Source organism: Rissa tridactyla, chromosome 3 (assembly GCF_028500815.1).
Source record: "Rissa tridactyla isolate bRisTri1 chromosome 3, bRisTri1.patW.cur.20221130, whole genome shotgun sequence".
NCBI lineage: Eukaryota > Metazoa > Chordata > Aves > Charadriiformes > Laridae > Rissa > Rissa tridactyla.
In genome coordinates, this window is record NC_071468.1 from 63,441,769 (window position 1) to 63,512,321 (window position 70,553).

A 70,553-nucleotide genomic window follows, 5' to 3' on the forward strand; every position below is an offset into this window, starting at 1 on the left:
GCTCAGAATTGCAGTTTTAGCAATTTCAGCTTCTTCAAATAAGAAAAAGCATATTGTAAGCATGGTCACTGTGTACCTCTCTTTCGCAATGTAATTTCGTCACTGGGTGGAACTGCCCCTTTCCCCCCCCCACTTTTGTCTTCCCAACAAATGCCCTAGGCCATTCATAATAAAGTATTGTCACCTCCCTCTAATGACTTCTTGTACTAATTTTTTCCTCTAGCATGGACTTAGAACCCTTTCAGTCCACGGAATAACAAGAATCAGTCACTGCCAGAGAGCTACAACTCATCTTAACCAGACAGCAGTTGTGGTACATGGGTAAAGGTTGATGTGAACCAAGGCTGACCAAACACAGTTCCACCATGCCATCAGTTGCACAAGCTGGAAGACTTCCACAGAATTACTTGGTGCACAGCGACAGTTGTAACCTTCTTTCTGGGCTATGAGACAAGTTTCAAACATCGAATTACATAGAATTACATAGAATGTGTTGGGTTGGAAGGGACCTTTAAAGGTCATCTAGTCCAACCCCCCTGCAGTAAGCATGGACATCTTCAACTAGATCAGGTTGCTCAGAGCCTCATCAAGCCAGGCCTTGAATGTCTACAGGGATGGGACCTCCACCACCTCTCTGGGCAACCTGTTCCAGTGTCTCACCACCCTCTTTGTAAAGAACTTCTTCCTCATGTCTAATCTAAACTTACCCTTTGACCTACCCTAATCTAAACCATTGCCCCTCGTCCTATCGCTACATGCCCTTGCAAACAGCCCCTCCCCAGCTTTCTTGTAGGCCCCCTTCAGGTACTGGACTTTGTATGACCACGGAGACCACAGTCATTTAAACAGCAAGCCAGCTAGCAGAGCTCATATGTCCTAGGTAAAAAGAAACATGTTTCTTTTTCTTCCAGTGAAGAACACTATTGAGACACCATTGACTTCAATGGGAATTACTCACCTAAATACCCCTAGTTTCAGAGTGCCTTAAAACCTGTAATATATTTATCTTTGCAGTATCCCTGTGAAATAGGGAAGGGCTCTAATCCGGTCTATAAAGATATTCAGAGGTGTTAAGATATACAGGTACCCAACCACCTTTGAACTAAGGGATTTGATAAGATTACACAGAAAGATTATAGGCAGCACAGGGACCTGGACCTTGTTTTCTCTGCTCTGAGGATCTCAGATACTAGACTGCTGTGACACTGCCTATCACTCAAAAATAATTATCAAAATAATACATGAATGCCAAATTTGAACTCAAGTCTTCCTTTGCAGTAAAAATAATGACAGAGTTTATATCATGGTCAACAGACTCAGCAGTTAAAGGTCGGCCTGACTCACAAGTGCCAAGTCATTTTAAGGGGAAATATCCATTCTGACATGCTGCGTTTCAAAAGATGCAGAAAGCTACAGAACAGCTGACTCAGCAGAAGAAATCATGCTCCCTTCTCTGAGTCCAGCCTGCATGACTAAAGACACATCCTTTTTTTTGCTATTTGGAAGAAAACACTAAACAAGCAGCAAAACATTTTCACTGCACAAAAAAGTATGTTTCCTGCTTCAGCAGAAAATGCCCACTCATTTACTTCTCAGGTCAGCAAAAATGTGGATCCTTGATCTACAGGTAGAGATGTTTTAACCACTGCTATGTCCTGAGTTTTTAACCTTTCTTGTAATTAAAAACAGATTGCTACCAATGGCACTATTATGTAGTAAGTGAACTGCAGTTTTGACTCTGCTGAACTTCATGTTGAAGTGAATTTAGTTTTGCTACTCACTGTTACCTCACACAGTCCTTGGCTCCTCAGGCACAGGGGAACATACAGCTACAGAAGAGCTGTGACTATTTCTGTAGGAAACCTGATGTATACAGAAATGAGCAGGCAATGCCTGTTCTGCCTACTGAGGGAATGTTTTCTGGAGGTGAACCACAGGTGGTATTATTACCTATAATAAAAGGAATAATTTTTCAACGGTTGCTGGCACCTGACAAAGTCTTTTCACATCCCTACCACTGTGCAGTGCATAATTCTCTTTTCTGTCCTATAAATGTCAGTTGTCAGAATAAACACAGATGCAAATACCAATTGGCTCAAAGATTACTCACAAGAAAAATAAAATGCATTACTCGTAAAACAGTCAAAGTACCCATGAGGTGAGAGGGTTTAAATCAGTATTTTTTTAATATACTTACAATTTCCCTGGACAGAGGTGAAAAATTTGAAAAAAGCTCTTTCACAGCCCAGCGCTTCTGCTGCTTCCTTGCGCTAGTAATTATTTTGGTATTTTATGTTACTGCAGAGACTGGAGGAAGCCATCCCAGGCAACATACAGCTCCCTGGTGAGCACAGCCTGATGCCACCCTCTTGCTCTGTTCGACTCACTGCCCACAACCCTGAGGACCGCACTCAGCCGCTGCATGCGTGGGCTGCCCCCAGCTGGAGGGATCCCAGCAGGGACCGGGGCAGCCTACCTGGCACATGCCGCAGTGCCTGTAGCCTGATTTTTGGTGATACCCAACTTTACCACCCAAGTAGCCGCGAAGGGGTGAGCCAGCAGCAGTGCAGCAGCTCCTCTCGGGCTGTGCTAGAGGCTGCACCTGTAGGGGAGCAGCAGCGTCCCACCAGCATCCATGGGCTCCTGGCCCTGTGGTGTTGCCCTTCCCATCAACAGCTTGCTTCAGGGGCAGCTTCTGGCTCCTTCCAGGCTCTCCAGCATGCCAGGAAGAGAAGGGCAGGGCAAGAAAGTGGCAGTCAGGGAGTACTAATAGGCCAGAATATAGTCAGGGGCAAGACGCATAACAATTCCAGCATCGGAGTATGGCAATAAGAGACGGTAACACCAGTGAGACTTTTCACAGAATCACAGAATCACAGAATGGTAGAGGTTGGAAGGGACCTTCAGAGATCATCTAGTCCAACCCCCCTGCCAGAGCAGGGTCCCCTAGAGCAGGTTGCACAGGAACGCGTCCAGGCGGGTTTTGAATGTCTCCAGAGTTGGAGACTCCACCACCTCTCTGGGCAGCCTGTGCCAGTGCTCTGCCACCCTCAAAGAAAAGAAGTTCCTCCTCATGTTAAGATGGCATTTCCTGTGTTAATTTCCTGTGTTTTCCCCAGCAAGTTAGGCACTTCACCTGAGACTGTGCACTGCACTAGGCACAATGCCTACAAACTAAATTTTACAATGCTGAATGTTGCAATGAGTGAATCCTACTCGTCTCCCTACCACATGGAGCCCTGGAAAAAGTGCAGGTTTTTTTAGATGAAGGCTTAGACAAGCCGCGTGCTGACTAGCAAGCCTCCGCAGGAAGCAGACAGGAGAAGGCTAGGTGTACCTAGAGGAGACAACCCACCCCACCACCGCCCTAAAGCAGACCACGTAAGAGCATCCTGCGATCTGCAATATGGATACGTGTAAGTGTTAGCTTGAAAAACTTATCACTTCAATGCTTGAAAATGAGAACCTGCCTTGAAAACTCTGTGAGTATTTCAAACCTGGCGATTAGATACAGTATCGACGATCTTGCCAAAGAAACCTGGAGAGGCAGAAAGCCTCGGGTTCCTCTTGAACTTCTGCATCTCCTCGGAAGGGGGAGCCCAGCGGACATCCCCGCTGCCTGGCCGACTGCAGACCTCGGCGAGCGACAATGTGACAGTCCTCTGGTTTCTTGACACTCACACCTTGTCCAGGGGAGGAAGTTTCAGCGGGTGACCTGTGAATGTTAAAGCTATCAAGTTTCCCCATGTAGCTAAGTCTACAGTCTGACTTTTTTTTTCGGTTTTATTTATGTGACTAACTTAGGTCCTCGACTCCTCCCCAGCTACTCTGGCATTAGCAGTTTTGTGAACAAGCACACAATCCAGGCAGCCAAGTAGCTGACTGGATACTTGATGCCCTCTGAAGTAGGCAGTCTTGGCAGCCCAGTCAGTCTCCAACTTTGGTCCTTCTGTAAATTCCCCACTCTGCCATGTGATTTGCTGGAAGGAGGTGTCAACCCAGCTGGAAACCAGTTTATGTCTGTTCTCAGTTCCCTCAAGGTCAGCCTGTCGCTGCTATCTCTTGTGCTATCGCTGCTTGTCAGTAACATGCAGTAAGAAAGGAGGAAGTACAAAATATCGCAACAACGCCATTTCCATGAGACTGTGAATGTGAGGTGTTAGTCGACTCAGACTGACATGCTCACTACCTTTATCGTTATTTGAGAAAACATAACAGCATCAACCAAGCAGAAAACTCCTCAGGTATTTTGTTACATTTTAGCATGGTCCCAAGGGTACAATGCAATGGGACTGTAATTTCTCTCTGTAGGCAGATGGCAAGACGACACAGAAAGCATTGTAATGATCAGTGTGGGGTGTTGTTAATACACGAATTAAAGCTCCTGGACTAAAAAATCTAGGATTTTGTAGAGATGAACTACACTATGGACACATGCTTTCAGTGTGGGCTCATAAAAATTACCGGAAATTAAGATCATGTTTACCTGGTGGGTACTTATGGGGTTGATCTGATTATGCATCACCCATCTAGCTTTGTCTACACCTAGCTGTTTTCTCTTGTGGGAAGCTCTTTCAAGCTGAAACCTCTGACATAGGTTTTCAAGTGTTGAAACACATCCTATAAGGCAAGTTTAAATCAAATGGAATTGAAGTTGTACCTTTGAGCAGCCTCTTTCAGACCAAACATCACACAGGAGACTAGAAGTTTCATTTAATTCCAACATTTAATCCCAATTTTAATAGTACTGCACTGAAAACACACATTCAGGAAGGATGTAGTTACCTAAATCAGGGCAGCAAGTACATTTTAGGTGCTGAGGGTATCCTGCATGGTCTCCAGTGGCCACTGCAAAAGAGACTTCACATCGGCCTGTAACATACGTCATATCTACCTGTACCTGGATACTCAAGGGCATGGTAACCTGAGTATCTAATATTAACAGCTACCAGAGTGCTGCATATTAATACTTCTGTCCTTTTAAGTGGTGATGTATTTTTCTCCTGCAAGTTCTTGGCTGAGGTACAGCAAATTGCACACCTGAAGTACATATCCTTGTTTAAATGAACTAAAGACTGCAGTCAACACTGCAGTCAAAATGAGTGCAGGTTCTTCATCACTGGTTAAGTGCCCACTCCTAAGCTGATCTTCAAACCAGACATTTTGGAAGCTGCAGGTAGTCATGAAAATGCCAAAAAAACCTAACAACCTGAGCATTGCAGTCCATACAGAGCTCCATATTCCCATCAGCACATTGCTATAGGCATCTCAGATACCTCGGATGTAGGTCTAGATGCCACCATGGGAAAGCATAATTCACCACGGGTCACAGTGAGTGCACAGCTCTGGCCATGCGGTGTGGAGTAAGCCACTGCACTGAGGACGTACATCTGCCACGTCCCTGTCTATGTTGCTGAGACCTGCGTACTTCATACCGCTGTCCCACTGTGGCCGCGGTGCCACCCGGCCTCACAGACAACCCGTTCTCATGACTCCGGTCTGGGAAATCTTTCCCCTTCCCTGCACAAACCATACCTGCTATGTTTGGAGTTTTTTGCTTACTTGAAGCAGCCACGGTAGGCCAGCGCAGATGCCAAGATATCAGACTTAAAAGGTTAATGATCTATCCATTATGCTAAATCCTCTGCAGCAGCACTAATTCTTCCTATTCAATCATCCTTTTCCCAAGAGCTCGGGACAATACGAGAGACATGGAAGGCTAGTTGATTTATTGCTTTCATGCAAAAGGTCAGACTAAGACCAGCCACTGGAGTCTGTCACCCTATAAACTGAGTGTCTGCCTAGCCATTGGTTAGCTTGTCTTCAAAATATCCTTTGACACAGAGAAGTTACTATAAAAATAACACTTGCAGACTTCCAGTAGCTTGTACTTCACTTATCCGGTTTTCCCACAAAGCAAATGAGGAAAAAAAAAAAAAGGTTTTATTACTTCCAGCATCACATATTCACTCTGGAATGAAAAGCTAATGATTTACCATATCAGCTACACCTATATCTTCATGTCGGTGTGGTAAATTGATGAAAGTTATCACAGAAGATAACCCCAGAGTAAGACCATAGCCAAAATTCCCCTTACTGAGTCAGAATACTCAGTGAGAACTGACATAAGTAGTAAACATTTTTCCTATGAAATAAACAAGCATATCTCTCACTTTTCAGCTCAAAACTACAATTTAGGACTATTGCGAACACATACATCAATATACACACACCGATACAAAAATGGTACTGGTATGTGTATGATATATTTGTCTGTGTATATACAAACATATATGCATGTAACATAGATCCGTATTTATTATATATGAGCATATATAGTCTCTGCAAGCTGAGAGACACAAAAGACCCTAAGCCACCACTTCTGAGCTGATCTCTGTAGGAGTGTTACCTTCTGACGGCAAGATAAATGATGGAGCAGCTGTGTTCATTTTCTAGCGCTCATGCTTGTTTAGTACCCTGATTAATGATGAGTGCTATACTTAGTCTAATTTATCTCTTGCAAGCCTTTATATGCTATTCAGAACCCAATGTAAAGTTTATGTGCAGATGCACCCACACAATAAAACGATTCCATATTGAAAATTACTTTGGTTTAATTTCAAAGTGAGCCCCCCAGGACCTCATTGCTAGGGATGCAGTATCTCTCAGTCTGCCCTGACTTAAGCTCACGTTACAGGGTCGTTGGCAGCCCACAAGAGTTACGACATTGCAGTAAAAAGGCGCAATAGATATTATGAGAAAGCGGTGACATCCGGTTGTTACTTAGGTAAATTTTTTAGTTCATTTGGCCATTTCAGAAGGAGAGGGAAAGAAGCAAGAGTACTGATAGAAAAAAAATCTTGTATGCTAGAAGCCCATCCTGAGAAGACATATCTATCTGAGGAAGGTGAGAGATTCGAACCCTTACTCTAAGACTCCTTCTGTCTGAGAAAGAGGTTCCATCCAAGAAAAAAGTACAGGTGGAGGAACCATCATGGCATGACCCTTCTAGAGAAAAAGCAAACAAGGGAGTCCTGATGTGCCCTTATAAAAGATCTTTAACTACATTTCCACTTTCAGCTAAATAAATATTTTATGGGATGAAAGTCATTAATAAAACAGCATAATGGGGGATCACCAGGAGGATTTTCAAGACTTCTTCCTGGACTGGTTTCCTGCAAACCTTTGCCCTGAGAAAGAGCCACGTGTGCGAACTCCACATGAGCTGAGCACCAAACAGCTGCAGAAGCTTAGAAATAGTCTGTGGTGGCAGAGCGGGTAACAGGAAAAACCGCTTTGTTATAAAGTCGAATGCACACCGTTAGGCAGGTGTGAACTCAACAACATCCGCTGGCTTTCAGCAAGTCCAGCAGAAATCAGGAATAATTGTCAAGCTGGCGTGTAAGCTGGTAAGAGCAGGAGGCTTATTAGTCTCAAAACAAAGGATCTTCTATGTGGAAAGGCAAAAATGAAAAACAAATGAAAGGGTAATTCTTCACATCATAACAGAAAAGAGCAGCTGGCTTAGACCACAAATCCATGCTCTACATTTAGGTAATTCTTGCCTTTTGTTGAGATGAATGCTGCCATCTATTTGTCAGGATGCTACTGAGGCCTGCAAAAGGCTTGCATATCCTCATCAATTGGCTAATTGGACATTAATTTTGAGACTAATCTTACTCAGAGTCACAACTTCAGCTTTGACTGTGTATTTCCTCTTTGCTTAGTATTTCATTTTAAATGTAAGCTGATGCCTTTTGAGTACAACTTCCCTAAGTAACACTGCTCTAGGGCAATGAATACAGATATTCTTCTATTCTTTTTTTTTTTTTATTAGAGCTGGTATAGTAAGCAAACCCTAATAAAATTTATCTCTAAAATCTTTGAGATTTTTGTAGCAAATATAAATTCAGTGCTTTTTTTTCTAAAGCTAAGGTGTTCTCATGTGTGTTATATGACATTGATGTTGATAAATGCAGAAGTTGCAGTTTCATTGTTCACATTTTAAAAAACAGATTTAATAGAATTTACAATGACTCAAGTATTCACGCTATGAAGCATTTCTGTGGTCATATCAATTTCTTTAACTTTGCATGGAAATCAAGAAGCAATAATGCTTGTTTCCTTCAGAAGTTAACAGTCTGAGTTACAGCTAATGGTTTCAAAATTATACCATTATGGCTTCTTCATAGGCTATTTGTTTCTTCTTTCAGTTTCCTACAGCAGCAAAATACTTGTAAAAACTTGATTTCAAAGGTTAACAGTCTGATACTGGAGTTAAGCAGAGAAGATAAAATCAACAGAAACTTTATTCAGAAGCTATGAGATTTGCTCATTTTCTGAACAACTATAATGGAAGCAAAATTTCTACTTAGGTTATTGCGGTTACTACAATAAATGCAAACTCATCCTTTAGCCTCTGAAAAACAGGGCTGTGACTCATATGCCTAATTTCTAATTGGTAGTCTCATTAAACTCTTGCAGTGTTAAATTTCTCCATATGCACATACTCACTGTGTTGCTGCCTCTGTGAGCTTTAAAATGACACGTCACTTCCATGGGTTTCAAGGGACTTGCTTGCGTCATAGTAACAATTATTGCATGCAGTGGCAGTAGAATGCAGACTATTAATTCATCATCTATTAATTTATTTTAATTCCCTTGTTTGTCCATAGTAAGATGCCTATGATCGTTGACAATACCTTTGCAAATTAGCAGCTGTCTTCAAGAAGCAGTGTGTCACGTCCTGTTCCTAAGAAACATGGTCATGGGCGTGACTGTCCTGAGATATCCCACTGCAGGCTTCACAAGGGATTTCACCAGATAAAAGATGGCAAATCACCTCCTTAAACTGGATCCAAAGCATTACTGGGATATTGGAGACAAAGCCTTATTCAAGTTGGGTAGTTTGATGGTGGAGAAAATTAAACATGAAGGAAAAATCCAAGAAATTCGTTTATTAAAACTATAGACCAATTAAGAGTCATCTATTTTAAATGTGCTACCCTCCTATTACCTCCATACACAGCAAATGCAGGCTGGACTTAGACAGTAAGCTCAGAAAGTCAACGTTGTAGGAGGGGTAGCCATCAGCGTACTTGGCTTCATATCACACTTTGTAGGAACCAGCACAAAACACGTTGTTACCTCTTCTTTTACATCCCCCAGATGATGCTGGGACATCTGCGTCCCCCGTTCTTTTTTGCCACAGTAATGCAGGAAACCCTCCTCCTGGTAGCCCTGTTCCAGCCCAGGACAATACTCCAACATCCTTTCTAATCTCTCCTTTTTCCTGCTGTCCTCATGAATAACCCACCACAGTTTCCTCTGCACATGTTCATTCATACTTACTTCCAACTACAGCTGTCCGCTGGCCAGCCAAACCCCCCACCTGGTGACCAAGGAGCAGTGTAGATTCAGGAAAACAAGCCAGAAAAATGAGTCCGCCTGACTTGTACAGGATGACGACATTTGAAGCTGTCCAGTTGTGCCAGGTGATGCTCAAGCACAGGTTTCTTACCCAAGACTATTGGGAATGTGTGCTCAGGGGGAGCCCAGGCAACCAAGTGTGTTCAAACCATGCCAAACCTGGGAAGCTGGACCATGCCAAGGCAGGAGGGTGGATTACATGGTTTAGTGGTGGAGACTTGGCAGTGTTAGGTTAACAGTTGGACTAGACAATCTTAAAGGTCTTCTCCAAACTAAATGACTCTATGATTCTATGATCTAACTCTTTCAACCAACACTTCTGATTCTGTGACACTTCATGCTGAGTTCAGTTGAACATGGAAATGGTGGCAATAACTGCCTTTACCACCTGACCCTGGAAGGACAGCATCCACTTAAGATGTGGGGGACTTAAATTTCTTTACCCAGGAAGGAATGTCTGTGCAGGTGCCAGAAGTTCTCAGGAGGATGTGTATGTTTCAATGGTCAATGTTTTATTGACCATTAACCTGAGCGGTCTGGCCTCAGTGTACCTGCAGAATGGAGATGCACAGCTCACCCCTAACCCTGAGAGAGGCCAGACTCATGGTGCAGAGGCACTCAGCACCCACGGCAAACCCATCAGCCCACCTCCTAGGGCCTTCTCCAGCTGCTGTGAACCTCTGTTTGGGTACCCACCACATTGCCACTCACTCAGAGGGGGAAGTCCACCCTCCTGAATTGCTCTCTGTGATACAGCAGTCCTCAACACTGCAGTGCCAAAGGTCTTCTGCCTCTACTGAGTCTCAGGCACCCTCAAACTTTTACCACAAACCATCAAACCCCACTGACTCAAGTAAGGTGCTGTGCAGCAGCCAGCCATGGCACCTCCTGTATCAAACAGCATCCAACTACCCTTTAATGCCAACAACTGTGTTTCAGGTGTGTACCGTAGCTCAAAGCAGCTGACGGGAAGTACCACGTCATATCAGCTGTGCGTGCTCCTGCTCCACTTGGAACCACTCTTCCTCCCCTTCAGGACAAAACCCTGCCTTCAGGCACCTCTCCAGTGTTCTCCTTCCTTAACAAAACTCTGCTACGGTGACAACACTCCCTCTTACTTACTTGCCATCTCTTTCAGGAGTTCAATACAAGAGAAGCCATTCATTATTTATATGGAACTAAGCTTTCTCCATTCATTTGAATGAGTGTTTCAGCCGTCTCTTATGATTAATTAAGTATTTGCAATGTTTTCCTTTTTCTTTGTTATATTATCATAACACATCGGCATCACTTTGAATGGGATGGTTTCCACTTTGTTCCCAAGGGGATGTAACAGTAATATAACATCTGCGTTGACTACATTATGGTGAAATCTTTAAAAGCGTGGCTTCTTTATTCATGGTTTCTTGAGTATGCCCATATTTTTGCACTTGTAATTCCTAGATGGCAGCGCTGCCTGGGCTAACCAGGCCAAGTTAAGCCATGCTCTGAAAGGTGCTCCCCAGAGCAGGCACACTTTAAGTAAAATTAAGTGAAAAAAAGTGCCTACTTGTGTGATGGCCTTTTAATCTACACACATGCAGTGAACCTTGCCCTGCACATGGTCTTATTGCACATGTGATGAAAAGCCCTGACAATATAAGTTATCCAGATTCAGGCTTCTCCAATTCTTAAGACATGTCTGTGGGCACCTACATTAATAATTCTATGTGGCATTCCAGCTGCCTGAGCAAGGGCACTAATCACAAGAAGATCTTCCAAAGTGAATTGGAGGCCTCCATTTTAGGAAGACATCTAAAACAGGTGTTGTTGTCAAAACATGAACACTTGAACAGGTGACTGAAAATCAGTCTTTTTAAAGCTCAGGCATGGTAAGCATCCAAATAAGGTAGTGCCCCAAATAATCGGCCTTAAAAAGCCTGCAGCTGCTCCAAAATAATTTGTGAACATAGAGTAAGCCCACAAATACAGATGTCTGACCTAAACCCAGCTGAGATTGCATCATTCTTCTACTTCTCAGGCTAGGGATGATACACATAGCAGCAGGGGACGTAGCTGAGAAACCTGTCTGCAGTTTCTAGGCCAGGTGCCATCGTATGAAGGGCAGGTTATAGGCTGAGGATCCAGACAGGAATACATTTCCCTCCTATTTCAGGTGTTTCCTAGACTCATTTCTGTTCTACAAGGCTATATCTTAAGGTTATAAATGTTTCTGATAAACAAGTTAAGAAGTCTGTTTTGCAGGACAGGCACATTTTTTAGCGTACCATGATCCCAGTTTTCTGAATGTTCATGAGAGACCTCCTGGGAGCCATGCTAGGTCTGTTCTACTTTGCACAGCAGGATTTATCTTGCTGTGTCTCACCGTACTGCTTAATTATCCAGTAAATTAATAAAGAGAAGGGAATGAGAGAAATAAAATGGCTTGACCAGCTCAGTGAGACCTATGCATACAAATGACTTACTGAATCATTGTTTTCCTCTACTAACCTCTCCCCAAGAGACAGCAGAGTGATATGCAATTCACGGTCAAACCATTCAGGCTGCTTTTGATCCCACGTAATCCTTGGGTGCAACCTTCTGATATTCTGGGGAAAGGATAAATTAAGTCTCTTCAAGAGGGATGTCAAGTTTTTTGCTCTTGAGGAGGCATTAATGGATTTCCACCAGCAGAGGATGTTAACTCAGGGACACACTTCATATTGCACACTGTTGGGCTCAAACATTTCTCAGAGCTCTTCGTGCTTCAGTGAGCGCCCTGGGTCAACCTCAGTTGGGGATACTGCTGTTATGATTATTACTTCTCTGTCTAGGTTAGATTTTTCCGTCTCAGTGAACTCACCTTGGATTTGGTTTTACAAAACAGCAGGAGGGCTCTTGGCTGTGGTCAGTGCTTGGGCCTGCTGTCTGGACTATGCAAATCAGCATTTGTAAATACACCGTTCAAAATAGCTCTGCAGCTGTGACTTTGGAGGGTGGAAGAATGATTTTCACTTCCCTTATCAATGGCTTAACTTTATGGGTTTTGGTAATATCAGTAGATGGGAGTCAAGTCAAGTTCACATGCCATATCCTCCTACGTATGACACCTGATATAATATGAAGGTGAATCATAATTAGTCGTCTTAGTTGAATTAGAGACAGGGAACAACTCTGGTAAAGGTATTAGCAAGTGTGGTCACTGGAAGGCTTACCATGCTTTCCTGGTCTGTTAGTCCTCACAATACAGAGTTTATGTTTATAGGGGTTATTGCTATCATGGTAGATTTGGTAGTCTGAGGGATTTTTGCTGGGAGAAGACTTCTACTTTGGGATTTCCTTGTCAATAAAATCCAGAATAGAGTGTATGTATAGCTGTCTCTGCACTGACCTGAAACAGTCAAGAGAGTCTCCTGAGGAAGACTCGCTTCAGTTCAGCCATGACACAAGGGAGATGGGGGTCAGCTGCAGGTGGGACCATCCCATCTGGCACAGATAGAGCTGCCACTCTGGCTGCTGTGGAAGGGGACAGGGGTGGACAAGGAGGTATAGCTCCATTTCCATCCTTTTCACTGAAGGGAGCCTATATCCAAAGCATCTATGCACATGCTGGAACTTGGATATCAGAACTTTTTCTTTGGTCAAGCTTGCATTTTTTAGCAGCAGCTTGTAAGAGGCAAGAGGCAAAGCATTTGCAGAAGTTCCACAGGGTTTAGAACATGTGTTAATCTCAGGGACCTGAGCTTGTGCTTCAGGGAGTGCTCTGTAAAGGTGTATTTCTAATTACAGCTGTGTATAAGAATGACTTTTGATTTACGCTGATTTGTTTTACTTATGACCTTAAGAATACTTATTTTGTTTAGTCAATCAACCTACTAAGAGCAAAGGAAGATGCAACAAGCAATTTTTCAGGTGTTTCAGCTCACTGTGAGCAATAGCAGGACTTTCTGAGATGTTTCTCTTTCCAAAGTTCTGGAGAAGAACACTGTTTAAATGAGATCTGTTGATCTCTTACCCAAGTTCTTAGTGAAATACAAACATCTGATCCTTTTCTTAAGCCTTTTACTGAAAATAACTGTGCTGTTTTGTATACCTTGGAAATAATGAATGTTTATATAATCTTTTATAGTAAGTAAGTGACAAAAATATGTTAGGAAACAAGATGATGAAGAATCTCTTTCACAAGAAATACTTTATGGGGGAAGATGAATAACTGTTGTTACACTGAAACTAGTAGCATGAGGAATAACCTATAAACTCTGCCTGGAGCAACATCAGTCGTCACTCAAAACTCTCTTCACTAACACAACCATTTTATCTTTCCCTCCGCAGCTTTCTCTTTGAAAGCTCTGATAGATTCGCATATTAGGGAAGGAAAAAATGTTATTTAACTTATTGTTTCCTAAGTATGTGTTTCTTTTATTGTCAAAATGTGACTGGATTTCATAATCAGAAAGGAAGAATCACACGTGAATGAGTTCTGTTTGTATTTTCCTCTGGATACTTTCTTGTTACAATTTTTTAAACAACAGCGTGGAGGGCCGCAAAGCTAGCAATTGGGCAGGCTGCCCATTGATGTGGACGGTATCAGAGGCACTTACTGGCAAAGTAGCAAATACCTGGGTCTAGCAAAAGATACACTTTCCCATTTACCTTCTGCTGAGCTGAAGGAATTGCCTTTTGATTGCACCAGCAAAACCCAGTAGCCTGTGCCTGAATTTTAACCTGGCTGGCAGAATAAAGATTCAAGATGGCAGAACTGGTGAGTCGGCAAAGGAGGTTGCAAACATGAAAGGCATTAAACTGCACGTTATCAGAACAAAAGCATCCCAATCTAACCCTAAATCAATTGGTTAAACCAAAAAAACCTCTTAGTCATGACTGCAAGGTGGCGGGCGTTCAGGATGCACAAGGCACACAGGTCTCTTCCGATAGCGAGCACAAAATACAAACAATGCCTTCCTCAGTTTTACATCTGGATTTCAAAACCTAAGGCTGAGGGCATCTTTTAATATTTTCAAGCACTTTTTATTTAAGTAAGTTTCACTGAAGAATACTAAGCTTCTACTGTCTTATTAAACTAATGCAAAGGCAGGAATTCCCTGAAATGTGTTGTGAGTAACAGTGTAAGTTTGTTTTTTACATGTATAATTTAAAAATTGGCCAGGGCAGCCTCCCTGCATGTTTAATTACAACAATTTAAATATTTCCATAGAAAGATTGGTTTTGCAAAGCTGGATTGGAACGCGGCCACATCTCTGAACTTTCCAGTTCCTTCCTAGTGCTCGTGTTGTTCTTTATGAGTACATTCGGTAACGTCTGATGCTATCTGCACTGAAACAAGCCTTTTATTTACACTCCTGAGTTAAAATATTTAGAGAGTAAAGCGTGGGCTCTCATTTTCTGAGGCAATCTCTCTGTTTGCTGGTGGGAGGAAAAGTCTTAGAAAAGTTCTTTCTTCACTGATAGTGGGCGCAGATCCATGGGGCTACATCAGCAGCCTGATGTTCTAGACTAAAATCAAAATCTCTTTTGTCCAAACAGGGTTTTCTATTGCTTGTGGACAATAAACAACATCTGTAGCAATATCTATGCAGTCCACCTACCTCACTTTTCGCCCGTTAACACACCCAATGATAGTCACCACCCAAGTGTAGTCAATATATCACCATCATCTGGCACAAACAGAAGGCCAGACACTGCATGCCTCATGCAGGCAAATTTCCAACGCAAGGCAACAGCAACTTAGACTGAGAAAGGAGTGTAGGATTAAAGACAGCGTTGAAGCCAAAAGCTGTGTGTATTCATGTACACGTGCACTGTTCCATAAAATAAACATATTTCTTGGAAACATGAGCAGTAGTCAGAATGAGAGGGACATTGCTGAAAAGCTCAACTATGACTTGATTTCTGTTGTGTCTCTCATGATCAGAGAAAGGAAGAAAAATAAAAAAAAAAAGATCCTTGCAGACCCAGACTGATGCCTTCGGGCTGGTTATCACCCTCAGCATCTCCTCCTTCCTGCTGGGCTTCAGGGGCTAAGGAGGTCAGGTGAAGAAGCAAAGAAACACCCCAAGCCTGCCAGCAAGTTCCTTGGAGAAGCAAGCTGCTCCTCAACACCTGTGCCACAGCTTCTTATCAGGAAAGATTATCATCTCTTTCCCATGCTTGTTTGACACAGGCAGGAGCTAATCCCTACACCATCTCATAGCCCCAACAGCTAAAAAGGAGTATAAATCAACATATCAAGGATTGGAATTTTTTTTTTTTTCAAAATTAACTGGTGCATAATCCTAAATGGACTTGTAACTTTTTCCATTGTATAAATAACTTCACTTCTTGAACTATTATTTTATAATAAAGAAAAGATTATTGAACCAATTCAGTCTCTTAGCCACTTTGGAGAGCAGTTAAATTCTGCTCTTAACCACTCTCTTCTACAATTGGTCTGGAGTAAATCTACAGAAGTTATGGGCTAATGCAAGTTTGCTGTGATGTAAATGGGAGAGACACCGTCACGCTAAAATTAGATTTTTCCATCATTAATTTGTTACATATATCCTTTAATTTAGAGGGAGAAAAAATGGAGTTAGAGAAGAAAAAGACCAAATTACGATGGAAACAAAGCTCCACTGTCACGGGTGGTAGAGGCAGCCAGAGGTGATGGCAGAGCATATGGGCAGTGCCAAACTCTGGCAGGAAGCAAAGATATAAAAATGGTGGGGTTTTTTTTTTTCAAGACGAAAAAGAAAATGGAAAAGGAGACACTGAAATTCAGGGGATAGTTTGACTCTTCATAACACTGACAGACTTCTTTAACCGCTTATGACAAGGATTCCAGTCTAGAAGGTAGGCTGAAGGCTCAGACTTTAAGCCAAATCAGCTGGGATATTTCCAAGAACAAGGGCAGGGGAATAAAAAACCCTTCCTCCCACTTCTCCTCCCACTTCTGCTTAAAATACCAACAACGTTTACCCACAGGAGTTTGAGACGTTTCAACTGAATGTGGAAAAATTTCCAGTTAGAAAAAGCAGTGTGATCTTTTATCAAAGAAGTACCTTTTCAGAACGCACACTGACCATCACTTCAAAGCAGATTGATATGCAGCAGTCAGCTCTTGCTCATAGAAAAGCCTGAGGGAAACGGCAGGGAGGTAACTGGCGATAAAAGGATGGAGAAACTGAAAACTGGCAAATGGGTGCCAGGGTGGCGGGGGTGTAAAATGGAAGGGAGACAAAATAACTGTGAGGACAGCAAAAAGGCCAGCTGACAGGAAAGGAGCTGGCAAGGGTCCATTTGGGGGAAGGAGAAGGGCCCATGTCATGGCACTCCCAACTGCTAGAGCCTCCCCAAGTATTCAGTCTGTATCACACCTTGAGCAGAGCATACTCCCTTTCAGGTTCCCCCACCTCCTTCTGCCCTGACAGTTGCACTTAGCAGCTCCACACAAACTCAGTGAGAGCTCCATTTGCAAACAAAACATGTTATTTCTTATAATCCCAGAGTCGCTGAGGTGGGAATCCACCTCGGCAGACCCTTTAGTCCAACCAGGGTCAGGTGGAGCACAGGGTGCTCAGCTTTATGACCAGTTGGATTTTTAATATCTCCAAGGATGGAGACTCCATGGCGCTTCCCTGTGTTCAAACAGACTGTTTAATGTGAACTAATGGGAGAAATCAGACACCTGAACACCCGAAGATGTAGCACGTTGGCCTTCAGCTTCCTCTGAAAAAAAAAAAAAAAAGGAAAAAGAAAAAAAAAGAGGTATAACAACATCCCACCCACATCTCATGGTGGCTTCGAGGGAGAGTTACTCATCAGCGAAGGGGTGCAGCAGAAGACGTCCCTCCGCGTGGAGACGGCGCCACGCCGGGGCCGGCGACAACCACCATCCGCCCAGGCGGGACCCACCGGCCCCGCACAGCCCCCGGCCCGCCTCCGTGGGAGCGTTCCCGGCACTGCGCAGCACCCCGCGCCGCCCCGCAGCCCCCCGCCCGCTTCCGTGGGAGCCCCCCCTCCTGGCTCCTCCTCTCTCTCCTCCTCCCCTCCCCTCCCCTCCCCTGCCCTGCGCGTCCCGCCCGCCGGTTCCTTCCACCTGCGCGGCGGCGGCGCTGGGGAGCCGGTGCCCCGGGGCTGGGCGATGTGAGCCCCCATGGGCGCCGGCCGGCCGCAGCGGGGGGCGGCCTGGCTGCTGGTGCTGCCGCTGCTCCTGCCGCCGCCCCCCGCGGCGCACACAGGTAGGTGGCGGCGCTGCCCGACCGTCCCGGTCCCCTCCGGGGATGCGCATCCCTCCCCGGGACGCGGGTGGGAGCCGGACCCCCCCGGCACCGCGGCTCCCCGGGGTCGTTTCTGCGCTCGGTTGTCCCGGCAGAGCTGGCCCGGCCCCGAGGGCTCGTCGCCCCGAGCGGGGCCGAGCCGAGCCGGGGCCCCTCTGCCTGCGGCCGGGCGGAGGCGGCCCGGGAGGCGGCTTGCGCCGCCGGTCGGGCCGGGGCTGGGGCGCTGTGTGCCGTTCGCGTTAGACAGCGGTGCCTTTATTTAATGTTCGTTTTTTTCTGGCCGCCGGTGCTTAACTGGAAGAAGAGGACTGGGTATTTCTGTAATGTTGCTTCGTTTTGTTCTTTTCTCCATAGTTACGCTGGAATTAGAGTTTACAAAGCTTTCTGTTAATTTGCTTTCTGGTGTAAGTTGATAGCGTGCTCTTGAGATAGTCCTTGTTGTATGCGTCGGGATAATTCCCCAAATATCTTTGCTATTCGTATTTTCCTTTGTGCTTGACAGTCAACATCCCCAGGAGTCTTACCTGAGCAGTCAAGAGTCAGATTGAAACAAAAGGCAGGATGGGTTTTTGGCAGAGATATTCAGCTCGTATGCTGGTGTCCTGAGTGGCTCTGATTCCCTTCTCCTGCCTGTAAACCGGAGTGCTCCTCCGGTGACAGACAGACATCCAAACACAAGGAGACAGAGGGAGCAGAAAAGGTGGCAGCTGGAGTGGGCTGTGAGAGCAGCTCAGAGAGCAAACTGGCCCCGGCACGGGCAAGGATGTTGCCAAGTGCATGTAAACCGGAGCTGTGGAATGTGTGTGTATGGTGGGTGCCCTGCTGCTGTTAAAAAGCGTCACACAAATTCTTTTTTTATGTCTCTCAAGTATAACACCAAGCAAGGCATTGCAGAGATTCGTAGATCTGAGAAGCCTACTCCATCTTCGTGCTCTTGTTCTCAGCTGCAAATGTTGCCTCCAAAACTGAATACATAAGGACAGAGTCTGTTCCTATTTAACTCCACAGCAAAACTTCCAGATCCTGTGCGAGCTGGGCGGTAGTAAGGAGTGTTCTTCATACTCTGAATGCTCTTGAGTAGCACTAAGTGCCGTGTCTCAGTTAACTCTTTTGACAAACTTCTCCGTTACACATCAGTGATTTTTTAGTGGCTTTCAGGGGTACCAAGGGCAGCTTCTTTTTAGGTAACTGACCACGTCTTATTTAAATATGCTGATCATCAGTGCAAGTGTCTTGGAAAATCTGTATAACTGGCATTCAGTTGCCCTTTAAAAAAAAAAATAATAAAATTTGATTAATACTGTGTTTGCTTCCAAAGAAGGTTTAGAAAAACTCAAGGGAGTTACATTGGTTTTGTCTAATGGTTTGAGGGAGAAGGGAATCTGTTTGCACATTCCTGAGGTTTTAGCTGGGCATAATTTCAGGTTTTTGTTGACAGTCAGCAATACCAGCAGGGATGGGAGAGCTGTGCCTTTCACTGAAGGCTTAGAGTTTCCATTTTCACCTCTTTCACGGTGGGACAGTAAAAGTTGTTTTAATTCATCCGATCAGGATTTTGCTAATAATGGAAAAAATTATACGAGGTGCAGAACTGTCATAGCAGTGCTCCTGTTCTTTCTCCGAAGTGAAGCGATAGGCAGAGGAGTCCCTTTTGGGTACTTTCCTCCAAGAGAAGAAGCTTGGGTTGCCAGTGTAGAGCAGATGCAAACCAGAAAATACGGCAGTTACCCTGAAGGTTTGATCTGATGCTGGAATAGGAACAGATTCCTCCTGGGCCCAAGGGCCACAGAAAGCAGCTTCACAGCAGGACTTCCCAGACTACAATTCTTGCATCTTATGGGATCTGTGCTGTGCCTGCCCCTTTGGGATCTCTTGTTGAGTTCCTTTTCTGAAGTCTGTGGCAGCAGCATTTAAATGCGAACTTATAGTTGGACCTTTTCAGAACGTCTTTTGTTTTCCCTGTGGTGTGTTAGTGGGTACAACTTTATCCTTACTCGATGACACTTAACTGTTTCAGCGGTCTCTGACTGCGTTCTGTTCTAGGTCACTGCTGTCCAATGATCTGTGCCCACCTAACAGGCCATCTGAGCGGTACCTAGTTTTGCACAGGACAAAAATTTCGCTCGTCGCTGCACTTCAGTGGAATTTTTATAAATTGGTGTTTCACTCGCTGTTTAAAAATCTGTACTCTAGAACAAATGAAAAAGCACAGAAAAAGCAAAATGGAAAGGTAAATGGAAAAAAAAAAAAGGAAATTTCATTATTTAATCAACAGGATCAAGAAATGTAATGTGTTCCTCTTTACCACATGGGAGAGTTTAGCAATTTTTGCAAGAGACTAGTAAGTATAGGAAGGAACATCCTGAATTTTGTAGTAGTAGAATGTCAATCTATTAATTTACCAAGCTCCATCTTAAATCTTTCGCCATACTCTTAGTGGAGGTTTCTCTAACTACATTCTTCTGCAGTTAGAGAAGCCTTTGAATTTCTGGCCCATAAAGTCCAGTCTCTGTCTTATAGATCTATACAGAAGAAAGAATGCAAGGGGTACTACAATATATATTTATTCTCAAGAAAGGGAAATGAGCCTGAATGCTGTACTGCAAAAATAGAAGCATTTTGATATATTTAAGGAATGTTTACTATTTTTGTTCAGGTAAGGCATATGATTTGGAAGCAAATCTCTCAATCATTTCACTTACTGTGCTTTTCTCTGTATTGTGACGCAGTCTTGGAACTGCATTTCTTATGGATGGAGCTGCCCTGGAAGATCTGCTCCATCAGCATATCTAATGCAAGTAGAGCTAGTCCATTGTTAAAAGAAGGCCTGAAATGTGTGTAGCGTAGACAATATTTTCTCAATGCAAACATTGTCATAGAACAGACTTGCTCATATTGGTGCATTATTCACTAACGTAGTGGTAGCCTTAGATTCTGCTGGAGTTGGTATGTGGCTACAGCAAATACATTTCTTATGATGGGACCTTGAAAGCTTCCCTCTTTTAGTGTTTTCTAATAGTTGCATAAGTTGCTTGGTCTGCATTGACACACCTGATTTAATGTCCTTGTCTTTCATCTTCCTCTTTGTCACATTTTTACTGATAAATAGATCTATATTTTGAGAAGCAGCTTCAGGCCTCCCTTTAAGCAAATTTCAGTATGTTTTCTTTCACAGTTACTAGAATGTTGAAATGTACAAAACATCCCTTTTGATCAAGATGTTGTTGTGGGAAATACAGAATAAAAAGATAAAAGGGATCACGGTATGGGCTTTGCAGTTATGCCGCTGAGCTGGGGTTCAGGGACCACACTGATGCCCAGACAGATTTTATCATGTTAAAACTACCCAGAAGGCAGGCAGTATTCCAGTGCTAATAATCCACGTCCTTTCCTTCTCACATACCCACAGTGAATCACTGAGAAGGCTTCCTGCTGTCAGCATACACACGGTACTTTAAAAACTAGAAGTCCCTGTGTGGATGCTGCTCCTGGATTCAAGAGGAGGGGAGAGACTGCTGTTTGCAATTCACCCCGCCTGAAAACTGGGACAGCAAAAGTGACTTGCTCAGTTTATTTTGACAGAAACAAAGCCTGAACAGCCACTTTTATTCCTGCATGAATACATGGTCTTTGAGCACCAGTCATAATTTGTGAAGGACAGAAGTTAAATGCTTGTCTCCAAGTCAAACAGTGCTGACATGTTTAGGTATTGACACAAGGCGATTTAAGGTACATTATGGGTCTGAGAACAGGCTGGTCTCTTGCGTCGACACAGCCAGTATTAGCTAAAGTGTTAAATAGCAAACTGAAACATCAGATTATTTCATATATATGGCATGCAGTGTGCACCTATTAAACAGGCTAATTGCCCTGTGGATATACTCTTGATGTCTTTGTCCTGGAAAATATATAGATTTCACTTGAATGGATGGCTGTACATAACTGAAATGCAGTAAGAACTCACAGAAAATTGTCTTCTTTGATTAGGTAAATGATTCAAAGAAGAAAAAATATGTTCACGCAACAGTAGAGATGAGAAAAACAGTGGGGAAAAATATTGTAAAATATAATGATTTTTGAACTCTTAGAAAACATGACAATGTTGTGCATGTAGTAATTTGAATTACCTAGTATATATCTATATACTCAGCAGGACTGATCTGTGCCCTGGTGGTTGGCTTTGCTTATGATTTCCACAACTCGACAAATTCTTATTGCCTGTTAATAGAAATGGTTAGAGGAGGAATAGAAATGGTTAAAGGAGGTAGTTCATTCTATAGAGAAACTCCGAACGCTGTTCAGATTTGTCGTTAAAAAGTCCAGAACTTAGATGTGCATTACAGTTCCCCGTGTGAACATTCAGGTTCTCCATTGTAGCTGATAACCTTATCCTTCCGTGGTTGTTGTTCTCCAGTGGCCTTTACGCTCTTAATTCAAAAAGAAGCAAGTGGTTAGGATTACTCAAGTCATTTGTGCGTGTGGTTCCAGTTTATGTTTGTTTTTATAGTTGTGGCTTGTGCAGATTGATTTCTGCTGATTGATTTCTCTCCAAGAAGTGGTGTTGATTATCCACAATGACAGGATTAATAGCTAAGAGAAAGAAAATTCACACTTTATGAGCCAATCAAGATCTCCCATATTTTAAGAAGCTTAGCTTTGTAAGAACCTGAATTCTGGAAGCCAGGCCCACCTCTAGACAAAAATGAGAGAGAGCTTTTATTAGAGAGCTGTGTTTAACAGATGTACAAATCTGTGCTTTATACTTGGCGTACCAGCAACTTGCAGGTTTTTATCCACTGGTCATCCTATCTTGAAAACACTAAAGTAAAACTAGGTAAATCATAAAGAAAAGGAAACAAGTTTTAGGACTGGAGGTATGGGACAGTTTACATATGAAGAGATTAAATTAGCTACATCTCTTTCTCATTGAAAATAGAGTACTTTTCCTGTCTGCCTAGCTTCTGCCAGAGTATTTTAAGGTCAATGAAGGGACAGAAGGAAGACTGTAGTCTCTTCTTCCCTTCTTTATACCCCAGCACCTTGAGTTAAATCTTACCCAATAGCTTAGCTGGTTTTCAGCCTTCCATTTTCCACTCCCATTTCTGTGATGGGAACAGGAATGTGTCCAAAGAGAATAAGAGAAGAAGAATGTTGCTTCAGGAAGTGCAAGGATCTTACATGCTGCTACCAAGATTTATGCGTTTGATCTTAATCGCACTCAGCGCATAAAAACGCACACGAGTGGTTATTACAGCTTTTAGGTGAAAATGGGATTAATTTATTTCCTACTGGTTTCTTTAAGGCTGGAGGGAGCAGTTGAGCTAGTATTTATTATTGCATCTGCTTTGCACAAGACTTCTCTTCTCTGGGCTTTCCTTCTCTTTTCCAAAAGTACATCAATATCCTGCTGTTGGTGGGTACTGTAGTCAAAATAGTAAAGTAGAGGATGTGGCTCAGAAGCACTGAAGACTGACTGAGGCACATGTAATTGCTGACAGGGCTTTTTCCCCACTGTAAGAAGGCAGCAGACAGACACAGGAGCAGTCTGAGTTAAATCAACTTGCAGTAGCTCAAACATGACCGAGAGGTAGCTCCTCTGTCAGCCCAGGCGGTGGTCAGGCTCCTCCTGAGCCCATCAAAGCGTGTTGGCCGTTCCCTTGAACGTCAATGTTCCTTGGATCCAGCTGGGCATGTTGCTGCCTTCAGCGCCATTTCTGAGGCAGTCTTTTGTAACTTAGTGTAAGAGACGTAGGTGATAGTGCTGCATAACTTCCTCTGTACAGCAAAATCTATAGGCGGGTAAATGAGTCTAAAAATCATGACTGGTAGTTTTAACAAAAAATGCCTGTTGAGTACAGGAAAGATAGTAAAAATACTACTAAACCTATAATTAGACACTGACTTGTTCACATCTGAAATTACTGTGGGACACTGAACAGTCATACGGTGCCTCAAAACACGCCAGCCTGCACCTGACAGGAGAGCAACAGAAATGGGTGGGTACCCCAGGAAACCTTCATTTCTCGCGAGTTCTCTACAAGCAGTTGCTTCCCAAAGGCACTCATATCCTTGATCATCTGTGGGGAGCAGCATAAATCGTAAATGCGGGGCGCAAGAGGGAAAAATAATTTTGAGAGAGCTTTGAGGAGCAGAGACGCTCATATCTGCTGGGGTATCACCGGCCGGTCTCCATCACCGTGCAAGAGACCAAACCTAGAGCCACGCTGGCTGTCCCACGGGGTCAGCTTGAAATGGCCTCTCGCCATTTGCAGGCACTGTCTGGGGACTGGAAATAGGCCCTTCCTTCATGGTCGTTCAGACAGGGGTGGCAGTGTGACCCCATCAGCCCGATTGCCTGCGAGAGACAAGGCATCGCAGCATCGCTAGGAGTGTTGGTCCTTCTTCTCAGATCTTGGATGCAGAAGGTGGTGACTGACTTGCACCTTTTGAGGATTGCCCTTCCCTCAGAAATGAAGGCAAGTGCTCATCCTCCTTTAACAACACAGTCTCCTGTCCAAGGGAAAACGTGGATTCAAAAGAGGGGATTTCACTGATTACATTAGTTTGGACTCCAAGAAAAACAAAATCCCTTCTCTAGGCAAGCCATCAGTAGGTCAGAGAGCAAGAAGCAACACCTGTTTGGCAATAAATATAATGCTGTCAGTTCTAATTGTATATTGTTGTTGCCTAATAGATATTGGCCAGCACCAAATGATGAAAGCCAAAACTAATTTTTTGCTCAGTTTATGTGTAAAAAAATAGATATTTTATGTAAGGATGGATTAGGAGTGTTCCAAAATGTGGTGTGTCAGGATTCACCTGATAACTGTCACACAGCATAATATTTACAATATTTCAAGCAGAAAGCTTACTTAAGCCTCGGGTATTTTGAAAACCAAATGTAAGATGTCAGAGGTATTCTAGTTAAGCTTTCTTTTTCTTGGCTGTTGGGTTGTGATGGACCTAAGCAATAATAAATTGGTAACGTCAAACATGTAACTCCTCAAAATTAAATGCTGGACATTTGGGCTATTTTTAATATATTGTAAAACTTCAAAACATCTGTTTTAAAAAGCAGCTATTCCGTCATGAAATTGTGTCAACAGCGGGCTTTTGAAATTAATTTAGTTCTTCATGACAAAAAATGTTTTTGCATTCCAAGTTTAACAAAAACTCCTTCAATTTGATAATTTAAAAAAAAAACAAAACAAACAAAAACAAAACAACAAAACAGACCAAACACAAAACACCTCTGATGGATTGATGACTCTGAAAGCCTTGAAGGGGTTGTGAGTAATTTTAGACAAGCACACCTTGAATTGCACTCATCTTGTTTCAGGCCAGTATTGATCCCTCAGGACTAATAGAAAGCATACCTACAATAACTTTCTCCTGTTGGAGTGCCTCAAGGAAAGGTTTTTGCAGCAGGACATGGTTAGGTAGTATGAGGTACTCTTGCAAACCTTCAACACAGTGGGAAGAAAATTCAGTTTATTTCGTTTCTGTCGTGCAAGTTAGCAAAAAGGAATGGATGTTCAGCTGCCATGGGCCTCTCCAGTTGTCTCCTAGCAAGCCTTCAATGGACTGGGAAGACTTTCTCCTCCTTTCTGAAGTTGGGTCTTTCTGGACTGAGTCTGAAATGTTCTTTGACCAATATTCTCTGTAGGGGTGTTTTTATAAGTTAGGACACGGTTTAGATAAATAAATGCAAGGCTTCGCATGGAGGAGGAGAGCATGTCAGGGCAAGCCGCAGCTTCAGTTCCCCCTCTGCATCTCTCCCATTCTTCAGTCTGTATTTCCACTCACGCTCTTTCCCCAAATGACCTCCTCGGGTTCACCTGTTTGCACTGGTAGCCCGCCTGTTTCTTCAAAAACAAAACCCACATGCCCCGGTCTTGTCCTTCTCTTGTGCTTTTCTGTCTGCTTCACCGCCTGGCCTACGTTTAGTCTTACAACTCCATTTCTGTCCCCACCTTTCTCTCCCCTGTGCCCCTTCTGAGGAGGGAGCGACGGGCTCCTCTTCTGGGAGGGCAAGAGTGTGCCTTGTGGTTTGCTCTCGAACGCTGTTATGACTTGAACAGGAAATCACCTCCGTGCTCCTCCCCACATTCCCACCAGCGCTGCTCGAGTCAAAGGGTTTCACTAGCCCGGCTTCATACGCAGCGGTCACAGAGCTCCAGCAGTCCACCAGGAGAAAGGCAGCTAAGCTGTAATGAGTCCTCCTCCTCGCTATCCAGCCTGTTGAGTTCGAGTCTAAAAGAGTCAGCATAGAGGAAAAACTTTCAAGCCCACTTAATTTAAAAAAAGTTAACTCATTTGTTTAAATTGTCGCTAAGATGACTAATATCAGGTTATGACACTTGCTAATGCGTATTCCTGGCTTTGCTGGGTTTCCCTTCCTCTCTGCAACCTCTGATCTCCAGTTTTGGCTCTGTTCCCCTGTTTACCACTTGGTGTGCTCCCTCGCGTTCCTGCATGGCCAGTGCCAGCTCGCTTGAGGCTGTAGATGTGCCAGAAAAGATGTCTCCAACCCTCTGCTAGCGAGTGCCACCAAACACGATGCTAAATGGACATTTGTTCTGACCGAGTGTGACCATTTTTATGTTACGCTTAGGCGTGTGTTTGAGGGAATATTTTTCCCTGAGAAGGACATAACCATTGAAACAGATGAGCTGGAAGAAGAAGAGATCGAAAATTCCTTAAAGAATGAAGAGCAGCAGCATAGAAGGAGCAAGCGAGGTTTCGCAGGAATTTGCTGGAAGTCACCCAAAGTTGAACAGAAAGACTAAAGAAAGGGCAAATGGCTTACAGCAATGCCAGAAGTGAATGTTCGGTGCGTAGGTTGCTCTTAAGTTGCTTGAGGCTCTGCTGCTGGGTCTAAGCTCCCAGTGGGAAAAGCTGAATCGGGGACTCAGCCTGTTTGAAAGGCCGCCCGCTCAGCGAGGTGTGTAAGCGGGGGTTAGATCCGTGGCCTTGAAGTGGCGCCTGCAAATGGCGAGGCGTGGGGAGTGCCTGTGGCGTTGCCCATAAATTCAGTGCCCAGCACAAAGGAGCCGCTTCAGTGCTCCCGAGGGCCGCTTTCGTATAAGAAAGTACAGCAGCAATTAAAGCCAAAGTCTCAGTCGTTCTCAGGAAAGGAGTTCCTCGTTTAAACTCTGAGAGGGCCGTAGGGGAGGAGTCGGTTTCACTGGTGTAGCTAATGGCAAAAGCTGTGTTGCACTGAGGCTCACCTTTCTGTCTGAATGCTTTCCATGTCACTCACTGTCTTAAATTATATCTTACAGCTGTCTAAAGAAGCACTGTGACCTCCTTTGTCGTTTTATTTTATTGGATAATTTGGTGTTTTCACCCTTGTAGCCATGCCGCAGTAAAATACAGCAGATGATTGCTCTGCGTGAGAGCAGTGCAGTCAACAACAGTGCTTACACAGGAGGAATTTCTGTGCCAACACGTCAGCCTTCAGTGGCTCACCTGCCTTCTCCCCACGCGGAACTATAGCCAGTGTACTGAAAAAAAAAAAAAACCAAAAAAATCAGTATTTTTAGGTTTTTACGTATTTTTATGCTTTGCAGCTGCTAGGTTACCTAACTCAAGTGAAAAGTTAACAAATCTGTCTATAGCGAGAGGGCGCAGGTAGTTGCAGCTGTGTTTGTTCTGTAGCATTGAGGTTAAACACAGCTGTTTGACACTGAGTTAGGCTGCGGTGCTTCCTAGCAGATAAAAAGCAGATACGCTGAACGGATAATAGTTGCAACATGGAAAAGGCGTATTTATATTTGTATGTATGCGTGCGTGTGTGTATGCATGTGTGGATAGATAGATATGGAAAACTAAGTTTTGAATAGCACCGACTCAAGCAAGGCACACGCCTGGCAGGGAACTCTACGTGATTAAAACTGACCAGGTTTTTTAACCCAGCAGACACTTTCATAAAGAGAAGATGAGGCACCTGCCACGCAGTCCTTCACTCATGTGAATAATCTCACTGACGTCAGTGGGTTTTTTCGCTCACACGTGAAGGTGTTTTCAGGCTAAGTCATGTCTATTTTGGAGAGCCTCGCAATAGCTTGTTCTAAGATCAGGACTTGGCTCTTCGTTGTGGTGGTGAAGTTTGCAAGCCTATATTATTACTATCTTTCCAGTCCAGGTGTGTAGAGTCATGAAGATGTAAAGAATGATATTACTCGAGGTTTGATTTACAGCATTTCCAAAGACAGTAATAAGGGCTCCGCATTTTTCCATGCAAGAAATACAATGACTTTGTTATACTGGGAAGTGATGACAGCCATTGCAGACTGTTGTTGAGACAGACTAAACCTAGCAAAGCAACATGTATGACCAATTTCGGCTCTCACGAAGGCTAGTACGAAATGAAAATTCTCCATGGGACACCCATGCCATTAATATCGGTTAATGGAAATAAAATCAGAATATAACTGGATATATTGTGTTTAAAGACAAGATACTGAAATAAGCAGCTGATGCACATACTGGACTCCTTTCCTGACTGATAACCATGGAATATACAAGCTCTATGTATGATCTGTTTTCTATGCATGCCTCCTGATACTGTTGAGTGTCGAATAGACATGAAGGAGTTTATTCTTAACTCTTCCTGGAGAAATAGCGGGGTATGGAATGAGTGATAGGACGGGGCTAATGGCTTCAAACTGGAAGAGGGTAGATTTAGATTGGATATCAGGAAGAAATTTTTCACTATGAGGGTGGTGAGGCACTGGAACAGGTTGCCCAGAGAAGTTGTGGATGCCCCATCCCTGGAAGTGTTCAAGGCCAGGCTGGATGGGGCTTTGAGCAGCCTGGTCTAGTGGGAGGTGTCCCTGCCCATGGCAGGGGGATTGGAACTAGATGATCTTTAAGGTCCCTCCCAACCTAAACCTAAACCATTCTGTGATTCTGTTCTATGGTAGTTTTATTCTTATTTGACAGATGCAGAATTGAGGAATAAAAAACTTGCATGATTTGTCGTAAGGGCAAACAGAAGCCTTTACTAAAGGGGCAAGACCAGAAATAGAAACCAAATCTCTGCTTTTGCAGCTAATGGAAAGTTAACGGTCTCAGTCCCTCTGCCTTTCAAATCACACTGAGCTGGGGGCACGTGGAGCGCACAGGCAGTGTTGTAATGCTTTAGATCTTGTAAAGATACGGTCTGTGGGTTCTGCGTGCTGAGATTGGCTCATCTGCTGCAGTCAGTGTTTCTGTTTTGAAACTTCATTTACCACAGCAGAAACCACACTGGGTGGAGGGAAATTTAAAAAAAAAAAAAAAAAAAAAAAAAAGATAAAAAAGTACTTTTACGTGTTACTAGTTTAAAAATATTTTGATGTAACAGGCTACTTGCTACTTTAAACTGTGCTCAAGGAATATAACTGGTTTTGCACAAGGATGGATAAATGTTGAAAGGTGCAGGCAAACAAAAACTACTCAGAAAACCAGTGGAAGTAAGTTCCCTTGTCTGTGATGAGCTGGCTGCCTCCAGCCAGTTCAATTTGGTGACTATGGATTAGCCTGATAAGCATTACACATTTTAAAAACTTTTAAAGAAAAAAGGTGTGAAAAGTGAGCTGTTCGGAACATTTTTAGCTGTCCTGTACCTGGTTCAGTAGTACCCCTGCCGAGTTTATTTATTACTACACAGTAAGAAGCCAGATTTATTGGATAGTGTAAGAAGGCCAATGAAAATGGGGCTGGCAGTGACCATAAGAGATCACCCATCCCATCCCACTGCTCCTAGGCAGAATCAGCTAAATTAGTGTCATTGCTGGTAGATGTTTTTCTAATCTGCACTCTGACGCATCCAGCAGCCCTCCTAGGTGATCCTTCCTCACAAGGCACTCCACTTCCCACAAGGGGTTACTCCCAATGCCTCCTTTCTTGTTGAAACCGAACTCCGTTCCTTTTCCTCCTTGTTCGTGGTGGACATGGAGGATAGATTATCCTTCTCATTTGAAGACTTACAGCATTCCTCGCCACTCATCCCTGGACAGTGCATCTCTGGTAAGTTTGACTGCCAAGGAAGCGGAGATCAAGGCTGATGGTCTTGACCACCATCTCCACTGAAGGGAGAGAGATGCACCCAGTCTGGTCCATCCTAACTAGAAAGATAAAACAACCTGTGGAAGAGCTTCTCTTCCTCTTTCCTTTATGACCACTGCAAAGTAGATGCCTTGCTCAGAGCCCGTCACCAGAGGCAACAGATCTCTTCCTCATCTGTTGCTGTTTAAGGGCTAGAATTTTTTAAATCTTTCCTCCAGAGGTCTTTGGACCATGCAGTATATACTGTATTCTCCCTCAGGCTCTGTTTTACTCTTAAATCTCTTCATGTTGGGCATTTTAGTTTTTCCTCATTGTTTTTTAATGAGAAGCCTTTTATGGCTTTGATTCCCAGCAATCTAAGAAAATACCTACGTTGTATTTCCTCCTACTTGGGAATTGGAGCAAAAGTTTGTTTGTGCCTCAGGCCCTCCTTCCCTTTCTACACGGATTGCCTGGTTGCCTTTCTCAGGGCTTTGGCAGGTTTTTGTGACAACTGATTTTATTTTTATTTTTTTAATCTCTTATTCACAGTTGTTGATTATGCAGTGGATGGGTTTCCTGTAGTCTCATACCCTTTGGTGCTGGGATGTGGTACAAAGAATGAAACTTGATGCATGGATGATTTCTCGTAGTCCATGTAATGCTGGTCTTGGGTTGTTGTTCTTAGTAGCATGCACATTAGTGGTTTAGGAGCTTCTCTGTTTTGCTGAACAGATCTTGTAAATTTTACGCTGTTTTCTTGGCTTTCTTGGGCAGCTTCATATTTATGTTTGGATTAGTTTCACCTGAAACAGTTGCAGAGGACATTTATTTTAGGGGAAATCAAAACCTTTTATTTTCTAGGTTCTGTATCTCCCCCTTGGAAGCAAATGTTAGAGTAAAGCAGATTGCTGGAGGTCGTCTTCTGCTGCTTTCACATCCTCTGGCATCTGACACTTTTTTATTTCATTACATCTGAGTCTATAGTTTGAGCTCTTACCAGATGACTGTCACTGGGCATTTCTCTGTCCAAGTGTTCAAGGAAGTGGGACTTTCTACATACTTTTTATAAATAAATAAGATTGCCCTAAGGACTATACCCGATGAAACTTGTTCTCTGAATAGAAAAAAATTCAAAAGCCACTGAAGACTAGCTTAAGTGCTAGAGATAAAAGAGAGCAACATTAGAAATACCCTCCGTAAATAGCTCTATGATCTGAAGATAACGATGCAGGGATATATCGGAGTTTGTTTTGAACATTAACATACATTTAAAGGCTTTGAAAACCCAGAGTTTCCACCAAGACAGTTTAAAGTAATAGGTCTCTACAGAATTGCAAGGAGATTGCTTTGGTAAATGTATTGAAGAGAAAAGCTTTTACTGCTTGTCTCAAAGACACTAGAAGTTGGCAAGTTAATCAGGAAAATGGTGTTGACTTTTGCTTACAAAAGCAACTATATGTTAACATATACAGGAGGATGAACACTATTGCTCTAGTAATAGTGAAATATACTATAAAAAAAAAAAATCCTTAAGGTCTGCTGGCAGAAGTAACAAAGGTCAAGGACTATTCGTTCAGACAGGTTCCCGCTGTTTGTGTTAATATGCTTTATTTTCCCCCTTTCTTCGTCCCTTTTTGTTATCTTAAGAACTAGAATTGCATCTCTGGAGGAAGACCTTAAAAGGTTTTGAAAAGTCCTGAAGAATCACCGAGTGACTTTTTCTCTTCCCCATTATGCTCTGGTGGCCACACTCGCAATGAGAAGCTCTTTCCCAGCTGCTGCAGCTCCAGGGCTGGTCTCAGGGTTGCTCCCATGGGCACAGCTCTTGTGGCAGGAGATGCTGGGGATTGAGTCACAACTTGGAGCTTGGGATTCTGCCCCTGGGCCCATGGGCCTCTGTTTTGCAAACAATTTAGCAATGTGAGCATCTCCATTAAATTTATTAGATTAGGAGTGTGTATTAGGAAAACGTGAAACCCCCAGACTTGCTTGTTCATTCAGTTCAAAAGCTGGTGCAATGAACAGCAATTTAGATGAGTGACCTAACAGTAGGTGTTCACTTTTGACTTTCTGAAGAATCAACATACTTCTCTTCTTCTTCTGGAGAAGTCATACTTCTGTTAGTAAAGCTGTGTTGGCAGTAGACTCCACCTGTCTTTTTAAAAATACCTGGTTTGATATTTAAAAGTACACTCAGCTACAACAAGAATTCTACCAAAGCGTTAAAGATATTTTTACAATTTCCAGTGTTAAATTGTTCTGATATTCAAAGACCTGTACAATTTTAAAAATATGTGTCTCTTCTAGGCCAGACTTTTCTAGCTTTAGCTTCCAGTCCCTGGATATTTTCATGGCAATGTCTGTCACAAATGACAAAGCCATTTTTGCTAGAGAAAAAACATGTTCATACAGATGGAATTTGGGTCTGCGCTAGCTAGGGACACTTTTGAAACAAAATTTATTTCCATAGCCAACAACCTCGTGCCTTTCATGATAAGAAAGGCAGTATGTAGAATTTTGTGGCATACTTAAAAATAAGTGTCTTTTGGGGGTAACTTGGAAGCATATGTATTTGCAGATTCTTAGTGTATGTTGTTCCTTTCTTATTTTCTTTCTCAGGAGAGTTGTATTGTTCTTTGCCCAACCCTAGGAATGTCCATTTTGAATCTATAAACATGAAGAATGTTCTTCACTGGTCAGCACCAGAAGGCACAGGAGATGGAGTACTCTACAAGGTGAAGTATTCAGTGTAAGTTGGCTTGTTTATTTTATCCCCCACTGACTTTTATTTTATCATTTTAAATAATAATTTTAAAAAAATCTTTATGCAAGACAGGGCTGCTAAAAAGTAAAGAATGGAGAACTAAAATGTGGGTTAGACTTAAGCAATGTGGTTTTTAACTTTTACATCTGGTACTGCTTACTTCAGATCCAGTTAAAAAAAATTATAGGGAGACTTTCTTCCTATTAAAGATGTGTAGGATGCAACATGGAAGCTTTCAGGGGCATTCCTGAGAAATGAGACAGAATAATGAAGAACGACTGTGCTGTAGATTGGCATTAGCCTTTCGTACCCATTTAAACAGATCCGGAGATGTAGTATTTAATAGAATATTAACAGCACCCAGAGTTCTGTTGGTCTTTTCGAACAGACCCAGCTCCCACAGATTTCTTCTGATCCTGCAAGCCTCTCTAGTCTAGAAGAAAATCCACCGAAGTTATCAAGTATTGTAGAAAAACAAGTAATGTGATTGGAAGCAGGCCCTTCTATTTTCAAGATCTACACCTTTGTAGGATATCAAGGAATTTCAGTGAGGACCAAGATCTGTTTCCTTTACTGCCACTGAGGGAGCACTAGGTCATTCTGCAGGACAGTGCTGGAAGTTTAGCTTATAAGTAGGCATAGCAGCGTAGTCATGTATGAGGTAATGCTCCCATTCTTCACCTCTAATATGAACACTTCCCTCGGTCTAGTAATTTTTTCATGACAGTAAAACAAATTTATATCTCCAGAACTTTCCTGTAACTTGTACTGGCTACTAAAAAAAGCAAGGAGTTGCTTCTGTAGTCAGACACTGCAACCGTTTTTGACCAGATCTTGCTCACTGTGCTAACAGAACGACATAGGTCACCTCCTAGAAACGGGGAGAGTGCTCAGTAATTCAGGAATGAATGATAATTGTGTAGAAGGTAAAATGCTCAGAAAACACTAGCTGCATTGGCTCTGCAGGGTCAGCTGGTCCACAGAAGAGTCGGTAGTCATAGGTACGGCCATCTCTCACACTGAAGACAAAAACATTCATGTGTGCTTCTACCTGTCTAGGAAAGCAATGCCTTGAGCTAGGTGGAAAACGCTCAGGAATGATACTGTGCTACAGTTACGTAGAAGCTGCCACATGCTCTTACTAATTAGCAGCCAAAGGGGAATTCTTTTCCGCATAATGTGAATTTGAGGAGCAGGAGCTTCTGAGAAAATACAGACAGGAATTTTCCAAGGAAACCTTGATTTCTTCTGCTAGTGTATAAGAGCTGGTCAGTTCTGAGGCATTGTTCGTGGCAAGTGTATGCCCCTTTTTCAACTAGAAAGCTTTTGAAGTCCATTGTATTCCAATGGAATCTTTCTTTTAAATAAGAAAAAGAAGTAACTGTGAGTGATGAGTAGGCTCCAATCCACTCATCTTGGAGACCCTGAGCATCATCTGTCTCCACGCACCAGGATGAGCCACTGACCACTTTGACAGAACTCACTATCTCAGTTATCCTGACTTCATTATCCTGTGTTTAAACTAAACCTGTGGAGACTGAGAGATCTCTGGTCTGTGTAAGCAAAACTGGACTCGGATTGGTATCGGTAACATCCCAATTAGTTCCATAGGGCCTCTTCTGGATTGGACCTACTCTGATTTATTTTTCATTAAAACCTTGGAGAAATCTTATGTTTTATCTCAGCTGACTGAGAATTACTTGGAATTGGAGATTTCTGCAAAACAAGCAAACTGTTTTATCAGCCGCAATATCAGTTTCTGTGCTATATTATCAGGTGACTAATATCATGGCAATAGCTTTTTACAGCTCCTTTCTCTTTCTTTTTCAATATAGATACGGTGTTGGCAAATGGATTAGAAAGCCAGAATGCAGGAATATCAACAGAACATGGTGTGACCTCTCCGATGAGACCTCTGACTATGAAGAACAATACTACGCAAGCGTTAAAGCCTTCCTAAATGGGATGTGCTCTGACTGGATGGAGACTACGCGATTCAACCCTCTTACAGACAGTAAGGAAAGCTAATCACACAGACAGATGTTCAATGGCCTTCATTAATACTGTATTCTCAGACTGCATGTGCCTTCACAGTATATGGTATTTTAATTTTAACATGAGGTTAGATTTCTTTTTTTTGCAGTTGTTTCACATTTATGCTTTTGGCAGAAGTAATTGAAATAATCATATTAGAATTTGGATATATGTGTTGCATAAACGGTCTTATATATACTGAATACTGTGTTATGCTATGGTAAAGCTTTACTCAAGGCAAATAAAAGTTGTGGCACATGCACAGTATAAAGAACTCTGATTTTGAAAAGTGTCTATTAAACCAAGCAGTAATCGTATTCTACAGCACAATGTCTCTTATCTGTGCCAGATAATCTGAGAACATACCAGTAATTTAGCTTATTTTAGCAAATATATAAATTGAGTTTCAAGGTTGTTTATCCTGCGAAGTCACAGTATTTCCTAGGCAAAATTCCAAGTCAGTGTTCCCCTTCTCACTGTAAAGATCCTCTTAGCTATCTGATAAAATAATTTTCTAGCAATATAAATGAATTGTTCAAAGTCCTACTGAGAATCCACCAAAAAAAAATAAATCATATCATCCACTTTTAAGAAACTACACGGTCAAATCAGTGTACCTCTGCTGCATTTAACTGCTTTTTGTACATCTTCATTTTTCCAGCAAAAATTGGCCCACCCGTGGTAAGTGTATCTTCTACTGAGAAATCTATTTCAATCTTTCTGACTGCTCCTGAGAAGTGGAAGAGAAGTCCTGAGGAAGAATCCGTATCTCTGCTTCAAGTGTATCCTGGCCTGCAATACAACGTGTCTGTCCTCAACAAAAAAACAAAGAAGCGGGTAAGCTTTGACAAGGCTGTAGAAATGCAATGGTTAAATCTGTGCTTACTGAAATGCAGTTTGTCACAGCAAGGATCAAAATAGCCTCATAGGAATTGTGGCATCATTCAGATTGGAAGGGAGCTCAGGAGGTCTCTAGTCCAAAGTCCTGTTCAAAGCAGGATCAGCTGTGAGCTCAGACCAGATCGCTCAGGGTTTTTCCAGTTGGATCCTGAAAACCTCCAAGGACAGAGACTGCAGAACCTGTTTCCACTGCTTGACTTTCCTCTTAGGGAAAACATGTTTCTTTATGTCCAGTCTGAACCTCTCTTTTTGAACTCAAGTCCATTGTCTCTCATCCTCCCACTATTGAGCACTGTGAAGAGCCTGGCTCTGTCTTCGTGATGACCTCCCTGGGTCATCCTTGAGGGCTGCTGTTAGGTTCCCCTGAAGCCATCTCTTCTTCCCCAAGTGGAACAAACGCCAGTCCTTCAGCCTCCCCTCAAAGGGCAATTGCTCCTGCCCCAACCGTCTTGGTGATCATCTACTAAACCCACTCCAGATTGTTGGACTTTTCTGTATTGAGGGGAACAAAACTGGTCACAGACGTGATCTCATGAATGCTGAATGGAGGGGGATAATTCCTCCCTTCCTTCTGCTCCCTCTTCTCTTAACCCAGCCCAGGCTGCTGTTGACTTCCTTTGCTGTGAGGGCACGTTGCTGGCTCACGTTCAGCTTACTGCCTGTCCCCAGTCCTCTTGGCAGAGCTGCTCCCCAGCCAGCTAGGCTCCTGGCAATACTCGTAATACATCGTGACAAAGTGCATCCTTGAACATCTTCATTTGTCTGTCTCTGCAGATTTACATTTAATTATCAAGTAGTAGTTCCCAGCATAAACACAGTAGATGAGGAAGAGTTCAGTGTTAGTTACAAAAACATTTATTCTTCTGTTCCCTTTCTCCAGGCACAATCTGTGCCTGGCAGACCTCTGAATTTCCAGAAAAGAGACAGAAACTTTAACACCAAAAATGTCACCTTTTGTGAAAGGGGATATTAAAATGCCAAGATTAGCAATTAGAGGTATACAGTGGGTTTTTTGTTTGGGGGTTGGGTTGTTTTTGTTTTGTTTTTTTTTAATAAAGGTGCTTGACACAGAGCAATTACTTTACCTTGGATTCCAAGGTCTACATAACACCCATTATTCTAAGGCACCTAACTTTACCAGAACATCCCAATTTGAAAGATTTTGTGGAACTGTACCTTGTGCCTTTTATTGGCCTAGGTGTCAGGGCAGGGCTGGAGTGAAGCTTTAGCTCTACTGCAACATCACCATGAGAATATGGGCTAGTGGTAGTACACAGTCCTGCTTCATATAAAGCATGAAATTGTTTAGTAGTGGTAAAAGAATGATTGGATGGAAGATAAAATATTCAGAGAAGACGTGACCTAATTGTATTCAGGAAAAAAAGGACACAGTGGTGGTTCGTATCGTATGATTATTCTTTCCAGAAAATTTGTGTACTTGTGGTATATTTTGTATATACCTTTCTGTAAGTGAGGAGTTAAAAGAGAAAAAAAAATATCCATTTTTATGTTTTCCAGTGGTGGTTCTCCGTCAGCAACAACACCTTGGTTGTGCCCTGGTTAGAACCTGGAACGGCTTATTGCGTCAGTGCACAGATATATGTCACCACACCACTTTTGCACAGTGGGTTCTCTAAAGAATATTGCATTGCTACTTTGAAAGGTATGTGTAAGCTGGCAAATTACAAAAAGAAGCAGCAAATTAGAAAAAAAACCCACAGTGAGTGAGTTTGTAAGTTTTTCAGGTATCCATTCAGAGAGTGAAAAGCTAGCATTGTTTCTCCCTTCTCTGTGCATTTGTACTGATGGAAGAAATCTTTGCCTTTAATAAAACATCGCTGGTGTCTACTGACTGCAAGGTTCAACAGTATCTCTGAAGGAAAGGATCTGCATTCTTTGAGTCTTAGTGAATGGAGAATAATTTTTGTCCTTGAATAAGGTCTGAGAGTGGCAGAGCTGGGTCAGTCTCAGAAGGCAAAAGTTAGCAAAATGGGAACCTGAGGGAAGGATCATTACTTCTTTTGAGAACTTAATTTATAATAAAGATTTGTCCTGTAGCTCAAAAGTAATTTTTAAAATTTTCATGCAAATTCCTTGTTTATCTAAAACATTTGCATCCTATATTCAACAAGCACTGTTGTGAATGCACATTACTATCTGAATGCATTAAAAAGTTGCTCAGGACAATGAGAACTTTTGTTTTGTTAACAGATAAAACGACAGATGAGACTATAACAATCGTATTTGGATATGTTCTGCCTATCATGCTTGCCGTCCTTTCTATTTCAATGACGTGCTATTGTGTGCACAGGTATATTCACGTCAGCAAACAGAAACATCCAACAAACCTGGTAAGTGTTCTCTGTTGCAGGAGGTCGCTGCCAACCTTGGCACGCACAGGAGAGCTGTGCATTTTCCACGGCTCCAAGTCAGCTGGGAGGAAACCATGGCTAATTGCAAATAAGAGCTCTAGTTGCCACTCAGATCAAGAAAAGAACATCACATTCGGGGTTATTAAATGCAAGAAAAACAGAGTAATAACTCAAGTTAGCAAGTGTTTCTAAGAAGATGCCCAGATCCGAAAAGAAGACCGGAGCTGATGAGGATCAGAACAGAGCTGTTGGTTTGGGAAGAGTCATTGCCATAAGCAAGGTCTGAGGTGCACTGAGGCAAATTCTGTTAGGAAGTCAGCACTTCCTAAATTGATCTAGGAAGAAGCACAGTAGAGATTCATTGAAGAAAAGTTATTATTTCATTGAAATCAGAAGATAATTAGGCAGTGCAGAAACCCCATGATATTTTCTTGGACTATTGCTGGGTATTACCACATTTTACCATTTAATTGTGATTGTGAAGGGTTTAGCACATGTGCATCATACAGATAATTTAACCTGGATTTCAAGAATGCTTTCAAATACTGCACTGTTTCCTAACAGACAAAAATGTACCAACAAACACATTCTGTTATTTACACAACCAAAATACACTTTCTATGTAAAAATGTTTGCAAGTTTCTTAGAGCTGCGAAGTTTGTTAATTTTCAGAAAGAACACATAGAGTCCAAGAAAGACTATTGGTTTCCAGCTCATGAGCCCAGCAGAGCTTTCTCACAGTTATCTCTAAACAAGTTGCTCAAGCATAAACATGCAATTACAGTAATAAATGAACACTTTGATGTTAATCCAGTCTGCATGACACCGTGGGATGGGAGGTATAAGGCAATTGGTTTCAACACGCTGATCTTTCTGAAGAAATCTAGAGCAGCGCAGAGGTAATAGGAAAAATGTTCACAGAGGGACTGTGGGTTCAGGAGGAGTAGAGCAGTTACTGCTGCAGTGTGTTCAGATGTGCACAGAGACATCTCCTGCACCTGACGAGGCACCAACTTTATCACAGAATCGTGGAATCACAGAGTTTGCATTGGAAGGGACCTTCAAAGATCATCTAGTCCAGCCACCCTGCCCTGGGCAGGGACATCTTTCACTAGACCAGGCTGCTCAAAGCCCCATCCTACCTGACTTTGAACACTTCCAGGGATGGGGCATCCACAACTTCCCTGGGCAACCTGTTCCAGTGCCTCACCACCCTCACAGTAAAGACTTTCTTCCTTATATCCAATCTAAGCCTACCTTCTTTCAATTTGAAACTGTTACCCACTGTCACTACAGGCCCAGGTAAAAAGTCTTTCTCTGTCTTATTCTTTATACTGGGATGCAGGGCATGGAAGGTGGATATAGCTTGGTCTGCCTTGGAAATCTATCAGAACAGAGCTCTTTACAGTCCATGAACGTAAAAGGCCGCATAGTGAAAAATTAATGCAGACTAAACTTGAACTCCAGGAGTTTTTTCTCTACTAAATATATAATTAGTATGTTGGGGGTGGTTTTAATGTCCATTGCAATATTTTATGACCACCTTGAAGCTTCAATTTTATTTCTCCACCTCTGGATTCAATTGATGTTAAGGTAGCAAATGAATATAGACGTGGTATTTTAATGATGCTCTTTGGCTTTCCCAACCTACAGACTATTCCACATGGGCACCCCGTGCGGTCAGGGGGAGGTGGAATAAGCAGTTTGTTTTGGTGCAGCACTTCTGACCTGGGGGAGCTTTCAGACTACCTGGTACATCGATTAGTGGTCTTAGTCTTCCATTCAAGCTTGAAAGCACTGAAGTGCAGTTTCTGGATGTTGTTTCTCTATGGCACTTTTCTTCAGTGACTGCTTATACAGTATTTATTCCTGTTTGAAATATTACTCATTTCAGAAAGATTCCTATTGTTTAACTAGATGGTTTTTCACAGAGTCACAAAAGCAGCCTCTGACAGACCGCGCGGTGCAGGCTCCATACACTGAACTTCAGCCTTCTGTATAGCTTCCTCTCTGAAAAGAAGCCTGATACTATTTGATTCTCTGTAAGCTGTACCTTAACACGGTACCTGACTCTGCCTGTGGGATGTGGGTTTGACTGCATTTCCTCTTCACTGTTTAAAAAGAGTGGAATAGATTCTGTAATCTGTGACCCAAGGACGACTTCGATGTTTTCTTCAAAGTCACTTGAGTTTGTGCTGGTGGAAGCAAAACCAGAGTTTGACAAAATTGTTCTAACCATTATTTTGAGGTGGGGAAGATGAGAAAAAGGATATTAGAGCTGGTCATAATATAGTTTTACTTCAGATAGAATAAAAAAAGTGGAGGATATTGACAATCCTGCAGGTTTATACTGTGAACTTCCTTCTTCCCTGAATTGAAATAACCTCCTAATAAGGTCTAGCCTAGCCTTATATTTTAAAAATACATGACAGTATGAGAAGCAGCAAGATGGTTTTTTTATTATATTTCACTCAAATCAATATATTTTTTGCTTTCCAGGTATGGCACTACACTGACAAATGCAAGGAAAAGGTTTTCATACCATGTGAAAAAATAGTGGTAAACCTTATCACTCTTAACGTGGATGAGTATAAGCCATCTCAGGAATCCAATAATCTCTCAGAAAGGAGAAGTCCCCATTACTACACTGTTTACAATGGCACTGAAGGGAAGGATTTGCCTTCAACAGACGTGCTGGAAACAAAACACTTGCTTGATATTTCACATGAAGAGATTTCACTCAAAGAGGATATTTTAGCAGAAGGGGACCAAACTGGGAACTGGCCATCTTATGGCCAGACTGGAACAAAGAATACTTTGAGACACAAAAATGCAGGGACTGTGGAATATGAACATGATGTAAGGGCTGAAGACTTCAGTCCTGAGCAGAAACTAGAAGACCTCTGTTTGAAAGAGAAGACCTCTGCTTCCAAGGGACTACTAGGTGAGCCACAGATTGTTTGGGGGGACTTGTTTAATGTGAAAACAGGACAGCCGTATTGCCCCCAACTAGAGGTGAGGGCAACAGACCCTTGTTTGGGAGAGAAAATAGAGGAACTTCATTTGAAGATGGTTGATGCAGCAGATGGACTGCCAGCTGAGACCCGTATCAACTTGGTGGACTTGAATACTGAAAAATCTGGGCAGACATCCTATCCTCAGCTGGAACAAATAGCACAGGGCCTCATGGAGAAAGAGGGTGGACAGACCATATTAGTAGATTGGGATCCTCACACTGGAAGACTGTATATTCCTACCTTGTCCAGTGTTGAAAATGAGGTGTGTGAAACAGTATTCACGTGTGATGGTCCTGACGAAGATGGAATTTTGTCCAGACTGTTTGAGAAAGAGGTAAATAAATCATCAGAGGACCAAGAAATGTATCTCCTGCAATTCAAGGAGCAATGGGGACTGCACGTAGAAATGGAAGACTGAACAGTAATTTTTCTAAAATATTCTAAAATGCAAAATCTTGTTTCATTTGCCAAAGAGAGCGATGGACTCAGTAGAGCAAACACATCTTAATGTACTGAAGTTTTTGAAACCATCACAGTTGAACAACTTATTCATGGTATGTTATTTATAACAGTTTCCAAACATGTTACAAGTAATTTCAACTCCCATCGTAAACCCCTTGGGTAAAATATGATGGCTATGAGATTATCTAATTTTTTAAAAAATACATATTTTTACAGAGGATGCTGTTAGGATTTTCACACTGTAATTTCTATCAAAAAAAGATCAGCATTTGGAAGCAGTTATTTTTGGCAAATAAAAAGCAACAATATGACATTTTTCTGGGCTATTTCATGTATCTTGACACAATGCAGTCTTTTCTAGGTCTCACTCCTGCTACATGCGATGGTTTGAGCTGACTTTTGTGGAAGTTAAGGGCATTCCAGTATATATTTTGTTTCTGCCTTAGAAACATTCTTCTACTTAATGGAATTCTTACGTATTTCTGTTGAAAGACCTGCGTGACGCGCGGGGTCCCGTCCATACTGTGCCGCGCAGATCTGCAACCAGCAACAATTGTCGTAGCAGATTTGCCTACAGGCTCAACAGGCGCAAGGGGGAAGAAAGCAGCATTAGTCATATTTTGAACTGGGGGAAAATGTGGCACAGAGGGATCCAGTGAAAGGCCTGTAATCTTACTGGATGGACCGTGTCTCACTCAGCCTTAGGCACTCGCAGTGCCCCATCTCTGTGACTCATGTCCTGCAAGCATCTGTTCTTCTTCCATGACTTTAATGGCGGGCTGGCGTGACTAGCTCAGACGGCGAAGTCTGACCCAGACACACCGCTGCTTCTGCAGACACGTCCCACTTGCTATGGCAGACCCGGAAAGTGTACCTGTGGGCTTTCTTTTATTATCTGATCTCCTGACAGGGACTTTCAACACAAGTTCACTTTTTCTCCATGTTATGTGATATTTATTTAGGATAGTAAAATTGCAGGGTATTTTAGAAATTATTTACTAAGGTAGATTATATTTTTCTTTTCAAAGCCTATCTGTCACTTTTCTACTTAATGGACCTTTTTGTGAATACCAAAAAAACCCAACAGTAATGTTTTTGAAGAGGAGAAGCAAAAAAAAAAAAAAAAAAAAAAAAGAGAAAAAACTTTTCTATGGTGTTTAAAACTTGTACCCTCCAAACTAGGTACATGGTTAGGTGTATTTTTGAAGGAAGACTTTTACCAGTATCTCTTCTCTCAGGTACTGTTTTTGTTGCATGACCTTGGTATTTTCTGTGACTATTCATCCTCTGAAATATTTCAATTGTAGTCATGGACTTTCAAACCAGAAATGACAGTAAAATATTTCATGTTGGTGACTCCTTATCTGATGTAAAATATGCCCTCAACTGCTTTTATAATAAAGTTATAGATCATGTAGCAATGTTATACCTAAATACTTACATCAATGCATTTGTTATAGCTCAGTGTGAAAGAAGAACATAGTTGGAAATGTGAAAATGACAACATTTCTACTACTGCCAGCCTCATTTAAGCCATCCAAAATCTTTCCCAATATTTCTTAAAGACTTCTTAACTAAACTCTTAGTGCATAATCTCTTACTTGTTTTTTGCGATGTGGGGCCTCTAACTCATAGGTAGGAAACAATTATCTACTTTTTTCTGTAGTCTGTTGAATTTTACCCAGTTACTGCTGCCCTAAGACCAATCACTTGTGTTTAGTGTGTCTTCCATGTGGAAGGATGAGGATGCTCCGGCTCCCTCAACAGTTTGGTGCAGCTGCCAACCAACCTTCCTAGAAGAGGAAGGTATCCCTTATTTTTGGTTTGTATTTCTCCTGGATTTACTTGCCTGCTGGTGGTGTCTGCTGCTTCTTTTTTGGTTAGATAAACAAGCCTTGCCCCAACAGTTACTGCATGTAAGGACACTTAACATATGGTAATCAAGTCACTGCTGACTAAAATTTGAAAACTTAGTAACTAAACCATAGAATCTCACTTCATTCAGTTCTTTGGTCACTGTAATCTCCTTTCTCAGCATCTTATCCCATTGTTTTTTTCACTTTTCAGTTACAGTTATGTTGTATAGCATTTATGTCCTCTCTTGTACTTGAAAAGGTATCACCTTCCTACTTAACATTACTTGTGATCAGGGTACAAGATAATGAAATTCTTGCAAAGGTGCATTTTCATCATAAATTTATGTATTTTTGGACCAAAATATTTGTAATAGGAGTTTGCCACACTTTCAGTGTTGCTTCCTTTTGATCTGAATTTGCATTAAATTCAGAGCTGATACTAGATTATGCAAACAATCCTTCTTCATCTTTATATGATATACTTTCAAAATGTTCTCAGGATGATCACAGAAAAAAAATAGCCAGGGGAAAAAAAAAAGTAAATTAAGCTAAGAACTTTGTTTTATATGCAAAATAATTTTTCAGGTTAGCTAGTCGAGTCCTGGAACTGATGAGGCAGAAAAAATTATACCAATTTCTATCAATATAATACCAGTAAATTGTTGATGGTGTTTTTATTATCCTCAAAGTTACTCATATTTTGCCTTAAAATCTTCTAATTATATTAAACAAATGAAACTGATTAGAAATGGTACCTTCAGCAAGCCAAACAGCAAGGAGCAAAATACTTCCATGGAAAATTGTAATTCTACCTATAAGATTTCAGACAAGGGACAACTATTAATTACATGGAAAATCCAAGCAGTAAGAGAACTGACATGTTCCTAGTTTTTATTACACTTTATTAAACTTTGGTTAGCCACATGTAATAGACTTAATGCAGCCAAAAGCAAGGTCATATATGTAGAAGCAAAGACTATGGACTCTACTCAAACATAAGGCTACTCGTAGCTTTTGAAATCAATGATTTTGAAAATGATGTGGAAGATTAATAGAACTAAGTAGCGGTATGTTGAAGACAAAAGGATGTGTATTTCTTGATTACAAGGGCAATGGAAATAGAATTTCACCTGTGTCTGCAGGGCTGATGTGACCGCTACTGGAAATACAGCATCCAGTTTACAAAATAAGCCAAGCCATAAAGATAGAAGGCAAATACTACTATTGCTAAAGCAATGCTCTTTCAAGCTTGAAAAACAGGAAGCCTGGCTATCAAAGTGAGATCTAATGGTGATGAAACTGATAGTTAGGTGTGGGCACACACAGTTTTGGAAAAGGAACTATAAATTGTAAGTGTGGTTTTGCTGCCTACAACTTAGAGTGAGTGACAGGGTTCTTGGAGGAGAGACTGAAACAGGCAGCTGAGTGCAGGATACCCATGGTCTGACTTACAGCAGCCCTGGAAAAACTACTGCACAATGCGAACGAGCAGAGGGAAAAGTCCAAATACGGCAGGCAAAAGTGCAGTACGAGCTGTGTGTCTGGCGTGATAAGGACCGCAGCTGGAGCAGGAGCTCCCGCCCAGTGCATGAAGTTGGCCAGGTGAGGAATGCGCGATGCAGGATAACCTGTAACGTGAAGCCTAGGGAAACGATCAAATTGTTAGAAGGAAAAGCAAATTACACAGCCATTAGATGCAAGCAGCTGGATTGCCTGAACTTCATGGGGCTCTCCGATCAACTCGCCAGAGGCGCACTGAAGGAGCATGGGTGGCTGGACAAGGCTGAAATGAGGATGTTCTCTGCGAAAGTGGGATCAGAAAGAGTTCTTGGAATGGCCTGATATGGGTGGAGTGTAAGTAGGTGCATTTTGGAGGTGCCAGAAGTGCATTAGCATCTGTGATGTTCCAGTAATTTGCAACACACTGGTAGTGCAGTGGTTAGGACAGGTAGGCTCTGGAAAGAGTAGCTAACATCAGCCAGCACAGATTTTCCTATCGATATTAAGGTAGGTCCAGCAAGAGCTCTAAAAAGCATTCTTGGGGTCTAGAAAATGCACAGTATGAAAACATCCTGAACAAGGAAGTACTTCAAATTACATTATTAATAAATGACTGCACAGAAACACGCTCAATTTCTACTGATTTCAAATGAAATTTTAAGTTAAGCTTATGCTTTAGCACTTCCCTAAAGAGGAATGAATTTCTGAATTTGGGACTTACAAAATCTATCAGAGTTTATCAGAAGAGAGTTAAGTCATGACTTCCACAAGGTCTAACCTGCAAATACAGGCTTAACCAGATGAAATTATTGGAATGTAAAGGAAGGAAAAAAAAAAAGAACCGCAGCATGGTTCAAACATTTTAAAACAAGGACAATTGACTATTTACCAAGGGCTGTGAAAATTCTCCAATGCCTGTAAGGTATTTCAAACAAGCATGTCCTTCCTCAACAATAATGCTAACAGATGGGTGACATTTCTTGCCTGGAATATGCCAAATGGTATGATAATGCTCATACACTGTCAAGTCTTAAAACTGATTAATTTTTTTCCCCTTTAAATAAGAAATGTTGTCTCTCCTATACAGTGGAGTTAAAAAATAGTTATTCCAAGCACTATATTTTTAAACAATTGCAGCTTCTATGTCTGACATGACATTGTAAAGTCAAAGATCTAAACCTGTTTAGCTATCTCCCATTGTCCATTCAAAATACCAGTGTTCTCCATAAAAGGAAGACACAGCAACAAGTCAAGATTTTTCTGCTTTGGTTTTGCATATAGGTTTCAAGCTTCATCAGCCCAGGATCACATAGCAGTAAGTGTAGGAAGTCATTTTCATGTTTAGTGTCACCTAGAAACCATAAAGATTTTTGGTAATTTGTACCGGCAATGACACTAAGCTGGTCTCCTTAATTTCTCACTGTCTTTTCCCTTTCTGGTACAAAAAAAAAAGAGAACAAAAAGTACAGACTTCCGTTTTTTGAAACCTCCAGAATCAGTTTAGCTGAGACAGATTTTCCTGGACTAAGTTAGGTTTTAAGAAGAGGACGGGGTCCTTAGCACCACATAGCTATGAAAACCCTCTCTCACTGAGAGAAGACACGCACAGCTCTCAGCTTTTGCATCCATTTTTTCCTGGGGGAACAGGAAAAACGTTGCATTGCAGCAACGTTTTTCATTCACAGTGTTCCTGCTCTGAATGCACGTTACTTGCCACTGCCCTTTATGACACTGTAAGGCCTCTGTAGGCTGAGAAACCTGCAGAAAGGGAACAGCTAATTCCGTATCACTTGCAAGACAGCCTCCTAGATCTCATTCTGCCTTACTCGCTGCCTTGTCAAAGTTACAAGGAGTTATTCACCAAAGTAGAAAGCTAGCGCTCCTCCTCATCTCTGCCAGCAGCTTCAGCAAACGCTGTCTGATAGGATCTGAAATTGCTGCAGTGACTTCCATAGTGCCAGAAACTCTTCTCATTTCACAGTAACTCACGCAGGTACTGGCTTTAGCAGCAGCAGCAGCCTGTGCCGTAAACACGCATCGTCAGCTCTGCCTTCCAAAAACTGGCATTAAGAAATAACGTCTTCCAGCTATCCAAAGTGAGTCGGCAGACTGACAGCAGCTTGGCCCAGCATCAGGGCAGTACATTGCTTTGGGTTTTTAAATTCTCATGTCATTGCAAGCTGGGAGTGGAGGAAAACCTTCAGCAGGACCCCGTACTTGAAATAAGCAGGGAACTCCAAAAAATACCTGGGCCTTTGCAGTGTGACAGAAATAGGTCAAAAGATTTAAGCATTTTGACTGTTATGGATTAGGAAAGTCAGCACTTCAATACATCATTTGTGTACTTTAATTCTGGCCTTGACTTTTATTTCTGTTCATATTTCAGGCCCTCCAAATGTTTTACAGTCATTAACTATACAGAAAGAAGAGTTGCTATTCCAGTTTAACAGACAGGGAAACTGGTACAGGGAAAGGCTAAAATGGCTTGAAAACCATCATACAGTAAATGTGAGCTATAGGGCAGGAGAGGAGAAAGCACAGATCCCCCTCCTTCCCCAGTGTCATGCATTAACTGCTAAGGCCACAGTTCCCCTCACCAGTATGTCACCATAGTGGAGGTTACTCTGAGTTGTTGGATGTGTAAGGTTTTACACATACACAGTGGGCTTGAATTAAGAAAGTCAAATTTTAAGGTGACAATTTAGTATGTGAACCAGCTGCAGAGTCCAGAGATGACCAACAAAAACATCGGAGTTCTGGCAAACCTGACCCACAGGGCAAAGTCAGCCAAATTGATCCAGGAAAACTACTCTCTCGTGAATCACAGAATCACAGAATGGTAGGGTTGGAAGGGACCTCTGGAGATCATCTATTCCAATCCCCCTGCCAGAGCAGGGTCAACTAGAGCAGGTTGCACAGGAACACGTCCAGGCGGGTTATGTATGTCTCCAGAGACAGAGACCTCTCTGGGCAGCCTGTTCCAGTGCTCTGCCACGTCAAAATAAAGTTCCTCCTCATGTTTAGATGTAATTTCCTATGTTCAAGTTTGTGCCCATTACCTCTTGTCCTGTCGCTGGGCACCACTGAAAAGAGCCTGGCCCCATCCTCCTGACACCCACCCTTTAAGTATTTATAAGTGTTGATAAGATCCCCCCTCAGTCGTCTTTTTTCCAGACTGAAGAGACCCAAATCCCTCAGCCTTTCTTCATAAGAGAGGTGTTCCAGTCCCCTAATCATCTTGGTATCTCTCTGCTGCACCCTCTCCAGCAGTTCCCTGTCCCTCTTGAACCGGGGAGCCCAGAACTGGACACAGTACTCCAGGTGCGGCCTCACCAAGGCAGAGTAGAGGGGGAGGATGACCTCCCTCGACCTGCTGGCCACACTCTTCTTGATGTACCCCAGGATGCCATTGGTCTTCTTGGCCACAAGAGCACATTGCTGGCTCCTGGTCATCCTGTTGACCACCAGGACTCCCAGGTCTTTTTCCACAGAGATGCTATGTAACAAGGTAACAAGTGATGCCATGCAGCCATCTTAATGTGGCATTAATGTCTGATGTGCTGAGTGGGGTGCGCTCCCGACTGACCCCGGGACATTCTGTCCCACCACCTCATTAATGCTGACATTAACGGTGTTTTGATGGATGATTGATTGTCTGTTTTGTAGTATTGCTTTCTTCCAAGAAGGACAGTAGACCAGTGGAGTAGATAGCCTGGGAAGAGTGGACAGTCTTTAAGAATCAAGAGAAAATTAGAGAAACGTCAGTCAGGGGTGGTTTAGATACAGTTGATCTTGCCAAGGAGCAGGGTAAGAATCAAATGAACTGCTCCTGTTTTATATCAGTGAGCTTTGCTAACCAATGCAACGCTCTACAGTAAGCTGCATCAACCCAAACAGCAAAGAGAAGTCCCACTACGCAGTCAAGCTATTGATCGGAGAGGTGCTCCTACACCTCTCCTTCACTCTTGGCCTCAGGTGAGGCACGGGTTGAGGGAAGTGGTACTCTTCATGAAAACCTCCTGTCTGAGCTGGAACAGGGTTGTCTCCACCAGTGTTCAGTTTTCTCAGTCATGTCCTTCGCTACTTGTGCCAGCTTCCAGGCTCCTGGTCTTTTAAGCCCTGAATAACTACCAGCTCCATAAAGACATAATATAAATTTTAGTAAACTTCACAGAGCTTTCCTGGTCAATCGGAAATTTTAACACACACCCTCCCCATATTTTTTTGGCGTGGAAAAGCATGGGTAACAGTCTGTTCTGCTGCTCAATGCTGTTCTCTCTTTTGCTCTCATCCCCTGTTTTCCTGGGCCTCAGGTTTTTAAGCAGTAGCCAAGAAGCAGCCTGAGAGTAGGGCAGCAGTTATCAGTTGGAATGGGATAGTCAGCAATTGTTCAGGGATCGCCAGCAAAATTAATGTCAGGCAGTGCAGTTGGTTGCGGTAAAGATGGTGTGCGTTGCCAAAGAGCGAAGGAAAATAGTAAAAGCTTTTTAAGGGTTGTTTTCTACTGAATCAGGAATTTAACCATGCAGGAGATGAGCAGAGAAGCCCTGTGCCTGCCCTAGGGGAATGGCAGGAGCTTTCTACCCTCTTCTTTTTGGCAGAAACTTGTTGCCACCTGGAAATAGGAGTGCCTACATCCCAGCACTGACCTACTGGGATTCTCAATATGCAGTAATGAAAGCATTTGGCAAAGGGCTCCAAAATAATTATACCTACAAGTTTAGCCTCTGCCTGAAGCTGGCACTCAAAATATTTCTGTGAGGATTACAAGCAAAGATATTTCCAGGGAACAACAGAGGTAGTGATAGGAAATCTGACTTCTCCTCCTTTCTCTCAGTCTCCTGCTCACTAAGGAAGCAGAGGTTTGTCGGCAAACAGATACCATGGGTTTTAAAACATGAATGTGGGCATGAACCTGAAAAAAACTCCAAACCATCTACTCTATTCATCTATTGATGGATGGTCCACAATACCTTTGGTGTACCTTACACCACTAGTTAAACATTAATTTACTTCCATTTGTGTCCTTCCTGTATTTGCAACATCCTTAATTTCTCATTGCCATCACAAATATTTCGTCACGGTCTTTTGGTACAATTCTACTCCTAGTTTATCAAAAACGCAGGTGTCAGAACTACCCAACCTCACAGCCCTTGTCAAAACGGTCCCAGGTCTCTGTAAACACATTCCAGTCCAACACAGGGAGGTGCGGCAAGACTATCACCTTTTACCCAATTAGTCAACACAACTGATTTGTGTGACAAAGAGAAAAGACTCTTACTTCCATTATGCCAACTAATAAATTTCTCATAAACAGGCCTCAGGAGAGATCAGTTCTACCCCACTTACACATTATCTTTGATAGAAACATTTCCATAATCAATACAAGTTTGATCTAAGCATGTTTCTCAAAACCTTTTATTTTTCAAAATGCAGGGTATCCTTATAGAGTAAAAAATACTCCCATTTTCCAAGGTCATATCAATACCATTAATAAAAATAAACTGACCCAAGATGAAGTGAAAAAGAGGAGCCAACCCACAGCTTCCCTCTAGAGCAGAATGGCTGTACGACATTACGTTCCAGCCGGCCTTAGGTCTGACTACTATATGCTCTATTTTTTCCATTCTCCTGGCAGCAGTACACTATTATAGCAGTAGATGTTTCACCCTGTTGCTTGTGCCATGCTATGTTTGCTCAGTTCTGTTAAGGTTAATACCAATTTTGTTTTCTTTTCCTAGTTAACCTCCAAGGAAATCTCAGCAAAATCTTGGTATTTCAGTGCTTCTCTCCGCTCCAGTGTCCATCCTGGCCAGCCAAACGAGCAGGACATTTAGAAGCCATTGCCAAATTGCCAGCTTCCTTCTCAGCACTACGAGAAAAGTGAGAGAGATTGATCCATCACTTCTGCCAGGGCTGGAGAGTCTGAAAGGCAGCGTGGTCAGCACCCAAAACCCTCCGCGACTGGAGCATTTGGAAAAGAAACTCCACCTTCTTCCATGAAAGTGTGTGGGGGGGGGTGGTTCTACATTTGATAGAAGATCCAATGAAGATAGAAAATGGGAACTGAAGATTTTATTCTGAATGCCTGGAGCACTCCCTAATACTGACAATTTTCCTGACATTTCTGTGGCATTCAGCAATGCAGAGTTTCCCATTACTAGGTGCCTTCTTAAGACCTGTGATTGTGTTGAAGTCCGTGCTGTAAAAGCGAAACCATCCCACCCATCATCTGTAGTTTGTGCAGTGATCAGGTCATGTTACTACTGGCTCCCTTAAAAATTAATGTTTTAATTGCTTGACAGAGATGAAACATGCGTCTTCAAGGCTCCTACTGATCCCAAGCCAAATATTCCAGTAAATGACAATAGTCAAAATCCATTAAGTGGATGGACCAGTTGTGGCTTGTTTTCCCTAGCTTTTTACTGTTATGTTTTTCATTAGTAAGAAGGCAGATCTGTTCCTCATAACTTCGTTAGCATTTATCAGGAAGCTATCTGCTATAGTGAGGCCATCAGAGTTCCCTGGAAATATATATAAAGACCAAAACAAGCAACCACATTGAGACTAGGTTTGTAAATTTGCTTATCTTTTGATTTCTGGTCACCATGACACAGGGCAGATGGCTAGGTTTCTTTCAGTCTGATTTGATTACTACTTGTTTTTGTCTCTTCTGCAAGAGAGCACATGAGATTTCACACTGACTTAGCTGGGAAGGACCTTGTCCTAACAGTCTCATCAAGGTAATCTTGTTACTCCATGATCCAGTGGCCTCTCCAGTGCCCCTAGTAGCAAAGAAACATCAAAAGCCAGTGTGCACGGTTGAAATTCAGTTAAACTAAGCACCTGAACTAGGTAGTCTGAATTTTATTTATTAAAAATAGAAATCTCGTAACAACAAGCATGGTAGAAATGTCAACATGGACAAATGTCTTCAGTTAGGGATGGAAAACTGATAGGATAGCAGTTCCTATCCAGGACTGTGATTTAGTATTTAATCCTCAGTCTCGCAACACTCTTCACTAGGACTTCAGGCAAACCAAATTATTTTTTTCTGTTTCTACTTCTGCCTCTGTTACTCCATGTTTATTATTTAGAAAGCTCCCCAAACCTCTCTCAGCTTTGGTCTGCCTCATGCAATACAGGCAGGGACTCAGTTTCTGCCTCGGGCAGTTTTCGTTCAGCCAGAGAAGTGAAGGAAACTAGAGTTTTGGCTGCCAAAACACATTGCAACTTCTTACAACAAACCCCAGGAGCTGCAGGGGAAATCCTTTGATTCATTCTCTAAACCACGAAAGCTGCTTGGCAGAAATGTGTCACTACTGAGTCGGGAGGCCAGGTCAGCACCTAGGAGTCTGGCTCCAGATCCGTGAACACCCCGAGATGAGGAGACATCCCCACTTTCCCAAAGCCCTCTCTTTCTCAGAGGGAGGGAGGATATCCCAAGCACTTTGTACATTAAAGAAACCAGGGATGCTTGAGTCTTCCCACGCAACAGCTGCTGAGCGGTGCCAGCACACCCAGGGACGTTGCCCATTGAGTGAAAAGCTGTTCACAAACAGAATAGGAAGTTAAAATCACAAAATGGATGGACTAAATCCGCTGCAGCTTTTTGACATTTTAAAGCTGTTGCCAGCAGTGCAGGAGGAAGTAGAGAGCCAGACACTCCTCAGTCACAGAGTTTCAAGGAGCACAGGTGGCTGAGACTTTGGTCATACTGACTTATGCTGAACCCCACTTTTCATTCCCTTTTTTCTCAGCTACTCCATATCTATCCAGGTTGTAAGAGCTTCAGAGCACAGTTCAGACCCATCTCATCTCCTCTGCATCTTTTCTGTAATATAAAAAGGACACAACGGCAGAGTAGAAGATTCAACATGAACCTTCCAGTGTGTAATGAGCACACCTAGAGACAAAAACTTGCAGTGGGTGAAATCCACATGCTATTTCAATATCTAAAAATGTAAATCAAATGGATGTGTCTCAGATGAATACATTACAACATACAGTAATGTTAGAAGGCTAAACCAGACAGGCTGCTCCGAAGGAGCATAAGTGTGATACGTAACTGAGGCTACTGCATAAACCTGGAGCAGTGTTGGCTCTGTAGCTAACCACAAGTGAGCACACACACTGCCTGGATTTGCTTTCATCCACACATTCATATTCATTTCCAAATGAGACCTCTTCTGGAAGGCTGGCTCATGGTTTTGCATCTAATCTCAAGGGCTGCTTATAATCTTCTCTGATTTCCATTCATCAAAATTAGTGTCTCTAGCTAAATAGTTTTAGTTGGTTTAACTAGCTGGGTAGTTTTATCTATGAAGTATCCAACATTGCCAGGAATTTTCCTCTCCAGGAAACATCTCGTCAGCACTGCTGAGGCATTCATCAACCTCAGACGCATTCATCCAGCTGTACACCCACAAGTTCATCCATCCGCAAGCAGGCCAGCAGAAACTGGAGACTGAAGACAGACATTGGTATTTCTTTCAGCGAGGAGACTCATCTTTTGGCAGCTGGGTGGGAAGAGAAGTGTATGAGCACCTACCAGTTCGGCCGCAGTACCGAGCCGGGGGCCTCTGCTCACGCTGCCCCATGCAGAACAAGGGCATTCTTGCATCTCAAGCAGGGGTGAAGGTAAAGGAAAGATTTTTTTCCTCATCTGCTGTATGTTTCAGTATTTCAAAAGCAGAAAGCAGAGCAGCCAAGACGTGCTGTCTGTCATTTTCCTAAATATATTTGTTTCTATGCGTTTTTTTTCTCTTCCTTTTTATTTTTTTTCTCTGTGCTGTCTGAGGTTTTGCACTTATGAGACCTTGTTGTGGGCTAACCCCAGCCAGCAGCTCAGTGTCCCCCAGCTGCATGCTCAGCACGCCCCCAGTGGGATAGGGGGAGAATCAGAAGGGTAAAAGTGAGAAAACTTGTGAGCCGAGATAAAGAGAGTTTAATAGGGAAAACAAAACTGTGCACGCAAGCAAAGCAGAATAAGGAATTCACTCAATACTTTCCATCAGCAGGCAGATGTTCAGCCATCTCCAGGAAAGCAGGGCTCCATCATGCGTAATGGTTACTTGGGAAGACAAACACCACAACCATGAACGTCCCCTCCTTCCTCCTCCTTTCCCTGTGCTTATATTGCCGAGCACAGTGCCATATGGTATGGAATATTCCGTTGGCCAGTTGGGGTCAGCTGTCCCAGCTGTGTCCCCTCCCAGCCTCTTGTGCACCCCCAACCCAGTTGCTGGGGTGGTGGCGTGAAACAGCAAGAACTAAAACATGCCTGTGTTATCAGCAACACAGCACCATCCCAGGTGCTATGAAGAAAATTAACCCCATCCCAGCCAAAACCAGTACAGACCTGTTAGAAACTCTTCCAGGGACAAATACCAAACAACACAGCTCGAAGCAGGGGTGCAGACCCAGGACAGCCAGCTCACCTGCCCTACCTACACCCTTTCTGCAAGACTAGCTAGCCCAGCATCTTTTTACAGCAATACTTTTAATGGTCCTAGTCACCAAACAGTCACGTCTCTGGCATGGGTATCTCTGAAATGCATTTTGCTTTGTAACTTATGAATTCAGAACTGGCAGGACTATTTCTGCACTTGCGGAATAGGTAACACCGAAGGACTGAAAGACAGGCTTCTCTGCACACAAGGCTTTATACTTTTCCCTACTCTGCTTGTCAGTGTAATAAAGATACATCCTCAGCTACAAACCTTTCCCATGGAGAAAAGGCAAATCATGTCACCCAGGACTTCTGGAAGAGGTCTTTTTATGTGAATGCCTGCTAAATGTGGCACAGCACACACAGAGGTGCCGATTGAGGGTTCTGGAAAGTTTCAAGACTCTTTACTGCCATATTAACAGTTTTACAGGAAAGCCTGAAAACCTCAGAAGAACACACATCTAATATACATCCGGACTCAAACACCTTCACAGACCTGGCATAGATGACCCCAGGGCTCCACAAGAACTCCTCGCAAACCTTTTTCCCTCTGCTTTTTGGTACCTAGGTGAGAAGCTGCCTCCAGGCTTGTCAGCACCTTCCCTTCCCCACACTCAAGAGAAGTTTTAAGCCAGGTAATTGGCAGCTGGACTTGCCTGGCTAAACCAACAAGTAAATAAACTGTCCATGGGATCCACGCTCCTGCAAGCCAGGCTGTTAACAAGCTTTTAGGTGGGGCGACAGCTTTTTCCATTGCAGTACTCTGTGTATGCCAGCTATTTGGAAGTGGGTTAGTACACTGAAACCCATCGGGCTCCTCAAGCCCCTTGTCCCCTCCAGGCCTCAGCCGGGACACTCAGAAATGCCTGTTGGGTGGCTTCTGCCATCCTGTGCTTGCCTTGCGGAGCTCCTGCAGGTGGGTGGGAAATGATCATGAGTTTCCTTTGCATTTTTTTTTAAAGACACCTACAAGAGTTTCAATATATTTTCTGCTTAAGCACTTGGTACCTTATTGGAGAATGTTACCCTTGATCAAATTTTAATCATAGAATCATAGAATCGTCTAGGCTGGAAAGGACCTTTAAGATCATCGAGTCCAACCATCAACCTAACACTGACAAAACCACCACTAAACCAGATCCCAGATTACAACACTTCCACGGGCAGCCTGTTCCAATGTCTGATAACCCTTTTGATGAAGACGTTTTTCCTAATATCCAATATAAGCCTCTTTTGGCATAATGTGAGACCGTTTCCTCTTGTTCTATTGCTTGTTGTTACTTGTGAGAAGAGACCGACCCCCACCTCTCTACACCCTCCTTTCAGGTAGTTGTAGAGAGCGATAAGTTCTGCCCTCAATCTCCTTTTCTCCAGGCTAAATAACCCCAGTTCCCTCAGCTGCTCCTCATAAGACTTGTGCTCCAGACCTCTCAACAGCTTTGTTGCCCTTCTCTGGATGTGGTCTAGCACCTCAATGTCTTTCTTGTAGTGAGGGGCCCAAAACTGGACACAATATTCAAGGTGGGGCCTCATCAGTGCTGAGTATAGGGGGACGGTCACTTCCCTAGTCCTGCTGGCCACGCTGTTTCTGATATGTTGGCTGGATGCTGTTGGCCTTCTGGGACACCTGGGCACACAGCTGGCCCATATTCAGCTGCCTATCAGCCAACAAAGTTACAGTGATCTTTTAGCATGTACCCAAAATTTATTTATATTTAACTTGCTTAAGATGCCCAGGCAGGGACAATCACGGCTTCTGCTGCCTGTCTAAAATGTTTGCCATTGGCAACCCTTTGCCACCAGACAGTCTTTTTCTATGAACTTGAACAGAGAGGTTTCCTCATCCCTTTATGCTTTTAAGACACGAGGATTTAAAAAAAAAAAGCCACCCAACCCCAAAACGCGTATTTCCTCGGACCATCACCCCCCGGAGCCCACCACCCTCGAAACGCCGCTTATCGGCGACAAGCGACCCCGACCGCCTGGCGCCACCTGGCGGTGGCGGCGGTGCCGGTGCCGGTCGAGGTAGGGGTATGGGTACCGGTACCTCTCCTTCTGCAGGACAACCCATCGACTGGGCGGAAAAAAAAAAAAAATTAGCACGTTTTCTCCCCCACCAGCTCCGCAGGTATGTGTTTCTTATGTATCATTTAACACTTCAAATTTGGATGTTGTCTACCTGGGTTTTTGCAAAGCTTTTGACACCGTTTCCCACAGCATTCTCCTGGAGAAACTGGCTGCACATGGCCTGGACAGGTGTACTCTTCGCTGGGTAAAAAACTGGCTGGATGGCCATGCCCAGAGAGTGGTGGTAAATGGAGTTAAATCCAGTTGGTGTCCGGTCACAAGTGGTGTCCCCCAGGGCTCAGTGCTGGGGCCGGTTCTCTTTAATATCTTTATCAATGATCTGGATGAAGGGATCGAATGCACACTCAGCAAGTTTGCAGATGACACTAAATTAGGCAGGCGTGTTGAGGGTCAGTTGACTCTGCAGAGGGTCAGTTGGCTCTGCAGAGGGATGTGGACAGGGTGGACCGATGGGCTGAAGCCAATGGTATGAGGTTCAACAAGGCCAAGTGCCGGGTCCTGCACTTGGGTCACAACAACCCCATGCAGCGCTACAGGATTGGGGCAGAGTGGCTTGAAAGCTGCCCAGCAGAAAAGGACCTGGGTGTGCTGGTGGACAGCCAGCTGAATATGAGCCAGCAGTGTGCCCAGGTGGCCAAGGCGGCCAACAGCATCCTAGCCTGTATCAGGAATAGTGTGGTGAGCCGGACTAGTGATCATCCCCCTGTACTCGGCACTGGTGAGGCCCCACCTCGAGTACTGCATTCAGTTTTGGGCCCCTCACTACAAGGACATTGAGGTGTTGGAGCATGTCCAGAGAAGGGCTACAAAGGTGGTGAGGGGTCTGGAGGACAAACCTTATGAGGAACAACTGAGGGAGCTGGGGTTCTTTAGCCTGGAGAAGAGGAGGCTGAGGGGAGACCTTATCACCCTCTACAACTACCTGAAAGGAGGTTGTAGAGAGATGCAGGCTGACCTCTTCTCCCTGGTGACAAGTGATAGGACAAGAGGAAACGATTCAAGTTATGTCAGGGGAGGTTTACATTGGATATTAGGAAACATTTTTTCACTGAAAGGGTTATTAAACATTGGAATAGGCTGCCCAGGGAGGTGGTGGATTCACCATCCCTGGAAGTGTTTAAAAAAAAGGTAGATGTGGTACTTAGGGACATGGTTTAGAAGTGGTTTTTTGTCAGGGTAGGTTAATGGTTGGACTTGATGATCTTAAAGGTCCCTTCCAACCTCAGCAATTCTATGATTCTATGATTCTATACTTCAGCACTTTAAAAGTTCGTAAAGCTGTACAGTAATGAAGGGCACCTGCTGCATGCGAGTATTGCAGGACTTACTGGATCTTTCAATTGCTTGATTCTCATCAAGTGATGTTAGACGCAATGTCCCCATCTGTGTCCAGTAGGGACTGCAGAGGACTGATTTCACACAGCGTGGGTGAAATACAGCCGTTGCCACACATCTGCACTTAGTTCGGTAAAGAAAGGCGACTACTAGGTGAGGATGAAACCACAGCCATTTTACCAGGCAGGTTCTAGCAATTACCTGACCTGGTTAGGGACTAATCCTCTAGGATTAACATTCTTTAAATTCTGGAGCTATCTGAAGAAACTATCAGTAGTTAGGTTTTCCACTTTACATCACATTGGAGAAACACACACGTTGCTTAGATCTTCCTCTCTCCAATGGTGAAAACAGCTCCATTATCTGCTCAGAAAGTATTCAGCTCAAGCCAGCTCTGTTGTGTATCCTCCAAACAAAACGAAGTATAGTGTCCCTATGGCAGGTATTTTAATTGCATGAGCATGCCTAGGTTTGAAAGAGCCTTGGAAGGGGTTATTTTTCTCTTTATTCTTCTCAGAGAGAGGAATCTGTGACAAATGTCCTCACATCAGCAGGATTTTGGAAAGGAAAGCAGATTAAATGCAGCATATCCTTTACCAGCCACCATCTCTGCCATAAATCCCACAAAATAATCACCAACAGGCTGGCTGAAGAACACATGGAAAGGCAAGAATCATGGAATCATAGAATGGTTTGGTTTGGAAGGGACTTCTAAAGGTCTTTCAGTCCAACCCCCCTACAATGAGCAGGGACATCTTCGACTAGATCAGGTTGCTCAGAGCCCCATCTAACCTGACCTTGAACATTTCCAGGGATGGGGCACCAACCACCTCTCTGGGAAACCTGCTCCCCTGTTTCACCACGCGCATTGTAAAAAATTTCTTCCTTATATGTAGTCTGAATCTTCCCTCTTTTAGTTTAAAACCATTACCCCTTGTCCTGTTGCAACAGGCCCTGCTAAAAAGTCTGCCCCAATCTTTCTTATAAGCCCCCTTTAAGCATTGAAAGGCTGCGATAAGGTCTTCCTGGGGCCTTCTCCAGGCTGAACAACCCCAACTCTCTCAGCCTCTCCCCTCTCTCAGGAGAAGCCCCCAGGGTGTTTGCGCATAAGTCTGGGAGAGCAGCTCCCATGAGGGGACACATACTGAAGCCCTTTTTATCTGTCTGTCTAGAAGCTCCCCACCAGGTTCCTCTCCGTTTTGAGGGTTGTCTTCCTCTTTCTAGATAGCAGAGATGTAGCCTGAGATTTTTAATAATTCCACATGCAGTGAGTTCTCACTATTTTCTCATAATTTCTGAGATTTGTATTTCTCAATTTTCTAAGAAAAAGTGAGAGCAAAGTAAAATCCAATAAAGATCTTAAGTGCAGGAATTCACCCCAGACTGGACTCCAAGCTCTGATTTGGTGCCTGGAGTGGCTATTTAAGGAATAGGGACAGTTAGATGTCTCAGGAGGCACCAGAGCAAACAGTGCTCAAGGCAGAGAGCCCATCTTAAGTCAGCAAGCCAAGTCACCAAACAGGAGTGTGCAAGGGGAAATCTCAAGCCTTTCTGGGATGTCAGCACCTTGTGCTAGGTGTAAAGGAAGCTCCACGCTTGGTATCCTGAGCCCTGAAATACCTTCTGAAAACAGGTGTTCAAAGCAAGAAGGGCTCAGTCTTCTCCTAAGCAGGATCACTGGGTGGTAATCGTATCACCAGTATGTTTGAAAGGTTGGATCATTCTCCCAGGAAGTGGGTCGCAGAATTTAAGCCCTTCCTCTGCCCAAGGAGGGATCCAAATCTGTACCAATTTGAACGCTTCATACACCGGGAACTTTTGAGGTTATATAGCAATTCAAGGAGGAAAACTTTCCATCTCTCTTGAAGAACACAAGAGGAAACAACTGTGTCATTTCTTGTTAGAACTGGGAAATCATCTATTTTTGTCTCTGCTCTCAGTACTGGTTATCTATTTTACTTGTAAATGTAAATGCTACCTACAATGGAAAGAATGGCAACTCGTCTGGATATCCTGTAGGAGAACACAGCAGCTAGCACACAATTTAAGGGGAGATCAGACCTGTCAGTGTGTGTGAGAACAGACGAATTGATAAAGCCCTTAGGAAGATTTGGGGGGGAGTCGGGGGGGAATTAAAAAAATAAATTTCTGGATCCCAGTCAGACTCAGACGTAATCGAAGTATACCTCCTGCCAAGACTCAGGTGTTGCCTAATCTGAACCTATCTATCTTTTCCACCATTTAAATACCCCAGTTCCACACACCCCATACCTCCAGCTGTTGAAGAAATATTTTCAACAAAGTGTGTCTTTCTTTCAACAAACAATAGGAATCATAGAAGACAGAGACGTTCCACAGCAAAAGTTGTCTCAGGGAAGCAGGATTAATAGCAAACATATAAGAAAGTATCCCATACTATTACAGTTCAAGAGAGTAGAAGGAATTGAACAAACAGGCATAAACTCAAGGATAATCCAAGGATGGTGGGAAACCTTTGCTTTAGCTGTTATTAGTGAAGGTGATGTAGAATATGACAAGTAGGAGAACATAGCCAAAATGTCTCATGGGGATGGATACGCTAAACTATAAATTGCGATCCATGATTTGGAAACAGACCATGCAATCACAGAAAAAAGAAACAGGATAGAAATGAGAACAAAGTTTCTCACTACTGGAGAGTTAAAACTCTGGAATGGCCTTTCCATAGCAGCAAAGGGCCCAAACATGGCCATTTTTAGGAGATTCATAAATCAGTGAAGGGGATTATATTAAAGACTGGACCAAAATGACCCTAGATATCCTTGGCAGTTATAGGTTCATGTTTATAAACCAGAGGACAGAGACTCAACAAAGTCTCTGAGAGGCTAATCACAATGGCCCTTCTGCAGGATCAAAAATAGTGTTAGAGTAGAATAATGCTTCAGTCAGATCAAATAAAAGCCAAATTTTGCTTCCAGTTCTTCAGACTTTCCATTATGTATGTGTGAAGTTCCCACAGTTGGCTGTGGTCTATAATTAATATGTTTCGTGCACATTTGGGGCCATCTCCTTATATCCTGCATGGTCACGCGCAAGCATAAGTCCTCTAAATGAGCAACATTTTGTTGCCATTGTGCTGAAAAATGGGTGCCGACAGCAATCCTCCACATCCTGCTGCCCTTGCAAGGCAGAGAGTGTAGTGCCAGGCCATGAGGCTGTGAAGCCAGGGAAGCGGCAATGCCGCACATACGGTGATGGGTAGGATACCTCTTCTACAACAAGTGTTTCCCCCTTCTGCTAGAGTGATGCCACTAAGGGGCATTTGAGGCCCAGAAACAGCGTTCACCTTGCTCTAGCACTTGGCCATGGAGCCTCAACACAGTCCTCTTAGTTTCTGTGCTGTGCATCAGAAAGACCGAATTATGGTGCTAGCATCTTTTTCCTCATGGAGCTGCTAGAAAGTTGGGGGTCTGTTCCTGGGAGGACAAGCTACAAACAAGTGCCCCGGAAGATCAAGCTGGTACTGCCCAGGCTCCCTGGAACAATTTCAGATTGCTGTAAAGAGCCTGATGTTACTTTGAATCAATGGCTCAAGATTCACCAATTTTCAGAAGGTATGAACACCATAGGTAGACTGAGGATGCGGACATGGCAGCAGTCCTGCAGAGACAATAATACCAGTAATTCGCATTTTGCTTTGAGTTTACTTCCTTTTTAAAATTTACTTAAATAAAAGCAATCCCTTTTTCAGAGAAGCCCAAATAATCAAGATATCTGTCAAGACTTCTCAATTGATTTTCTCTTTGAAGATAAATAGAGTGCTTTTATGTTCATACGCAGAATCTTCTGCTACGTAACATCAGCCCATCGGAGACACTGACAGTCTCTGAAAAACAACCAAAGGGGCAAGAGGCCAGCTTTAATCATTTGTAGTTAATACACTGTGCAACATAGAGAGACCGGGGAGAATAATTCCACATAGGAAGTCGAAAGTACTGTATTCCTTACAATTACCCGTCTTCAAAGGAAAGAAAGGCTTTGGTGGTATAAAAAAAATAAATAGTGGTGCTGTAGTTATGCCGTATTTGCTGCATCCTGTGTGAATTAGTGTCATTCAAGTATGAACTGTGTTGGTGGCCTTCTAATTTACATTATGCTTCTGAACGGTTTTCTATAGCGCCTTTTGAGAAGAACTTGGGGTTTTAGACAAATTGAATATTGTTCTCTCTTTCATGTAGATCATCCGGATCCAGTCAATGACTCAGTTTTTTATAGCCCTTTTAAAATTTTGTTTTATTTTTAGAGTGAGTGCAGAACTTTTTTTGATTTGTTGGAGCCTATTCTTTTGCAGAGACACATTGTTCGAGAAATCACAAGTGGTTTCACATAAACACTCAGGAAGGATCAGAGACTGGAAAAGCTGTAGAGGCCGTAGGAAAATCTGAGGCTGGAGGTCAGCACTGGAATGCGATGCGGTGTATTACAGCAAATATCAGATTAAGTGGGAGAGCTACTTGCTGTTCAACATATTTCAGGCCTTTGCCATGCTTGTTACTTTGGGAAGGGATGGGGTGAGGCAGGAGCTGTGTTTGCTGCACAACACGGCAGCGACAGCACGATCTGAAGAAAAGAATTTGCTGTGCTGGGCTTTGCCAGAGCGATGCTGCTGCTGCTGCTGCTTTCCTGGGCACAGGGCAACCATCTGCTGCCTCTCACAAAATGCAAGCCCCCCCATGAGGGCTCCAGCTCCAAACTTCAAATTTCCAAACCCTCTGGCTCTAAAGGACAGGGAAATAGTAGCCTGAAGCCTGAACCTACTGAGGGGTTTTTCCTCTCTCATGGATGGCCCCAGACTGAGGACCGCATAGGGAATCTCTGAGGAAGACAAACTTTGTTTTCCCCATTCTTTTGCAACTTTCTGACACTTACTACCCAGTCTTCTCAATCACTTTTTATCTACAGCATATGGTGCTCACATCCATGTTCACTTGCTTCTGGAGGGTATTGGTTCCGCGCTGTAGAAGCAGTTGTCTGTGGCGAGGACAGCAGGGACGCTGTCACAGATGTCTGGGTAGCTACTTCTATAGGTCCCACAGCATGCTCTCTGTTACCAGAAATAGTAGATAGCCTGGTTTAAAAAAGAAAAAAAAAAGACAAAACCTCACAGAGGCACAGAAAGCTGTCTCGCCAGGGCGTTCAGGGCCAGGCATGTGTGTGAGTGGGGCAGCTCAGGAGCAGTGCGGCTCTGTTCACATGGTGATGCACCCATGTAAACCAGTCCAAGTAATCCCGTGCTGTCACACACAGCTACCTCAGGTGTCTCTGCACCTGGGGCAATCTGTACTTTAGATAATCTTCCCAAGAACAATAAGGAGTTATTGAGAGTAACTCATACGCTAATCCCCAGAGCGGACCAACCCAGGAGTGTCACAACCCAGTTTTACAGAGGAAGAACAAGAACTTCAAAGCCCTGCAGAAGGCTTTGGGAATGGCAGTGCCTGGTTTCGAGGCTGCCTGTTGCCTGGTGGAGTCCTCTGCCCCCAAGGAAGGACGCGGGCCTGCAGGTGGCTGGGGGCAGGGATGGGTGCCAAAGCGTGGGAGTTGGGGACTCATGCTGCCAGCCAGGACCTGCTAAACAGAGCAGTGCATTTGAAGATCACCATTGACAAGGTATTTCAGGTCTTTTGTTCGCTTGTTGCCAGCAGTAATTTGTCCGTAGCTTGAAGTTTGCCATTTGGTAATTTTTGTATAGTTAATGAGGACTAACCTGTGTCCCCTGCATCCTGTAACTGCTCGCTCTTTGTTATGTTACCACAGAAATATAATCTGCAAAAGGTAGTTAGTAGAGAGCCTCCAAAACACACAGGATTCATAGTACAAAAATATACCATAGACTAATACTTACTACTGAAATGCCTTTAACATCTTTTGTAACAGTACGAAATTCAGCGGGAATTTTTCAAGTGACTAATGACTATTGGTCTGTTTGGTCCCATTGGAGTCATCTGTGAAACTCCCATTACCCAAACAAGAAGCAAGTAAGAAAAGCTGTTTACCACTCACACTCCATTTATCTTCTACAGTAAGTGATGCTCATACGTGCCCAACTTGACAGGCAGGAGTATTGTTCTAAAGCAAGAAACAGTGTTAAACCCCCCCCACCACCACTTTATTCTGTCTTACTTGGGTTTACAGTCAGAGGCAGAATTTTTTTTTTGTCTACTGAAGAGTGAACAGTGGTGTCAGAGGTTGCAGCAACATTTTCCATCTGCAATATGTAGGCTCAGCTCACTGTTACAGAACACCAGACAGTACGATCCCAAGTGACAGCTTGGCTGAGCTTTTCGCTGCAAATAATACAATACACTGTGGGCTCAGAGGTCTTTTCTGTAAAGAGGAAAAGAGCATCCGGGCAGCTGCTCTACAGGAGGACTCGCTGCACCTTCTTTATCTCACTTCTACACCTGTGAGCTCTCTTCATTAGTTCATCTTCCTCTCTTCAGATACAAGCTATTAGGAATTGTTAAGGAATATTGCATAATGTATTTTCCTAATAAGAGGTTACCCACAGATGGAAACCCGTATTAGATGAGGCAATGCTGTCTATCTGCCCTGACAGGTTTGTGAACTGTGAGCAATTTTATTACGCACTTGCAGTTTTATCCTCTAGTAGCACATACAATTGCAGAGGATCGCTCAACAGTTTATTTTGATTGCAAAGTCTTTGGGCAGAGACCATCTCTTGTATAATCAGAGACTAACACAATAGGGACCTGATTTTGCCTGTGTCCTCCAGATACTTCTGGGATGCAAATTCTAATTCTTTCAGTTCACAAGACTGAATTATTCCTGAATCCTTCCACTGCATAAAGCTGGTGTAATCCACTTGGTGTTGTGTCAATTGCTTTATAAAATTAAACCTTTGTGCATTTACTGCAGAAGCATATGGAAAAAATAAAAGCTACGTGCCCAAGGAGAAACACACACACACGTGTGTCCAGGTGTTTACAGAAATAGTCCTCAGCTGCTGCCTGTATCTGGAGTCCACAGCCATCGAATCTTCTGCCACTGGCCAAACACAAAACCCTTCAGTCAGGCTACCACCAGCACTTCAGTCCTACTACCAGTTTCCACCTCTACATCCGACCATTGCCAGTAAGACCCAGACCAGGTTCCCCCATCACCTCGCTCTTTGGTGAGCACTGTAGTAGAGAATCTAATTTGGGCGGACACACAGAGATGAGGAGCTGAACAAGCGGAGATCCTCCAGGAAAGGGACCAGAACAAGGGGTCCCAGTGGGAACAGGTACCTACTCGTCTGCTGAAACAACCTACAAACCTTTCTGCTCCCTGCACCAAAGGAGCATGTGTTGGCATGGTCTTGGGTGGGCTCTGGTCTCCTTGCTGCAGCAGTTAGAAAATTACCACGGTGACTGTGACCGTTTCAGCTCTCTCCGAGGCACAGGAGACAACTGTTGAGCTCTGAGCTGGCTGGTGCAGGGTTCAGCTCCTGAGATCAGGCCTTAGATGCAACACCTGACTGCCCCCACACTGCTTTTTGCAACCCTGTTGACTACACATAGCTCAGGAAAGCCTGCATCTCATCTACTCAGCATATATACATAGCTTTGGCCCCTGGGAGGGGCTGGTCACCTTAATGTAGGGGTGGAGAGCTCCACAGGGGGAAGAGCAATTAAAATCAAGTTTTGCCATCCTTGGTCACGTGTCTTTGTGCCACTGTTTGTCTTGTGCCTTTGGAAGGTTCAGCCTTGCATGTGTTCGGCTTTTAGTGCTTTAACAGATCTTCCAGCCATGCGAATCAAATTGTCATTGAATCCAGTCATTTCAAATCAGATCAAGTGTTAGTCTTCAAATTAAAATGTTAAGCATAAAAATCAATGGAAACATTTCACTATTGCACTCTTGGGATTGTTTTAGAGATGCAGTTACAGATTTCAGTCAGCCATGGTTGACTGCAGGAGCATCTTTCAGTCTAGAGCCATGCCTCTGGTTACCTTCTGCACATACACATGGCCGTTGCTTATCCGGATGACATACTCCTGTGCTGAACACCCACAGCATAAATTTGATGCCTGAACATTCATCTACAGCCCATGGCACGTACACCTTTTCTGCTGCTGCATCAGCAAACAGGCCTCGCCAGCTAGGAAATTTCTGAAAATTAAGTACTTGTAGATTGGTACTGGGCTGCGTGTGCCTTACTGGAGACCAAACCATCTTTGAGTCATCAAGCACAGGCTCATCACTAGGGAAAACCAGAGCAGAAGGACAATGAAGGAAGTTTTGATTTAGTACAGCCTTAAGCCTGGCTAGATTGAGGTTCTTCTCTGTTGATTTTAGGCCTTCAAAAGTCTAGGCATCGGAATTTACAGAGTATTGGAGGCATCTGTCTCTGGGTTATGCTGTTATTAAAAGCTTACATATGTAAAATTTGCTATAGGATTTTGCTGTTTTAAAACTGTCCTCTGCTGCCACACATAAGATCCAGCTAGATCCATCATCCAGATCATGATTTTGAGCAACTTTTGCGTATTCTTTGTGTCACAAAGTACCCTGAAGCCCTAGCACATCTCTTCCATCCTGCAATGCAAAGAGCTGGTGCCTGCAAAGGATGTGGGAGCTGAAAACAAATGGTGGATACAACAAAGGGCAAGCATATAAGACCATTATGTCCTACAGCTGCAAGCCACCGCTCAGTGTTGCACAGCAAGTCATTATCCCAGTTCCAGTTAAGTGTTTTGTAGACATGATGGGTGGGAGTAGTAAAATGGAGTTTTGATGACTATCTATTGACATAGCTTGATGTTGTACTTGTAAACTGGGGATTGTCTAGTAGCTCCTTGAGGGGATTGGAGCAGGTACCTCATTCACTTATGAGGTATTCTCTTAGGAATATGGTGTAAGTGGGCGCTGCCCATAATAATTATAAACATCATATGTCTGTTTGTGATTACTGTGGAGTTTAATAGCTGAGGAGGTGGGGGATTCCAGCAAGGCATACACTCGAAACCAGTCAGTGCTGGTGAACTTTTTCACCTGAACTCAGCAGCCTTTGCAAGGATCTTTCTTTACTTCTAGCCATGCTGAGTCACTATTTTGGCACAGCAGAGGACAAAACCAGGCCAGAGACTGCAACAAAGAAATTAGCAGCAGGAAAGCACAGTTATTAAAATAAGGATCAAGGGCAGAAGGAAGTAAATTGCTGGAGGACAGATTTTTCTAAGACCTGTGAAGGTGAAGGATATCTTGAGGAAACCTTTACAGGTTTTCTTCTAGAGAAGGCATTAGAGAAAACATACAAATGACCGTACTGGGTCAAACCAATGGTCCATCTTCCCTGGTATCCCATCTTTAGCAGTGCCATAAGCAGGTGCCGGAGATGAGAACAGGAGGCTGTGCATGGTACATCCTCTGAATACTCTCGCAGACTCAACTTATTTCCATCTCAAAGGACTTCCTGATCTATGTGTGGTTTTCTATATTTATTAACCCTCTGTGGAGTTCATGTACCTATGTTGTAAAGCAAACTATTAGCTTCCACTACAGGCTTTGTCAGCAAGTGCCACCAGTTTACCACCTCCTATGTGAAGGGCATTTCTATTTGTTTTGAACCCAGAGCTACAGTCCTCATATTATATCAGCTAATTCTCCTTGGGAAAAAGCCACAATAAAAATGATAGTTATACCTGAGGGCAGTGAGACCCACAGAAAAATCAGGGCCACATGTGGACAAGGCCAGTCTGCCCTTGGTGGCACTGAATAGTCATATAACACAGACACAATCACTCTGCACCACTTGCAGCGTAGATACAGCCAGAAGCGCAAATGGTGCAAGACAAGCCCAAGATTTGACAGTGTGAAATGCAGCAGAACCATGAAGAATGTGTCTTTTAACTATACTAAAGATTAACCATTTCAGACCTTCAACTGGCAGTCATTTTAATTTGAGATGCTCCTACTTGCAGCCAATTAATTCCAATTAATGCCAGTAGTAATGCTCTGCCTTTAGTCTGTTAGCTTTCCATGTCCTGTCCTTCACTTTGAAGGTACCAAACCACCAAGTCAAAATTAATTCAACCAATGAACAGTTCTGTACCAGTGGGCTTTCTTAGCAGGGATCAGACAAGGAAAAGAAGCCCTTAAAGCCAGTCCATGGATTGCATTATTTAGCGGGTTTAGCCCCTTGCCGTTGTAGACAGAGCTAACAGCTACATGCAGTCACCCAAAGGATCACTCGGATAACTGAAGCAAACATTACTGTACAAAACCACGCTACCCAAGGTCTGCTGAGCTTACTGGATGCTAATGCAGAACAGCTTCACTGATCTAAGGTCTAACAGGAATTGTAGATTTCTGTAATTTCTGTAATCACAAACATTTCTAGAATTACAGAAATGTTATGACCATCTTCCTCCTGCCAATGCAGGACAGCCCCTTTCTGCATCCTTTTACCCATGTGTGTTTTATTTGTTGTTGATCACCATGCAGGAGTAGTAACAGAGAGGACAGATAAATCTGCAGCTGCACGGTGCGTCAGGTAATGTGGAAAGCCGAGCAGGTCAGGGTTGTTTGCAGCTCAGGGTGTAATGCTCACACGGCTTCTACCAGTGCATAACAATGTCCAGGAATTCACAGGGTGTATCTAGCTCAGTAGTAATACATCAGGATGTCAAGGCATAGCTGCAATGCAAATAGGGAAGCTAATTTTAGTGCATAAGTAATTGCTCATTTTAGTAAATATTTAATAAAAAAATTAAAACTTCAGAAATTTACTTTTGTTTTTAAAGTTATGGTTTTTCTTTCCCCACCACGCATTGAAGGTTTCATCCCCCCAGTGCCATACACTGTTTATTCAGGACCTGCTGCAAGGAAGCCTGTGACTGAGATGGGGAGCCTGCCGATGGGCAGCTGGAAGGAGGAGGCAGACAGTTATCTCCTCAAGTGGGTCTGTCATTGATGGAGTTTTTAGCCCCCACTGAGTTCATCCCCATTTCCTGCATCAGACATTCCTCACCTCTGAATTTTGCCAGGATTCACAATTTGCAGACTGCATCTAAAATCAAGAGGCAGGTATCTCCCAGCATAGAGATTGTAGTTGGACACAGGGAGTACTGTGAAAACCTTAACTAATGACAAAATGACAGCAAGCTGTTTAGCACTGAGAGAAAAAATAGTCAGTAAAAAGGTCTCCATTCGACATCCCTAAATGCAAGTAGACAACAATTCCCATAGGAAATGGCTCCACAACATGGGAAATCGTACCAAGGCAAAAATCCTGAGCAACACCTCAGCAGCCCCCATGGCAAAAGTATCATAAATCATACTCCCCTCACAGGAGCTTTTTTATGCTCCTCTCTGCTGTCACAGCAGAGAACTCTGCAGCTTCATGTGCATCGTTTCCTGACCAGGAGAGATGCTTACAGCTCATGGGGGAACTATTGGTCCTGAACCAACTTCTTCCCAATCAATTTCATTGGCGTTATGGGACCGTGCCAGTGTAGCAGAAGAGAAAAGGCTTTTTACTTTTGTTGAAGCACATTGATCTCACCAAACCTACAGAATTAACCCACAGTACAAATCAATGGATGAAACTCCCAAATACTCATGCCTCCTCTTGCAAAAGCAAGTGACAGCACAATTTCAGAGGGAGCACAATTATGTTTACAGCTGAAAAGGGTCCAGCAAGGGAAGACCTGGCTACAATCCAAGCTTAATGGCCTTTATTTAAATGTACACACCAGCCCTGGAACACAGCGTCTCCTGTCACAACTGGTGTAACAAAAATGCTAGTTTTGGCAGATCATCTAATCTTTATCTCACATATCAGACCAAAAACGAAGAGGGCAGCTCACCCAAACCCTCACCAGTCTTTCAGAAAGCAAGTTAGCGGAAACAAAGATGACTAAATTAGCCTGAAGGCCAAGGTCTGAAAAAAAAAAATAATCAGCACTTCTGGCTTTGTTTTTTTTCTGGTAATACTGCAATGTGAATGCCAATTTAGACATTGTCACAAAAAATATGTGGGTGGGGAGAGATTTGCCCCTGAAGCAAAGAGGGCAACAAACAGGACCATCAACCTGAAATGGTTGTGAAGTTCTAAATTTCAGCTGGATACATAAAGGCATCCTTGGACAGAAAGAGGCAGCAGACGTGTTTATTTCCAGCTTCCCAAGTCCCCGCGGGCCATGGATGTGGCCTGCTCCAACCGGCTGCTGTGGTGCACTAGGATGCTGATGGATCAGACCCAGGTAGCTCCTGCTGAAGCACCTCGTGGGCTCCCTGCACCCACATTTGGATCAGATAGTGAGGCTGGATTTATTGTAGTCCAAATTATCTATGTCCATCTCATTAGTACTCAAATTGGTCATTATTCTGACTGAAAAATGCCTAGCAACAGCACTGTAAATCTTTGGGAATGTGTCCATGAGACTCCAGTTTTTTTGCTTCCCTTTATTTGCTTTCCGTCTTTCTTGATGGCTTATAATACTCTTATATTATTACTCAAGGTTAGTGTTTTTGTTAAAATCAGAGCAGTTTTCTGTGTGAAATTGCAAAATTGATCTTGTGTGTCTCTACTGGCAGTCACCCACAGTCAGACCTCATGCACCCTAATACTGGAAAGGCACTCACCTAAATTAAATATCCCATCGCAGCAGAGTGCACTGATAGCGGGGGCTTATCAGTGCCGTCTGCACCCTGGGAATCAGCTGGCTGCTCCTTATCTTGCAGGAGATTGAATTTATGGCATTTTTTTATTCTAAGGCTCAACTGTAAAGATGCCAGATTTCTTTGTCAAGTCAGCTCAAGAATAATGCTAAATCTCTGGCGTTCTCAAATGGGTTTGATGGTTCGCTGTAGCAAAGCCGCTTTACGGAGCTCATTCTTTATTACGGTCCCTACTTTTACATCTTTGTTTTCCCAGCCACTTTGAAGGCAATGAAAATAAGGCAGCCACCAACCTAATCCATTCCATACACTGAATTATTTTGGAAGCTCAGACAGTGCTGGTTTGCCTGCAGGAACTTGCTTCTTAAATAAATATTTTCTTATAAAA

General features: G+C 43.2%; 1 protein-coding gene across 4 annotated transcripts; it reads left to right on the top strand.

Moving 5' to 3' along the window:
* Nucleotides 1–17,485: 17,485 nt before the first annotated feature.
* On the top strand, nucleotides 17,486–42,693 carry IL20RA (interleukin 20 receptor subunit alpha). 4 transcript variants are annotated; one of them, XM_054196999.1, is made up of 7 exons: nucleotides 17,486–17,645; nucleotides 32,340–32,469; nucleotides 34,320–34,498; nucleotides 35,180–35,355; nucleotides 36,937–37,081; nucleotides 37,630–37,769; nucleotides 40,290–42,693. In XM_054196999.1, exons 1-7 carry the CDS (start codon nucleotides 17,561–17,563, stop codon nucleotides 41,223–41,225), a joined length of 1,791 nt encoding a protein of 596 aa, XP_054052974.1. In that variant the 5' UTR covers nucleotides 17,486–17,560; the 3' UTR covers nucleotides 41,226–42,693. The 4 variants fall into 4 exon arrangements, with proteins under 4 accessions (XP_054052974.1, XP_054052976.1, XP_054052977.1 ...); XM_054197001.1 differs by having other exon boundaries at nucleotides 17,513–17,645; nucleotides 32,340–32,455; XM_054197002.1 differs by having other exon boundaries at nucleotides 17,561–17,645; nucleotides 32,371–32,455.
* The last annotated feature ends 27,860 nt before the right edge of the window (nucleotides 42,694–70,553 follow it).

What these genes read in the sequence shown, in the direction of transcription:
- IL20RA (XM_054196999.1), top strand. Translation starts at nt 17,561, where the DNA reads ATGGGCGCCGGCCGGCCGCAGCGGGGGGCGGCCTGGCTGCTGGTGCTG. An exon ending in ATTCAACCCTCTTACAGACA is followed by an intron (nt 34,499 to 35,179) that starts GTAAGGAAAGCT and finishes TCATTTTTCCAG; the next exon opens with CAAAAATTGGCCCACCCGTG. An exon ending in TTGCATTGCTACTTTGAAAG is followed by an intron (nt 37,082 to 37,629) that starts GTATGTGTAAGC and finishes TTTTGTTAACAG; the next exon opens with ATAAAACGACAGATGAGACT.